At 57.4% G+C, this 69569-nt stretch overlaps 5 protein-coding genes across 5 annotated transcripts; 3 read left to right on the top strand and 2 right to left on the bottom strand.

Moving 5' to 3' along the window:
- Positions 1-4620: 4620 nt before the first annotated feature.
- Positions 4621-5556, top strand: LOC311202919 (olfactory receptor 14C36-like; the record flags this gene model as incomplete). The annotated part of the gene is made up of 1 exon (XM_084277564.1): positions 4621-5556. One exon carries the CDS (start codon positions 4621-4623, stop codon positions 5554-5556), a length of 936 nt encoding a protein of 311 aa, XP_084133690.1.
- Positions 5557-10497: 4941 nt separating this feature from the next.
- Positions 10498-59000, bottom strand: LOC311202786 (class I histocompatibility antigen, F10 alpha chain-like; the record flags this gene model as incomplete). The annotated part of the gene is made up of 6 exons (XM_084277432.1): positions 10498-10577; positions 10719-10823; positions 10912-11184; positions 11261-11536; positions 12262-12525; positions 58940-59000. The coding sequence occupies 6 exons, from the start codon at positions 58998-59000 to the stop codon at positions 10552-10554; spliced, it is 1005 nt and encodes a 334-aa protein (XP_084133558.1). The 3' UTR covers positions 10498-10551.
- Positions 25652-33814, top strand: LOC311202828 (class I histocompatibility antigen, F10 alpha chain-like; the record flags this gene model as incomplete). The annotated part of the gene is made up of 8 exons (XM_084277478.1): positions 25652-25724; positions 26235-26498; positions 27198-27473; positions 27550-27822; positions 27904-28007; positions 33156-33248; positions 33565-33644; positions 33727-33814. 8 exons carry the CDS (start codon positions 25652-25654, stop codon positions 33812-33814), a joined length of 1251 nt encoding a protein of 416 aa, XP_084133604.1.
- Positions 35210-39289, bottom strand: LOC311202827 (ADP-ribosylhydrolase ARH1-like; the record flags this gene model as incomplete). Its single annotated transcript, XM_084277477.1, has 7 exons — positions 35210-35847; positions 36491-36674; positions 36746-36825; positions 37965-38070; positions 38155-38253; positions 38974-39197; positions 39279-39289. The coding sequence occupies 7 exons, from the start codon at positions 39287-39289 to the stop codon at positions 35475-35477; spliced, it is 1077 nt and encodes a 358-aa protein (XP_084133603.1). The 3' UTR covers positions 35210-35474.
- A 4984-nt stretch (positions 59001-63984) lies between the features above and the next one.
- LOC311202918 (class I histocompatibility antigen, F10 alpha chain-like) lies at positions 63985-67148 on the top strand (the record flags this gene model as incomplete). Its single annotated transcript, XM_084277563.1, has 6 exons — positions 63985-64018; positions 65092-65355; positions 65895-66170; positions 66247-66519; positions 66603-66707; positions 67120-67148. The coding sequence occupies 6 exons, from the start codon at positions 63985-63987 to the stop codon at positions 67146-67148; spliced, it is 981 nt and encodes a 326-aa protein (XP_084133689.1).
- Between the last annotated feature and the right edge of the window lie 2421 nt (positions 67149-69569).

Genomic DNA, 69569 nt, shown 5'->3' with positions numbered 1-69569 from the left:
GATGGTGTGGGGGGCAGGATGCTGAGCACACAGCAGTGGTAAGTAGCACACCTCCCATGCTCTGTAGAGGGTCCTCAGAGCTCCCCCAGTGCCACCCCTGCCATGGGCAGGGACACCCTCCACTAGCCCAGGTCATCCCAAGCCCCATCCAACCTTGTCTTGACCAGCTGCCCCAAAGGAAGTTCCCAAGAACACACCCACCCCCCAGATGTTGTCCAGTCTCTATGTCTGGTGGCACATACCTTTAATTGTTCTCTAGTACCTGCACATACCTTTGACCACCTGAACAGAGGAGAGAAGAATCCCACCTCCCATGGGCTCACGTCTCCTTCCCACCCCAGGACCCCCAACCAAGGAAAAGGTGCCTCAGCTGAACCTCTTCCCTCAGTAGGATCCCTGCCTGGCACTCTCTGGGTGTCCTGTCTCACAATGGGACAAAGGAAGTTGCTACTTAGACCTAACTCTGCCTCTCCACGGGGCTGTGAATCATAGAGTCATTAAGGTTGGAAAAGACATCCAAGATCATCTAGTCCAACTGTGAAGACACACCTCTCCTCAGTGGGCAGAGGCGATGTCCGTGATGACTTCAGCCTGTTCTACAGCAGGTTCCCCTGGAGCCTGAGGGACACTAGAAGGGATCCCAGAGGGCACAAAGTGCCACTTTGGGCTGCTCCTCTGCTGCTGAGCTTATCCAGGCTCTGTGGATGGAGGAAGCTCATGGGACACACTGCAGAGAGACAGCTCTGCCCAGGAGCATCTCCTCTGCGCAGCACTGCAGGGCCACAGGCTCTGTCTGTAGGCAGCAAGGGGAGAGGAGCAAGGAAGGGAGAGGTTAAAGGTAGCGTGGGGCAGGAGGGTAAAACCTTCTCTGTGCTTGATATGGTCAGACTGCAGCTGTGGGCACTAAACCTGCTGGAAGTATTCCCAAAGGGTGGAACATCACACAGGTATGGATCCTTTCCCAAGGACTTTCCCCTGGCTTAGAGGAGAATGATGTGCTCCAGAGCAGGGATCCCCTGCTGTCCCAATTCATGGGACCAGGAGTAATGGCTCTGTTTCCCCAGGAAAGGCTGCAGGGCTGTGATGGTGTTTGCCCAGGGGTGCCTGGGGTTGTCCTTCCTGTCAGGGTCCCTGCAGCGCTGCAGGGAGAAGCTGCAGGTGGCAGGATCAACCCCCCAGCAGTGCAGGGCTGGGTCCTTCCTCTGTTGAGAGGTGCTGTGTGATCAAGGTACATTGCTGTGAGGATCTCTGCGGAGGGTCCTGCTCAAGAAGGGTGCCAAGGCAGTGTTCACCGGGAAGGGAAGGTTCTCTGCTTTGAGCTTTGGTCATGTGAGCAGTGTGACGGGAATTTTCCAGAATTTCTCAGTTCTGCAGAAGGTGCTGAGACCCCATGGCTTGTTAGGAATTGTACAAGCTGCTCCTTTGCCCTGCACACACCGGGGTGCCCCCAGGCAGGGCTCCAGCCCTAGGAGGTGTCTGTACAGCCAAGCTGAGGGGTGGGAACTGTGAGCAGTGGATGGAGAGTAGCAGGAGCAGCTCAAGGCAGCAGTGACATGGGCAGGGGTTGAGAGGGACCAGTCCCCAGAGGTGCTGTGGGAGGTGGATTCATGAACCTGCCATCCCTGGGGGTGCAGATGCCTTCCCTGGTCTCCTCACTCACACATTCAAGCCCTTCAGTCCTCACTGTCACAGTGTTGGGGTTTAACCAGGTCGGCAGCTAAAATAACCACTCAGATGGTCACACAAACCCCTCCCCCGACAGAGGCTTTGGGAGAGAATTGGAAACAAAAAGTTAAAACTGTGAGTTGAGATAAAGACAGTTTAATAGGACAGAAAAGGAAGATGATGATGATGATGACAATGGAACATGCCAAAGAAGTGATGCACAGCACAACACACAGCCCACTGATGCTCAGCTAGTTCACAAGCTGTGGTCCTGCTGGTGGGAGAGCAGGAGAAGCCAAAAACATCCATGTCTTGCCTCACCTCAGCCTCAACACCCAAAATGTCACCATGCTACAAGCGATACTCACATCCTAAATATGAACCCCAGCACCAGACCAGCAGGAATATCATCTTTCCCCCAGGTGAAGTCAGGACACACAAGGACGTGGCTGTGAGTTGCCTTCCCAGCAGCCTGACCACCAAAGAGAAGAATCACCCCAAAGCCCATGTGTGTCTCCCAGCCCCACACCCCTTGACAGTGATACTTTGGGATGTTCCCCTCTGGTCTCTCCAGGCCTTGTTATTGCTCCCTGTAGTCTTGGGGGAGAGGAGTCAACAGCAGTTACAACACCAATGGTGTTGAGGTAGCCATTGAGGGAAACCACCTAACTGCCATGCCAGGCCCCAGGGCTGTGGAGGGCTGGGAATGATCTGACCCTCCCATCAGAACACCCCACCTTTAGGCCAACTGCCTCTTTCTCTGAGGGGTCCTTGTTGACCTGAATGGTGCATTCAGGATGCCAGAGGGATGGGATGTCATCCAGAGGGATCTGGACAAGCTGGATTGATGGGCCTGTGGTGGGGTGGTTTGACCCTGGCTGGAGGCCAGATGTCCAGCAAAGTCACACTGTCACTCCCCTTTTCAGCTGGACAGGGGAGAAAATAGATATTGAGAGGCTGAGGAGTGGAGATAAGGACAGGGAGAGATCATTCTGCAATCAGCTTCAAGGGCAGAACAGACGCAACACAATAAAGGACAGAAAACTCTCTAATTGCTGGCCCTGCCCTGCACCCCCAGTGACACCAGAGTCCAGTGATGAGAAGTGTGGCCAGCACCTCCCCCCACCCCTCCCTCATTAGCAGATTTCACTTTAGCCAGGATTTCGCTCCCTTTTTACCCCTATTGTGGCACAGGGAAGGGCAGGGACTGGGGGAATGGGGGGTTTGGTCAGTTCATCACAAGTTGGTTTCCTTCTCAGCCAGGGGGGCATTCATTCCACGCACCCCTCCCCTGCTGCACTGTGGGGTCCCACCCATGGCAGACAGTCCTCCACGAACTTCTCCAACGTGAGACCTTTCCCACAGGGCTTCAGCTCTTCCCCAGCTGCCCCAGCCTGGGTCACTGCTATGGGTGCAGTCATAAATCGCAGTGTCTCTCAGTCCCAGTCCTCCACAGGGTCACCAGCCTCCCACCAGCAAACCTGTTCCAGCACAAATCTCTCCCTTGCTCATCTCTGTGTCTTTGTCTCTCTCCATGGGCTGCAAGTGCTGGCAGGGGATTGCTCCAATGAGGTCACAGCATCTCCTGTCTGTCTCCCCCTGCTCCATCCAGTGTGGAGCCTCTCCACTGGCTGCAGGTGGGATCTGGGCCTTTTCCATGGGCTTCAAGGGGACACCCGCTCCACCATGGGTTTCTCCACAGGCTGCAGAGGCATCCTTCACTCTGGCACCTCCTCCCCCCTTCCCCGGCCTTGGTGTCTGCAGTTTCTTACATCTTCTCACTCCCTTCACTGTGACCAACACTGATGGGCTCGGCCTTGGTCAGCAGCAGGTCCGGCCTTAAGCCGGCTGGTCTTTGCTCTCTTGGGCCTGCAGAGAGCTTCTGGCTGCTTCTTGAAGAAGCCACCCCTGCAGCCCCCCTTCTCCACCAGAACCCAGCCAGGCAAAACTGCAACAGCTGTCTAGAGAGGTGGTGGAGGCCCCATCCCTGGGGGCATTCAAGGTCAGCCTTGATGAAGCTCTGAGCAATCTGCTCTAGTTACAGGTGTCCCTGCTCACTGCAGGGGGGTTGCACTAGATGACCTTTCAAGGTCCCTTCCAACCCAATGCTTTCTGTGATTCTGTGACCTCCAGAAGTGCCCAGCACTCCCACGGTGTCTCTGTGTTATCCAGCAGTCCAGTGGAGAAGAAACCCTGGGGCATGGAAAGGCTGCTGAAGGTTGTCTGTGGGGAGCTGCAGTAAGCCCACCACACCCCTGGCTGAGAGCTGAGACCCTCGTAAACCACCACCAGGCAGGTGAGGGGTTTAGAGGTGTGAGCTTGGAAACCAGCTCCCTCTGCCCTCAGTAGTGTCCAGTTTCTTCTTAGAGGAATGTCTGGGTGCCTCTCATCTCAGAGAGGTGCCAGTGCAGGGCAGCTGGGACAAGGAGTGATGGACAGTCTGCCTGTCCTGACACTGCATCAAAGGACAGTCCCCTGCATCACGTGATGCACAAGATTTCACTTGGAGTGCAGTGGACATGCCAGGGCTTTCTGCCTTAGAAGCAGTCCTCAGCTCGGTGGGGCAACTTGAACTGAAGAAACCAAAATCTGCCCCCCAGCCCTGCTCTGCCACCCATCAAACTGGGAGAACAATGCTGAAAAGCTCGTTGATACCTCGAGTGGGTTTGACCTGAGATCCCCCCATGTTCCTATCGACCTACTGATGCAGGGCAGGACTGGCTTCTCCAGAGCCTGCAGCAGCCCCACCTCTGTGCAGGGGATCCAAGCGCCCTCTGTGCATCACTCCTGGTAACACCCTCAACCAGCACCAGGCAGAGGTGACGCCTCTTGAAAAGAGAGGGGCATTTTGGGAGGATCCCATGGGAACTGGGAGAGGCTGTCCTCTGAGAAGTCTGCTGTGACTTGTAACTCTATTTTCTTCCTTGCACAGGTCCCCATATGCATGTGGAAAAAATGTGCAACAGCAGCTCCATCAGCCAGTTCCTCCTCCTGGCCTTTGCAGACACACGGGAGCTGCAGCTCCTGCACTTCTGCCTCTTCCTGGGCATCTACCTGGCTGCTCTCCTGGGCAACGGCCTCATCATCACTGCCATAGCCTGTGACCACCACCTCCACAGCCCCATGTACTTCTTCCTCCTCAACCTCTCCCTCCTCGACCTGGGTGCCATCTCCACCACCCTCCCCAAATCCATATTCAATTCCCTGTGGGATGTGAGGGCCATCTCCTATGCAGGTTGTGCTGCCCAACTCTTTTTCCTTCCCTTCTTTATGTTAGGGGAGTATTTTCTTCTCACCATCATGGCCTACGACCGCTACATGGCCATCTGCAGACCCCTGCACTACGGGACCCTCCTGGGCAGCAGAGCTTGTGTCCACATGGCAGCAGCTGCCTGGGGCGGTGGGTTTGTCACTGCTCTGCTGCACGCTGCCAACACGTTCGCTCTGCCGCTCTGCCAAGGCAACGCCCTGGGCCAGTTCTTCTGTGAAATCCCCCAGATGCTCAAGCTCTCCTGCTCAGGCACCTACCTCAGGGAAGTTTGGCTTCTTGCAGTCAGTGTCTCTGTGAACTTGTGGTGTTTTGTGTTCATCGTGGTGTCCTACGTGCAGATCTTCAGGGCCGTGCTGAGGATCCCCTCGCAGCAGGGACGGCACAAAGCCTTTTCCACCTGCCTCCCTCACCTGGCTGTGGTCTCCCTGTTCATCAGCACAGCCGTGTTTGCCTACCTGAAGCCCCCCTCCATCTCCTCCCCACCCCTGGACCTGGCGGTGACTGTTCTGTACTCGGTGGTGCCTCCAGCAGTGAACCCCCTCATCTACAGCATGAGGAACCAGGAGCTCCAGGACGCGATCCGGAGCGCGATGCCACGGACATGTTTCCAGCAGTGGTAAAGTTCCTGCTTCTTTCTCCAGGGTGCTCCAGGTGTCTTCCAGAGCAGTTTGAGCTTGCTGTCTTCTCTTTATTGTTATTATAATTACTTCTGTGATAATGGTCCTACCAGAGTGTCAATGTTCCACCTGCTTTTGCCAAGGCACGCCCCTCTGGAGCCTCTATAAAGATGTTAGAGTGTGGGTCAGAGCTGAACCTCTCACAGCATCTCTGTCATCAGACAGGATCTCCTCTGTGTCATGTGTTAACAACGGGTTCATCTTCCAGCAGGCATTCCAAAAGTAGGCATCACCGACCACATTGTGGCCAGGATGGTTGCTCTGCACACCTGGAGTGTTGTTTGCTCAACACCTCTTGGCCATACTGTGACCATGAAGATTCTGGACTCCTCGGTGTCTAGTGACATTGGAGGTGATGGCTGGTGACACTGAGTGACATATCCGTGGCTGTCACACACTGGAGGGGGCAGATGTCATTTACAAGGAGCTGCTTGGAGATGCTGCACATGGGTCAGGGCAACCCCAGCACAACAAGAGGCTGTGCAGGGGCTGAGAGCAGCCTGAGGAGAAGGGTTTGGGTATTGGTTGATGAGAAGCTCAACCTGACCCATCTGTGTGTGCTGGCAGCTCAGGAAGCCAACTGTATCCTGGGCTGCATCCCCTGCAGCTAGACCAGCGGGTCGAGGTGGGGGATTCTGCCCCTCTGCTCTGCTCTGGGGAGACCCCCTGGCAGCGCTGCATCCAGCTTGGGGTCCCCAGGACAAGAAGGACACACAGAGCTGTTGGAGCGAGCCCTGAGGAGGCCACAGAGATGATCCAAGAGTTGGAGCCCCTCTGCTCTGGATCCAGGCTGGGACAGCTGGGCTGGCTCAGCCTGAAGAAGAGACTGCTGCTTCTGGAGAGACCTCTGACTTGGGAGACCTCCAGTCCTTCAAGAGGCTCCAGGAATGCTGGAGAGGGGCTGATGACACAGGCAGGGAGGGAGAGGCCCAGGGGAATGGCCTTCAGCTGCAGGAGGGCAGCTGGAGAGGAGCTGGGAGGCAGAAATCCTTCACGGGGAGGGGGCAAGACCCTGGCACAGGTTCTCAGAGAAGCTGGGGCTGCCCTGTATCCCTGTCAGGGTTCAAGGCCAGGTTGGATGGGGCTTTGGGTACCCTGGGCTAGTGGAGAGTGTCCCACAAACCATGATAACTTTTAATGTCTACAACAGGTCACTAATCCACCCAGAAAATGCACCAAAATGTTTCCCAACCAGGTGTCTTCATCTCCTGGAGGTTTTCCCGAAGAGGTGGTGACACATTGGGAATTGCATTCCTCCCCCCATTGTAGGTCCTCAGCACCCAACGTCCCTCAGACACCTGTTCAGGTGCTCCAAGCATCTCAGCCTGGGCAGGAGGATGCTCTTCTGGCAGGTCTTGCCTGGGGGCTGGGGCTCAGGGACTCTTCTGGGCTCACACTGCCCTCTCCTGACAGTTCAGAGTGGAGACGTCCCCAGAGCTCCTTCAGCTCTGAGACCTCCAGTTACAGAATCACAGAATGCTCTGGGTTGGAAGGGACCTTTGAAGGCCATCAAGTCCACATCATGTCGTGTCATGTGTTGTGTCCCATCCCCTGCCCCCAGTGACCATGGACACCTTTCACTACATCATGTTGCTTGGAGCTTCATCAAACCTGACCTTGAATGTCTCCAGGGATGGAGCCTCCACCACCACTCTGAGGAAGCTGTGCCGGTGTCCCACCACCCTCAGAGGGCAGAACTTCTTCCTTATGTTTCATCTAAACCTGCCCTGCTCTAGTTTAAAACCACCACCCCTCATCCTATCACTCCCTGCCCTTGGGAACAGTCCTTCCCAGCTTGCCTGTAGGTCCCTCCAGGGACCGGAAGGAGCTGTGAGGTCTCCCCTGAGCTTTCTCTTCTCTGGACTGAACAGCCCCAACCCTCTCACCTGCCTTTGTAAGAGAAGTGCTCCAGCCCTCTGATCATCCTTGTGGCCTCCTCTGGACCTGCTCCAAGAGGTCCGTGTCCTTCTTGTGCTGAGGGCTCCAGAGCTGGACCCAGCACTGCAGGTGGGGTCTCAGCAGAGCAGAGGGGAAGAATCACCTCTCTCGAGCTGCTGGCCACACTTCTGGTGATGCAGCCAGGATGGGACTGGCACGTCACTGGGTCATGTACCCCAAGTCCTTTTCCACAGGGCTGCTCTATCCCATCACCCCCCAGCCTGTATTGGTAGTGAGGTCTGTCCTGACCCAAGTGGAGGACCTTGTTGAACTGCATGGGGTTTGCATGAGCCCATCTCTCCAGCATGTCCAGGTCCCTCTGGATGACATCCCATCTCTCTGGTGTGTTGCCTTTCCGCTCAGCTTGGTGTCATCTGCAAACTTGCTGAGGGTGCACTGGATCCCACTGTTGATGTCATTGATGAAGGTATTAAACACCACTGGTCCCAGTACGGGACCCTGTCGTGGGTCCAGGAGGGGAATGGGCAAGGTGGAAAGTTGATTCTGGTTGAGTTTTTGGGGCACTTGAGTGGGTGAGGAATACTTTTTGCTCTGGTTCATGTGGCTTTAGAGTTCTGGGTCATAAGCTAAGGGACAGGAGTGGTTGGTCAGTCCCCAACCCTGGGGTGGCTGCAGGGATGCCAGCATCCCCCTGGGATGGGAGGCTCTGGGGTTTGGGGACCACTGGGCTTGGCCCAGGCATTGGGAACCTGATGGAGGGGAACATCTAGGTTCTACTTTAGAGGCTAAAAAGCCTCTTAGTTTCATAGAATCATCAAGGTTGGAAAAGACATTCAAGATCATCAAGTTCAACCTTCAGCCCTACACACTTGTAACCTCTAAACCATCCCCTGAAGCACCATATCTACCTGTTTTTTGAACAGCCCAAGGGATGATGATTCCACCACCTCCTTGAGCAGCCTGTTACAAAGCTTCACTGCTCTCTCTGTGAACACCTCTCAGTCTCTCAGGCCTATACTGGATGAAAGGATGGAGTGACACCAAACTGGGAGGAGTGCCTGACATGCCTGGAGGCTGTGCTGCCATCCAGCAAGCTCTGGAAAGGCTGGAGAGCTGGGCAGGGACTGATCTTACTGAATCCAAGGAGGACAAGTGCAGGGTCCTGCACACAGGGAGTTATACCCCCAAGCACCAGGACAGATAGGGGTGACCTGCTGGGCAGCAGCTCTGGGGAAAAGCCCTGGGAGTGCTGGTGGGCACCAAGCTGACCATGACCAGCAACGTGTCCTCGTGGCCTAGAAAGCCAATGACATCCTGGGGGGTATCAAGAGAAGTCAGGGAGGTTCTCCTGCCCCTCTGCTCTACCTTGGGGAGGCCTCATCGGGAATAGTGTGGGCAGTGCTGGGCTCCGCGGGGCAGGAAGGACAGGGAGCTCCAGGAGAGGGGACAACAATGGGCTATGGAGATGCTGAGGGGACCAGAACATCTCTGACAGAGAGAGACTGAGGGATTTGGGGCTGTTAAGCCCAGAGAAGAGAAGACTGAGAGGGATCTTCTCAATGCTGATAATGCCACTCTACCACTCTCCTCCTAAGCAGGAGAGGGAAGAGAAAATACATATTGAGAGGCTTATGGGTTGAGATAAGGACAGGGAGAGATCGTTCTGCAATTAGCATCATGGGTAAAACAGACTGAGCACGGGATAAAATGCATCTGATTTATTAACCCAATCAAAACAGAGCAGGATAATGAGAAATAAAATCAAACCTTAACACCCCTCTCCTCACACTTCCCTTCTCCCCAGGCTCAACTTTATTCATGATTTCTCTCCTTCCTCCTGCTGAGTAGCACAGGGGGATGAGGGGAACAGGGAATGGGGGGTTGTGGTCAGTTAATCACGCGTTGTCCCTGCTGCACTTCTTCCTCCTCATACTTCCCCTGCCCCAGCATGAGGTCCCTCTCATGGGAGACAGTCCTCCTTGAACTTCAACGTGAATCCTTTCCCATGCAGCTTTAGCTCTTCACCAGCTGCCCCAGCGTGGGTCACTTCCATGGGGTACAGACCTTCAGCATGAGACTGCTCCAGCCTGGTTCCCCACGGAGTCACAAGTCCCCCCAGCAAACCTGCTCTGGTGTGAGACTCTCTCCACGGGCTGCAGGTCCTGCTAGGAGCTTGCTCCAACATGGGCTTTCCACAGCATTGTTCAGGTGTCTCCAACTGCTCCAGCATGGGGTCCTCCACGGGCTGCACATGGGATCTCTGCTCCCCATCATCTTCCATGGGCTGTAGAGGGACAACCTGCCTGGCCACGGTCTTCTCCAGGGATTGCAAGGGAATCTCTCATCTGGAGCACCTCCTGCCTCTCCTCATTGACCTTGGTGGCTGCAAAGTTTCTCACACCTTCTCACTCATTTCTCTGGCAGCAAAAAGCTGACACTTGTGGGTTTTATTCCTTAAATACGTTATCACAGAAGCACTACCACAGTCACTGATTGGCTTGGCATTGATAACTGGTGGGTCTGTCCTTGAGCTGGCTGGTACTGGCTATATCAGACCTGAAGGAAGAGGAGGCACAGCCCGCCAGAGGGCTGGGACCAGTTATTGCTTGTGCACATGCACAAGAAATCACTTTCAAAATTAAAACAATGCTAAAAATGGGATTGTGCAATTACCAAAGCACGGGAAACAAGGCATTTCCCACAGCCAGCAGAGCCACCAGCACATCAGTGTGGACAGGCACAGCATGATCATTTCTCTGCAGGCAGCTCCAGCTGCCTCCAGCACATCGGCATCTGGGGGACACGTCCAGCTCCCCAGTCAACGTGAATCAGTTATGTGTGGATCACTGAAGGGACAGGAGGAAGGGACAGAGTCACCCAGGGGAGCCTCCCTGTCAACAACCCTCTGAGAGTCTGAGTGCTCCCCTCCCCCAGCCTGGTGACTGGAGACAAGGGAGGAAGGGGGTGAGGAAATGCAGCCAGAAACACGAGACTGCCCTGGCATTGGGCAATGGCTGGAACATGACCCCAGTACTCACTTTACACCCTGCTGCAGCCCTTCTTCCCTGCAAAGAGAAAGAAAGAGATATCAGCATCCACTGCCTTTCACCCTTAGGCTTGAGGGCTCCCCAGGGCTATGTGGCTTGTGCCCACAGCCCCTGCCAGCCCCCTGGGTTCTGCCTTCCTCCCACACCCCGGGGCTTTACCTGATCTGCGCTTCCAGATGACAAATCCAATGATGGCAATGACAGCCAGGATGGCAAGGGAAACAACCACCCCCAGCACGATGGTCAATTGGTTGGACTCTGGCTCTGGGGAAGAACAGGGCTGTGAGGAGGGGGAGGGCAAGGGGAATGCCCCGAGCCCACCTCTGCACATGCCCAAGGCCACCAGACTCACCCATTGCAAAGACCCCCGGCTCAGCCAGGCTGGCGTGCTCCACACGGCACCGGTACTTGTCCTGCTCCCCAGGAGGGGCCTCAATGGACACCCAGGTGTAGTAGGTGCCATCGCTGTTGGGCACGATGCTGCCCCGCTGGGTCTCCTGGTCCCTGACCTCACCGTCCTTCAGCCAGCTGATGGTGATGGGCCGTGGGTAGAAGCCGTAAGCGCGGCAGTGCAAGGTCGGGATCCCCTGGGTCTCCTTCTTCAACACTCGCACTGTGGGGGGCTCTGGGGAGGGGGTGGCAGTGAGGGTTGGCACACACATGCACGCTGGCCTCTCCCCAGGGTCCCCATCTCCCCTCACCTTTCCTCTCCAGCACAGCCTGCCCATAGCTCATGTATTTCCTCAGCCACGTGGTACAGGTGCTTTCCAGGTAGTGCTTCCAGCTCTCAGCGACAGTCCCATCTGCCTCCCAGTTCCTCTTGGTGATTTGTGCTCCCTCGTCTGCCGCAGTGAACGTCATCGTGTCCATGTCAAAGGCAATGAAGTCTCTTCCGTCGTAGGCTATTTGCCAAAACCCCCTGGTGCTATTGTCCTCCAGGAGGTCACAGCCGTACATGTGTTGCTGTGTGTGAGCCCCTGAAACACGACCAGGGAGATGGGGCTGAGGGGCTGCTGCAGCCCTGGGCCTTCAGTGGGGCAAGGCCCCCCATCAGCACCCCTAACTCTAGCCCTGTGTGAGGACTGAGGGAATTGGGCACCGACACGAGTGTTGCACCCACCCTGCCCAGGGCCCGCAGCACTTGGGCATCATGTAAAGCTGTGACACAGATGCCCTGTGCACCAGGCTGGCACCCAGCCCCACGGTGCCCTGCGACAGCAAAGGGATGGGACAGGGTCCTGAATTCTGGTAGGGGTGAATAAGAGATCAGATGAGTTGTGGAAGCCCCTCTGGGTCTGCAGTAGAGGGTACAAAGTTTCAAAGGAAGGGTGAGGGGCTAGGACACAAGGTGGATTTTTAAGATCTCCACTGTCATGGGGACAGTGAAGGCTGGGATGGGGGAGCCAGGCCTGGGATGGGGTGCTGGGCATGGTGAATGGGAAGATGGAATGTGTTTGGTGAGGCACCCAGAACCCTCTCTGGCTCTGGGACAAGGGATCCCAAGGACTGTAGGGTTGGGACAGGCAGCTGACACCCCTCATGCTGGGGGACAAGAGGACTGGGAGCTCTCTGGCAGCAGCGCTGCGCTGGGAAGGATCAGCATGTCAGTAGGTCAGTAGCATGGGGAAGGGTAGCATCTTCATGGGGGAGGAGGGGATGGAGATCTCCCATCCCACAGAGTCCCATCCCAGCCCACACTCACCCTCACTCTGGTTGTAGCGGCTCTGCAGTGTGTCCAGGTTCACAGTGTAAATCTCCTGATTGTTCTGTCCCACCTGGGTCTCCTGGTCCCAGTACTGCTGGTCCAGGTTGGCCGCCATCCAGTCTGCCCGGGGCACCATCCTCCCCTTCTCGCTGTCGTAGCGCAAAATGAGGTTCCCGTCCAAGTACCCCATGGACACAAACTGGGGTACTCCTGGGCTGGGCTCTGACACCGCAATGCCAAAGTAGCGAAGGGAGTGGAGCTCTGTGGGGACACGGGGAACAGTGACTGTTAGGGGGGTTGTTGGGTGAGGGTGTCCACAGTTCAGAAGTGGTTGGTGAGCCAGGGTGGGGATCCCAGTGCAGCAGATTGGGGGCGTGGGGGCAGCTTCAAGGGGAAGTGTCTGGTGGGGGGAATCTGTGTCCAGGATGGGGTCTGTGTCCAGGATGGGAGTGTCTGGGAAGGGGACGGAAAGGGATGGAAGAGGATGGAAGGGGAGTGTTCCAAGGGGGCACCCATTCTCTGGGGAGAGTGACTGGGGGTGTCTGTGCCCCGGAGTGGTCCAGTGTGCAGGGAATGGAAAACCATTATCAAGAAACTGGGTCCAGTGGGGTTCCCGGGACCCCCCCGCACTTACCACACGCCGCCCAGCTGAGGACCCTCAGCAGCAGAAGCAGCCCCAGTGCCCGGTCCAGCCACATCCCTCCGCTCTGGGTTCCAGATGTTCTGAGTGAAAGGAGCCCCGCTCCAGGACAAACCTCGCTGCCAGCCCCGCCCTGAGACCCGCGATTGGCTGCGCCACCATCTGCCCACCAATGGCAGCCAGAGACTCTTACCAGTAACTCCTCCCACGGGACCGCCTAGCCCCCCCACCCCCTCAGGGTCCCAGAACCCCTCCACAGCCCCATTTCACCTGTATCCCCCAGGCTGGGGTCACCCCTATCACAGTTCTTCCCCCCACACCAGCACCACTCTCATTCCCTACCCTGGGACACCCTGAGACCCCCAGACCTGTCTGTCCGTGGGGGACCCAGGCATCTGGCACCCCGTGGCTCTCCCGACCCGGCTCTGACACCATGTGGGTTTGTGGGTGAAACAGATGGGACAAGGATAAAAACCTCCCAGAGAGTGTGGGCACCCCTGGGGCTTGCAGGAGCTGTTCCTTGCCCCTGCAGCCCCTCATGCACTGGGTTGCTTGTGTCTGCCATCACCTGTGTCCAGCATACCTTGGACCTTGCAGCGCTCCTGCCTGGAGCTGCTTGTACTGCATCTCCTGCATAGGTCCATCAGCTTACCAGTCCAAACCAGAAAAAACACCTTTCAGAAGGATCTGGACTATCTTCTGCCCTCTCTCAGAGAATTCCTCTGCTCTCCTGCCCCATACGATGATGTCATCAGTGTACTGCAGGTGCTCTGGGGCTTCACCCCTTCCAGCACAGTTGGGGTCAGCCCAGAGCAGATGGTGGGGCTGTTTCCACCCCATAGTCAATTCCAGGTGGACTGGGCACCCTCCCAGGGACAGCAAACTGTGTCCTGCTCTCTGCTGCCAAAGGCATCCAGAAAAATGCAGTAGTGGTATCAGCTGGGGCGTCCCACTGCGCTGCCTCTGACTCCAGTTCCTGCTGGAGCTCCAGCATGTCCAGCACAGCAGCTCTCATGGGCAGGGTGACTCCATCCAGCCCACAACAGCCTGCTGTCAGCCTCCACTCTCCACTGGACTTCACACTGTTCTTAACAGAGGAAGCTCTCCATGCCCACACACATCAAGGGTCTGAGTCCAAGCCAGTGCAGAACGTCCCGTGCCCACCTGAGCAGGGGGTACCCAGGCCGAGTCTCACTTTGCTGGTACCCAGGGACGAGTACCCAGAGTCCAGGGGGACAGGAGGGCAGGGCTGCTGCCCATCCATCCCAGAGCTGGCTCGTTGGGCACAGCTCCGGCAGCGCTCGGCAGGGCCCCAGCCACGGGACACGGGGAAAGCTGGGAACTCCGAGCGGGTCGGTGTGGTGTGATACGAGGAGGACACAGGCACAGCCCGGTGCCTGGATACTCCCCGCTGCTGGTGCACGGGCTGAGCCCATCCCAGGGTCAGACTGTTCACCCTGGGGGAGCTGGGGGCAGCCGGGCAAAGCAGCTCCTGCCAGGACACTGCCCAGAAGGGCTCCCGACTCCCACTGACTCGGCACGGCTGAGCCACATCGGGAAGTGGGGAGTCACAAGCACCAGTTCGCAATGGGCAGCAGGGGAAAGGAGGGGGGACACGGGGAGCACTGAGGGCTCGTGGAACCTAAACCTAGAGAAACAGACCCCACAGCCTTCCACACACACATCCCCACCGTTGCCCACATCCTCAACGTACACCAAACGCACAGCAGCAACACACACCAGAGCAGCAAGAGCCCATCCTCAAGGTGGGCACAGGGGAAGGACAAGGTCTGGAGGGACAAACACAATGAGTGTTACGACTCAGCAAAGCTGCAGTCACTTACGGGCAGAGGCAGGAGCTGCTGGTAGAAATGCAATTCCTCAAGAGGGACCTTTTGTTTCCCACACAGCAAATCTGTGCTTTCAGGCTCAGTTTCAGTTTGAGTAAAACCTAGTTTAAAACCGCCTTCTATGTTCAAGAACCATTCTCTTTGCGGTTTTTCTTGGTTTTCTGGGGTTTTTTTCCTGTCTCACTGTCCTTCCCTGTTGTGTGAAGTTCTGTAACAGTTGCTTATTCCTCAGAATTAGAGTTAATGCAAATCTTACAGTGTGTGTTTGGGATTTCAGGTGTTGGTACCACCCTGATGGTTTAATTCATAGAATCATGGAATCATAGAATGTCCTTTTTAAAGCCATGCAATTCTTTTGTCCCTTTCATAGAATCATAGAATGGCCTGGGTTGGAAGGGACGCCAAGGATCATAGAGCTCCAACCCCCCTGCCACAGGCAGGTGCCACCAACCTCCAGTCCTGGAGCTACACAAGGCTGCCCAGGGCCCCATCCAACCTGGCCTTGAACACTTCCAGGGACGGGGCATCCACTACCTCTCTGGGCAGCCTGTTCCAGCACCTCACCACTCTTTCTGTAAAAAACTCCCCCCTAATATCTAATCTAAACCTTCCCTCCTTTAGCTTTAGTCCATTCCCCCTTGTCCTGCCATTGTCTATCCTTTTTAAAAGTTGAATCCCCTCCTGCTTATAAGCTCCCTTCAGGGACTGGAAGGCTGCAGTGAGGTCCCCCCACAGCCTTCTCTTCTCCAGGCTGAACAAGCCCAGTTTCCTCAGTTTCTCTTCATAGGGCAGGTGCTCCAGCCCTCTAATCATCTTCGTGGCCCTCCACTTGTTGCTAAGCAGTCAAGAACTTTTCAGCTTCTCATCCTGCCCTGTCTCTGAGAAGGAGGAGGCAGTCAATAAACTGGGAGCACAGCTCCTCCTGGCACCCTGACTGCTGGTGCTGGACCGGATGTTCAAAATCCTCACGGTCCCCATGGCAGTCAAGACCCCCAGAACCAGAGAGGTATCCACACCCTGGGAGCAGGGAGTCTGTGTCACAGCTTTACGTGACGCCCCAAGTGCTGTGAGCCCTGGGCAGGGTGGGGGCAGCTCTTGCGTCATTGCCCTGGGGAGTGGCCAGCGTGGATATGTGTGTCAGACCTCACAGCCATCCCCTCCCCAGAGCCCCCCAGGGTCTGAGTGTCTGGGAAGGAGACCCACAGGGATCCTGACCTTGCACTGCTATGCCTGTTGCTTCTACCTGTGGCAAATCACCATCAGCTGTCTGAAGGACAGGAGAAAGGCAGAGCACAGGGGGCTGGCCGGGGCTGACCGGTTGGACTTGATGATCTTGTGATTCTGTGATTCTGTGGGCATGAGCCACAGTGCTCCGGGCCGGCTCCTGGCACGTGCACTGAGCCCGCAGTGAGCACAGGGCTGGCAGCTCATGGATGTTTCTCCCTCACAGGCACAGGAGCTCTGGCAGCTTGGCCAAAGGTAGGGTGTGGGACCAGGGGACTGGATGTGGCTGTGCCAGTTCTCTCCTGTGTCAATGTGTCCCCTGTGGAACCCATGGCCTGAGTCACACCTGGCTGGTAGAGGGGGATGTTGAGACCTTGAGAGCAGAGGTTTGGGGACAGGGAAGTGGCCCTGAGTGATACTGTCTTTTCCTCCTGTCCCTTCAGTGATCCCTGTCTGAATGTTCCACAACTGTTCCTGTGCAAGGGACATCTGGGCTGGCCAGTGCACAAGACTGTCCATGCCTGGGTGTGCTTGGTGACTCTCACACCCCAGATCATAGCACTGGCCTCTTCCCCTGCTGTTTTCTGGCCTACCCCATCTGTTTACAGCTCCATCAGTGGGGCCAAGAGGAGCCATCTCTCCCACTGGCACCTCAGGCACTGCCTGGACCCAGCCGCTGCCTCCCCATCCTGCTCCTTCATACTGGGGCCATGGCACCATGAGTGCTTGTTTCCATGGGACTGAGCTCATCCATGGACTTGCTGAAGCTCTCCCAAGGATGGGATGTCTAAGAGGAAGATGTCACATCTGCCCTGCAGAGCAGATCCTGGCCTCAGGGTGGTGAAACCTCCTGTCCCAGGCAGATGTGATGGCCCTGGATCCACAGGACTCTCTGAGAGACACAGCTGTGGCTGTGCTTGAAAGGAAGAAGGGGGAGACAGAGGAGGGCAACGGGTGGCTTGGGGCTGAACCACCACACTTGGTCAGGGAGAAGGACACAGAGACACAAGGATTGTGCTTATGTTTATTTAGGCTGTTACAGGCAAGGAGTGAGTTTGGCATCATCATTCCCATGACCCTCCTGTGTCCCCTTATCCACCCATCCCCCTTTGTCCCCAGGCAGGAGGAGACTGGTAGCTCCTCAGCACCCAACATCCCTCAGACACCCATTCAGGTGCTCCAAGCATTCCAGTCTGGGCAGGAGGATGCTCTGCTGGGAGGCGATCTGCTGGTCCTGCCTGGGAGCTGGGGCTCAGGGGCTTTTCTGGGCTCACACTGCCCTCTCCTGACACTTGGGGGTGGAGACATCCCCGGGGCTGTTCCAGCCCTGAGTCCCGAGTTACAAGATCACAGAATGCTCTGGGTTGGAAGGAACTTTTAAAGCCCATCAAGTCCAATCCCCCTTAAAGTAAGCAGAGACACCTTTCACTCCATCAGGTTGCTCAGAGCTTCATCAAGCCTGATCTTCAATGTCTCCAGGGATGGGGCCTCCAACACCTCTCTGGGCAACTTGTGCCAGGTTCTGGAAAGGGGCTCTGAGTTTCTTCTCCAGGCTGAAGCACCCCAACTCTCTCAGCCTGTCTTTGTAGGAGAGGTGCTCAAGTCCTCTGATCATCCTTGTGACCTCCTCCAAGAGGTCCATGTCGTTCTGGCATTGAAGGCTCCAGAGCACTGCCAGATCATGTCCCCCTGTGCAGGACACCAACACACACACACAGAGCAGAGGGACTGGATTTATTCCATGCCTGTGCAGAGACAGGTGCTGGGTGGTAATTCCACAAAGCCATCACCCAGCACACACAATCTGCCCCATCTTGATCTTGTGACAGGGTTAGGAAAAGCCACCTAGACTGATGATAATTGGTTAGTAATTACCTCATCATCTGCTACTGGTCAAGCATTTCTAAATTAGCACAGATGTTCCTTGCAGGTATTTGGGGGGTTACTTGTCCAGTGTTTTAATTGTGTGGAGTATCCCAAACTCCTCCAGCCACCTTTCCCTGCCCCCAGTTCCTGCCCATTCCTGTTGCCTTCATCCCTCTCTGGCCATCCCCCAGCCCTCACCCCAGCTGGGGCAGGAGCTTTCCTCTTCCTCAGACATTCAGCTCTCCCCAAGGATGCTTGTTACTAAAGTGTGCTTTGGATGAGTCCTTAGGCTCATCTTCAGAGGGAGCAAAGCCATACAGAGCCCTGAACCCCCGATTAACCGTGTCTGGGCACCAACACAAACACATTTCTGTTCCACCTACTTGCAAAATTCTACTTCCTAGATTTCAGCAGAACAAGCACCAGAGCCTGCAGCAGAGAGGTTACAGCAGTGACAGCTGGAAATACAATCTAACACAGGGTGAGCAAACCTGTCCTGGCCACGGCTTGCGCATCCCCATGTGGCTCCTAACAATTACATCATCACACTGTTACCAGCTCTGCCTGAAGCAGGAATACAACACACAGCCCGTACCAGCCATGGTGGGCAAATGAGCTCTAGCCCAGAAAAAAACCCTCCCTGCCCCCCTGCTCCCTGGGCAGGGACAGGGCACAGAGGGTCATCTGCTGGTGTGGCCCAAAGACAGGAGTGCAGGCAGGGTCTGCAGAAGACCAGGAGCTCTATGGGTCTACAGGGAGGGTGGAAGTAGAGCAGGAGCTTCTGTCTCTGAGGCACAGCCCAGTTCCCTCTGTCTCCATCCAAAATCAGGAGTGGATGATCTCTCCTTTGAACGAGGCCTCTGGGAAAGATCTTGAGCCTATTGTCACCATCAATGAAAGTCACCAGCCCCCGCGGGCAGTCCAGACAGACCCAGACTCTGCAGGGACCTGGGACAGGGACAGGGGGCTGGGAGGAGAGGTGACAGACTGAAACTGCCCAAAGCAGTGCAGCATCCCCTGTACCCCCCCATCAGGTCCAAATACCCCTTCCTGTTCACAGAGTCCCTGGACACCCCCAGAACCCACCCTGAATCATCTCCTACCTCCTCTTCACCTCCACCTCCCAGCAGTGCCTCCCCTCACTGAACCCCTCCCAGTCCAGCACACAGCACTGAAATGTAAATCTCTGAGTGGTGTTGAGTAGGTTCTTCCATACTCTTCCTCTTATCACACTTCTCCCATCTGCTGACATGATAAGTACCAGATGAGCCGTGTTGGGATCCAGGGTCACCACATCTGCATGGGACAGGAGCATCAGGGGCAGAGCTCAGTGCTGGGCAGGTTTCATCACCTTGGGGCCAGGATATGCCCCACAGGGCAGGACACCAGGCATCTCCTAAAGATCCCATCCCAGGACTGGCCCCAGCATGACCATAGCTGAGCTCAGTCCCATGGAAACAGGCAATGGTGGGGCTGTGGCCCCAGTGGGGAGGAGAGGGGCGGGGAGGCAGCAGCTGGGGCACAACAGTACTTGAGGTGTCAGGGGAGAGATGGCTCCTCTTGGATCCACTGATGGAACTCATAAGGGGTTGCACAGGCAAGAACACAGAGGGGGAACAGGCCAGTGCCGTGGTCTGGGAGTCACCAAACACACCCAGGCACAGCCTGGCCCACACATGGTCCAGCCCAGGCGCCCCTTGCACAGGAGGAAATGAAGGAGAGCCACCCAGAGCAGCAAACAAACCCCCAATTACCTGGACTGTGGAGCAGCAGAAACAGGTGCTGCTGGACCTTGTACTAACACCTTCATGGCTGAGGATGTGAAAGTTGGCGGGGGGCATCATGGGCTGCAGTGACCATGAGATGGAAGAGTGCAGGATTCTATGTGGGAGGAGCAGGGCAATGAGTAGGATTACAACCCTGGATTGGAGGAGAGCTAACTTTGGCCTCTTCAAAGATCACTTTGGGAGAATATCATGGGTTCAGAGTCTAGAAGGTAGAGAGGCCCAAGGGAGCTGGTCAGTATTCAAGCATCACTTCCTCTGAGCTCAAGATTGGTGCATCCTTAAGACTAGAAAATCAAGCAAAGTAGGCAGGAGACGTTCATGGATGAGAAGAGAGCCCCAGAAAAACTCCAAGAAGAAAGCTTAGAGCATGTGGAAAAAGGGAGTGGCCACTTGGGAGGACTATAGGGATGTAGTCAGAGAATGTATGAACAAGCAGCAAGGAAGGCTAAGGTCCACTTGGAATTAAAGTGGCAAGGGATGTTCAGGAGAACAAGAAGGGCTTCTTCAGATCCATCAGCAGCAAAAGGAAGACTGCAAGAGCAGCAATTGTAGTTCAGAGGTGACTCCCTGTTTTAGTCAGTGACCATCTGCCCACATGGCCTGTAAGAACGAAACCTTCTTCTCAATGCCCCTCTGCATGGCCTCAAGGCAGGAATCCTTCTCAGTGCCCACCTACATGGTTTCAGAGAAAGAAACCTTCTCAGTACTTGTCTGCATGGGCTCAGAGCTGGTCACCTCCACAAGGAGATGGATGTCCTGGCCAATCCCCCCAGCCCCTCTCTTTTCCTTTTTATCCCCAACCATTACATACTATGTCCTGGAATATCTTTTTAGTTTGGTTCCTCTGCCTCGCTGTGTCCCTCTTAGCATCACACTGTGTCACCACTGTTGAGATCCATCACTGTATTGCCAACGCAGATCTGGTCACAAATCATTGTAGGGGGTTGGTGTTGGCTGGGCAGCAGGGCCCACCAAGCTGTTCCATCACTCCTCGCCTCAGCAGGACAGAGAGAGGAGGGAAAAGATCTCATTAGTCAAAATAAAGGATGTGTAATAAGGAAAGAAACAAAGGGAAAACATAACATTTATTCTCTATGTCCACTAAGCAGCCAATGTCCAGACACCTCCCAGGAACCCAGGCTTCAGCACACACAGGAGTTCTCCAAAAGACAAACATTGTAAATAACAAACATCCCCTATTCATCCTCCTTTCTCTCATCTTTTATGGCTGAGCAGATGTCCCAGGGTTTGCAATATCCCTTTGCTCAGTTGGGATCAGCTGTCCTGGCTGTGCCCCTCCCAAGGTCTTGCCCACCCACAGCCTACCGCTGAGGGGTATGTTGGAGAGACAGCCTGGATGCTGGGCCAGCCCTGCTCCCCAGCAGCCAAATCCCTGGGCTGGTACTAACACCCTGCTCACTCCCAATGCACAGCATGGCCAGGGCTGCTGGGGAGAAATGAACTTCACCTCAGCCAGACCAAACCCAGTCCTAAACACAGCACCATGCTGGGCTGCTGGGAAGAAACCCAGCTCTATCCCAGGGAAAAACAGCACAGCACACAATCTAAGGCTGTGAGAGCAGCCCAGGTACTGGGAGAGGAGGTGGGGACTGATTAGTGCCTGTGCACACGCAGCAGAAATCACCTGCAATCTCAAAATTGGTAAAAAACGATTGCCCAGTCTTTGAAGTAAGGGAAACAAAGTGTTTTCCTTGGTCAACAGAGCCACCAGTAAAGCACCATGGGCAGCTGCAGCATGACCAGCTCTCTGCAGGCAGCTCCTGGCCACCTCCAGCAGCCAGTGAGAGCTCAGGGGCCACATCCAGCCCCCAACCCTCATGGAATGGTCAGGCAGGGATCACTGCAGGGACAGCAGGAAGAGACAGTGTCATGCAGGCCCACTTCCCTGTCCCCAGTTCTCTGCTCTGGGGGTCTCAACATCCCCCTCCACCAGCCCTGTGTGCCTCAGGCCATGGGTTCCACAGAGAGCACATTGGCACAGGGGAGAACTGGCACAGCCACATCCACCCCACCCTGGTCCCACACTGTTCCTTTGGCCAAGCTGCCAGAGCTCCTGTCCATGCTGGTGAGGGAGAAACAGTCATGAGCTGCCAGCCCTGTGCTCACTGCAGACTCGGTGCATGTGCCAGGACCTGGCCCAAGAGCCATGGCCACACTGCAGCCACGAGGAGAGAAGGATGGCACTGCAAGCACCAGAGGTGACACAGAACCTCTTCCACATGTTCCCACCATGGGGCTGTAAAGAGGGGGGGGGGCACAGGGAGGAAGGGGAATACACTGGAGGCAGTCAGAAACCAGAGCCAGGAGACTGCCCCTTGCAGATACCCCCTGGTGCTACTGTCCTCCAGGAGGTCACAGCCAAACATGTGCTGCAGCGTGTGAGCCCCTGAAACACGACCAGGGAGATGGGGCTGAGGGGCTGCTGCAGCCCTGGGCCTTCAGTGGGGCAAGGTTCCCCTAGAAGCACCCCCCACTCCAGCCCTGTGTGAGGCCCAAGGGAATTGGGCAGTGACATGAGCTGCCCCTACCCTGCCCAGGGCCAAGAACACTTGAGGCATCGCGTAAACATGTGACACAGACCCCCCTGCACCCAGGTTGTAGGAGCCCCTCTGGTTCTGGGGGTCTTGACTGCCATGGGGACAGTGAGGGCTTTGAACATCCAGCACAGCAACAGCAATCAGGGTGCCAAGAGGAGCTGTGCTCCCAGCTTATTGTCTGCCTCCCCCTTCTCAGAGACAGGGCAGGATGAGAGGCTGAAAAGTCCTTGACTGCTTGGCAACAATTAAACCATCAGGGTGGTACCAACACTCTAAATCCCAAACACAGCTCTACACTCACTGCAAGATGAAAATTAACTGTAACCCTGCTGAAAACAGGACAGCAACTGACACAGAACCTCATGCAACAGGGTAGGACAGTTAGACAGGAAAAAGGAAAATAAAAAAGAAAAAGAAAAAAAAAAAGAAAGAAAAAAAGAGAAAGGAAACAAACAGCAACCTAAAAAAAACCACCCCTGAAACTGCTCTGTCTCCAACACACATTAACAACCCAGTGGTTCAGGCTGTCGGTCAGGGTGTCAGTATTACACCACCGCCTATAGGAGCTGCTAAGATTTATGGCTGATCACTCAAAGAACACATAAGCACTCAGCTGTGGGAGATGACATCTCTCGATCTCTGTAGCACATGAACTGCAGGTGCTGCCCCAACACATGGAGAGACCCCCTGACCACAGACATCTCTGAGTGTGACTCAGAATAGCACTCGTGGAATTCAATTTCTACGATCAGCTCCTGCCTCTGCCACTAAAAGGGAGCGCAGCCTTGCTGAGTCTTAATGCTAATTGCAGTTGGGGTGTCTCACTTGTCCTCTGGCTGTATTGGGGTGGCATTTACATCACCAGGTCCTAAGGGAGCATATTGTGCAACTGACACCGACCTTACAATGGCGTGCTGAATACAGCTGATTCTAATACAAGTTGCAACTGTTGTAGCTACAGGCATCCTCAAAGGCTGAAGGAGACCCCTCAGCCATTCAGTGACAGAAACCAAAACATGGCAAAACCTTTCCCAAACAGTTCGTTCCTGGCCAGGCAAGGGTCGGTTCTGAACCTCTGGCTGCACTGGTCCTCTTGCCGGTTTTCTGAAGGTGTCTGGTGTGGATTTGTTGTACGTTGCGGATGTGGTCAAATGGGGATGTGTGTGGGGCAGTGAGTGGGTGTGTTTCTCTAGGTTTTGGCTCCCTGAGCCCTTGGCGCTCCCTGGGGCTCCCCCTCCTTTTCCTCACTGCCCGTTGCGAACCAGCACTTGTGACTCCCCGCTTCCCGCTGTGGCTCAGCCGAGTCAGTGGGAATCGGGAGCCCTTCCAGGCAGAGTCCTGCTGGGAGCTGCTTTGCCCGGCACTACACACACTGCAAGATTAACATTAATTCTGAGGAATTAGCAACTGTCACAGAACCTCACACAACAGGGCAGGACAGTGAGACAGGAAAAAAAACCCACAAAACCAACAAAAAACCACAAGTGGTTCTTCAACATAGAATGTTGTTTTAAACTAGGTTTTACTCAAACTGAAACTGTGAGCCTCTGAGCACAGATCTGCCACAAGTGACACAAAAAGTCCCTCTTGAGGGATTGCATTTCTACCAGCAGCTCCTGCCTCTGCCCCTGACTGCAGCTTTGCTGAGTCTTAATGCTCATTGTGTTTGTCCCTCCAGCCCTTGTCCTTCCCCTGTGCCCACCTTGAGGACGGGCTCTTGCTGCTCTGGTGTGAGTTGCTGCTGTGCATTTGGTGTACGTTGAGGATGTGGGTAATGGTGGGGATGTGTGTGTGGAAGGCTGTGGGGTCTGTTTCTCTAGGTTTAGGTTCCACGAGCCCTCAGTGCTCCCCGTGTCCCCCCTCCTTTTCCCCACTGCCCATTGCGGACTGGTGCTTGTGACTCCCCACTTCCCGCTGTGGCTCAGCCGTGCTGAGTCAGTGGGAGTCGGGAGCCCTTCTGGGCACCGTCCTGGCAGGAACTGCTTTGCCCAGCTGCCCTCAGTCCCTCTGGGGTGAACAGTCTGACCCTGGGACAGGCTCAGCCCATGCACCAGCAGCGGGGAGTATCCAGGCACCGGGCTGTGCCCATGTCCTCCTCGTATCACACCGCACCGACCCGCTCGGAGTTCCCAGCTTTCCCCGTGTCCTGTGGCTGGGGCCCTGCCGAGCGCTGCCGGAGCTGTGCCCGCTGAGCCAGCTCTGGGATGGATGGGCAGCAGCCCTGCCCTCCTGTCCCCCTGGGCTCTGGGTGCTCATCCCTGGGTACCAGCAAAGTGAGACCCAGCCTGGGTACTCCCTGCTCAGGTGGGCACAAGGACGTTCTGCACTGGCTTGGACTCGGATCCTTGATGTGTGTGGGCACAGAGAGCTTCCTCTGTTAAGAACAGTGTGAAGTCCAGTGGAGAGTGGAGGCTGACAGCAGGCTGTTGTGGGCTGGATGGAGTCACCCTGCCCACAAGCACTGCTGTGCTGGACATGCTGGAGCTCCAGCAGGAATGGAGTCAGAGGCAGCGCAGTGGGACGCCCCAGTTGATATCACTACTGGATTTTGCTGGATGCCTTTGACAACAGAGAGCAGGGCACAGTTTTCTGTCCCTGGGAGGGTGCCAGGTCCACCTGGAATTGACTGCTCCAGGGGTGGAAACTCAGCCCCACTCTCTGCCCTGGGCTGACCCTGACTGTGCTGGAGTGAGTGAAGCCCCAGAGCATCTGCAGTACACTGATGACATCATCGTATGGAGCAGGAGAGCAGAGGAATTCTCTGAGACAGGGCAGAAGATAGTCCAGATCCTTCTGGAAGGTGGTTTTGCTGGTTTGAAGAGGTAAGTTGAAGGACCTGTGCAGGAGATGCAGTACAAGCAGTGCCAGGCAGGAGCGCTGCCAGGCCTGAGGCACACTGGGCACAGGTGATGGTGGACACATGCAACCCAGGGCAGGAGGGACACCAGGTTCAAGGGACATCGGGGTCAAGGGACACCTCCCCCAAGCCCCTGGGGGTGCCCAAGCTCCCTGGACGGTTTTCATCATTGTCCCATCTATTTCACTCACAAATCCCAAGGGTGTCAGAGCAGAGTGGGGGGAGCCATGGGGCACCATGCGCCTGGGTCCCCCCGGGACAGGCAGGTCTGGGGGGCTTGGGGTACCCCAGGGTAAGGGGAGGAAAGTGAGGTCGGGGTGGAGGGGAGATCTGTGACTTGGGGAGCCCAGAGATGTCCCCAGGCTGGGAGATACAGGTGATATGGGGCCATGGGGGGCTCTGGGGCCCTGAGAAGGGGACGGGTAGGGGGGTGTGGGGGGACTGTGTGGTGCTGTGGAGGAGTCACTGGTAAGAAGCGTCTCAGGCTACTATTGGCTGGTGGGTGGTGACAGATCCAATCACCGGTGAGGGGCGGGGCTTGTGGCAAAGTTTGTCCCAGAGAAGGGCTCCTTATTCTCATGACATCGGGGACCCAGAGTGGAGCGATGACAAATGGGGCTGGGCTGGGCGGGGCCCTGGGGCTGCTGCTGCTGGGGATCCTTGGCTGGGCAGCGTGCGGTGAGTGCGGGTGGGGACCCAGGAACCCCCCTGGATCCTGTTTCTTGACAACGATTCTCCATTCCCTGTGCACCGGACCACCCCAGGGCACAGGGACCCCCAGTCACACTCCCTGAACACCACGTGTTCCCTCAGAATACTCCCCTTTCCATCCCTTTCCATCCCCTTCCAACCCTTTCCATCCCATTCCAAGATGGTCCCACAGATCTGTTTCTCTTTGATGCTGGGGACACCTTTGGACCCCTCTTCCTGGGAACCTTGGGTTTTTCACTGCCATGGCCCCCCTTCCATCATCACCAGGATCCCCTGGCTTCTCTTCATGGGAAGGAGGACTCCATACTGGACACATACCCCTCCCCAACAGACACTTCCCCTTCAAGTGGCACCCCACACCCCCAATCTGCTGCTCTGGGACCCCCACCCAGGCTCACCACCCAATCCTGCACCCCATCACTATGGGCACCCTCACCCTGCACCCCCCACCCCTCACTGCCCCCCATGTCTCCACAGAGCTCCACTCCCTGCGCTACCTCCACACCGCAGTGTCAGAGCCCAGCCCAGGAGTACCCCAGTTTGTGTCCATGGGGTACATGGACGGGAACCTCATTTCACGCTACGACAGCGAGAAGGGGAGGGCGGTGCCCCGGGCAGACTGGATGGCGGCCAACCTGGACCAGCAGCAATGGGACCAGCAGACCCAGATTGAACAGACCAATCAGGAGATTTCCACAGTGAACCTGGACACACTGCAGAGCCGCTACAACCAGAGTGGGGGTGAGTGTGGGCTGGGAAGGGGCTCTGTAGGATGGGAGATCTCCACACCCTCCTCCCCCATGAAGACCCTACCCTTCCTCACCATACTGCCCTGGGATGTGCTGGTCCTTCCCAGCCCAGTGCTGTTGGCAGAGTGCTCCAAGCACCCCTGTTCCCCAGCCCCACACTCCATGGGATCCTTTGTGCCAGATCCAGGGAGGCCTCTGGGTGCCCCGCCAAGCACATTCTGGCCTTCTCCCCACCATGCCCAGCACCCATCCCAGGCCTGGCTGCCACATCACAGCCCTCACCATCCTGTGGCAGTGAATACCCCCCAGAACCAGAGGGGCTCCCACCCCGTGTCCCAGCCCCTCACCATTCCTTTGTACACCCCACCCCAGAGCCAGAGGGGCTCCTGCAACCCATGCCATCTCCTATCTGCTCGCTCACCCAGCATTCAGGACTCTGTCCCATCCTTTTGCTGTTAAGGGGGCCATGGGCCTGGGTGACAGCCCAGCCCTGCCCTGAGCACAAGGGGTCTGCATCACAGCCCCAGGTGCTGTGGGCCCTGCGCAGGGTGGGGGCAGCTCTCGTGTTGGTGCACAATTACCTTGGGCCTCACACAGGGCTGGAGTGGGGGGTGCTGCCAGGGGGCCTCGCCCCACTGAAGGCTGAGGGCTGCAGCAGCCCCTCAGCCCCATCTGCCTGGTCGTGTTTCAGGGGCTCACACACTGCAACGCATGGTCAGCTGTGACCTCCTGGAGGACGGTACCATCAGGGGGTATCTGCAGTACGCCTACGATGGGAGGGACTTCATTGCCTTCGACATGGACACGATGACGTTCACTGCGGCAGATGCAGCAGCACAAATCACCAAGAGGAACTGGGAGGCAGACAGGACTGCCATTAAGCACATGAAGCACTACCTGGAGAACACCTGCCCGGAGTGGCTGAGGCAATACGTGAGCTATGGGCAGGCCGTGCTGGAGAGGAAAGGTGAGGGGAGATGGGGACCTTGGGGAGGGGCCAGCGTGGATGTGTGTGCCAGCCCTCACTGCCACCCCCTCCCCAGAGCCCCCCACGGTCCGAGTGTTGAAGAAGGAGACCCAGGAGATCCTGACCTTGCACTGCCGCACTTACGGCTTCTACCCACGGCCCATCACCATCAGCTGGCTGAAGGACGGTGAGGTCAGGGACCAGGAGACCCAGTGGGGCAGCATCGTGCCCAACAGTGACGGCACCTACTACACCTGGGTGTCCATCGAGGCCCCTCCTGGGGAGCAGGACAAGTACCGGTGCCGTGTGGAGCACGCCAGCCTGGGCGAGCCGGGGGTCTTTGTGTGGGGTGAGTCTGGTGGCCTTGGGCACATGAAAGAGTGGTCTGGGGGCTTCCCTTTCCCCTCCTCACCACCCTGCTCATCCCCAGAGTCAGAGTCCAACTCATCGGCCATCGTGCTGGGGGTGGTTGTTCCCCTTGCCATCCTCCTGTCATTGGCATCACTGGATTCATCATCTGGAAGCACAGACCAGGTAAAGCCCCAGGGTGTGGGAGGAAGGCAGAGCCTGGGGGGCTGGCGGGGGCTGTGGGCACAAGCTGCAAAGCTCTGCAGAACCCCTGAACCTGATGGTGAAGCACAGTGGATGTTGATGTCTCTTCCCCTCTTCTCTTATGTGCACTGTGCCCACAGCGAGCATGAGGTGGCAGCTCGTGGCTGTTTCTGCCCCATAGACATGGATGGGAGCTCTGGCAGCTTGGCCAAAGGTATGACATGGGACTGGGGGGGTGGATGGGGCAGGCCCAGCTCTCTGTGCTCCCCCTCAAGACCCATGGTCAGAGTGACACTGGGCTGCTGGTGTGGGATGCTGAGACCACCATAGCAGAGGGTTGGGGACAGGGTCTTTTCCCAGGGTGACACTGTCTCTTCCTCCCATCCCTGCAGTGATCACAGTCTTACTGTTCCCTGAGCGACCAGGGCAGCTGGATGTGGCCCCTGCGCTGTCACTGACTGGAGAGGCTGGGAGCTGCCTGCAGGGAGCTGATCACGCTCTGCCAGCACATGGTGCTGTGCTGTTGCATCTTCTGCCTGGAGAAGAGTCACCAGTGTAACACCAGTTCATGTGCTTGTTTCCCAGCCTTGGATCATGGGCTGTGCTTGTTCTCGATGAGATAGAGCTGGGTTTCTTCCCAGCACCCAGCGTGGTGCTGTCTTTAGGACTGTTTTGTTTCTGGCTGAGGTGGAGTTCATTTCCCCCAGCAGCCCTGGCCGTGCTGTGCTTCAGGAGTGAGCAGGGTGTTGGTACCAGCCCAGGGATTTGACTGCTGGGGAGTGGGGCTGGCCCAGCATCCAGGCTGTCTCTCCAACATCCCCCTCACTGGTAGGTGGTGGGTGGACAAGACCAGGTCAGCTGACACCAAAAACAATGTTCCAAACCCTGCGACATCTGCTTGGCCATAAAAGCTGAGAGGTGGATGAACAGGGGATGTTTATTACTGACCATGCTTGTGTTCTGGAGCAGCCGCTGCGCGTACTGAAGCCCGGCTGCCCGGGATGTTGCTGGGCATCATCTGCTGATGGGAAATAGCGAATGATTCTTTTGTTTTTCCTCTGCTTCTCCACATGGCTTTTGCTTTTGCCTTACTGAACTACCTTAGTCTTGGTCCCCAGAGGTCTTTTTTCATCTTATTTTTCTTCCCTGCAGCTCAGGCACCTGATGCCACCGATCATCACCCTGTGCCCACCTTGTGCAGGCACTTACCTTTTTGGCAGGAGAAGGATGTGTGCACTCACCAACATCTCCTGCCTGTACATGCATCATGAATCTTGGGACATATTTTCTCTGTTGGACACTGGCTTTTGCTCTCAGAAGAGTCCCCACCATTTTGGCAGAGACCCAGAGCACTTCCCTGGGCTGTGGACCTACAAGCAGACCTCAATCTCTGCTCTTTCAGTAGCAAACAATGGCCCTTGTCCTGCCACTCCAGGTCTTGTTAAAAACTCTCTCCCCATCTTTCTTGCTTCATGGGGAGCTGCAGCAGTCACAGCCAGGCAGCTGGGCCTGGACATTGCTGCCTGGGCAGACCCCCATTATGTAGATGTCCAAGAACTGTGTCCCTGGAGAGCATCAAGACAAGGACCAAGGAGACCAGGTGGCTAAAATTGGAGATGCTCAGGTAGACCCGGACTGGGAAGGTCATTGTGAGCTGTTCGTAGTTCCATGGGCCTGTGTGACATGGGAGCTGAGACACCACGAACAGCTGGGCTCATGATGGAGAGTGGACCTGACCTGAGCACTGCAGCCATCACCCAGGTCATGCATCAAGGTTAATGATGCACCAGAATCGAGGCAGTGAAGCTTCCTGGAGCAAAGGACAGTGGATAAGAGAATCCATCTCCAGGGCCTGAATTAGGGCCACCTCCTGCAACTTTCCCCTGAGATCTGTATCCCCAGCTTGCCCACCTCTGTGTGAGATGGGGGTCAGACTGGGCACACAGGGACAATGAGTTTGGGGGGTCACCTCCTTCCTGTGATATAGCCCCAGGGCAGGTGAGTGATAACAGTGTGGGCACCCTCCTGGGTGGCTGCCACTGTCACCTGTGCCCAGCTCCAGCTCTCCGGTCCGTACACGATGCTGCGTGGAGTGAGCGGGAGAAGAGCAGCAGCTCCTGGGGGATGGCAGCCACATGCAGCAGAGGGGATGGCTGGGGACACGGCAGGGATGCCATGGGGGGTACGGTGAGGATATGGGAGAGGATGTGATGGGGGGACAGCTGGGACAGGGCTGGGAACACGGCAGGGATGTAGCAAGGAGATGGTGGGGATGGGTGTGGCAGTACTGCTGCCCTGAGGGAGCAGCAGCATTAAACACCAGCCGAGCGAGCTGGCAGCAAAGTCTTGTGCCTCTTGGTCTGGTTTGGTTTTAAATCGGTTGGAAGCAGCAGCGCTGAGGGACTGACAGGCTGACTCCTGTTCTTCCCTCTGCTGTCAGAGTGGATCCAAAGAATGTTTGTCAATAGGTGCTTTATAAATCAATAAATAAATAAATATACAGATAAATAAATGAAGTGTCTATATTTCTATCCCCCCTCACTGCAGGGGACATAGCAGGGGACTTGGCAGGGACATGGAAGGGAAAACTGAGGACACAGCAGGGATGCAGTGGTGACATGGCAGGAACACGATGGGGATGGGAATACAACGGGGATGCAGCTGGGCATGTGGGGGAGACATCATGGGGACACAGCAGGGATGTGTTTGGGACATGGTGGTGATGGCTGGGGACATGTCAGGGACATGGTGGGGATGTCCCATAGGTATGGCAGGGATATCTGGAGATGCATCGGGGATGGTTATTCACACGGTGTGCTGGTGAGTCATGGTAGGGATGGGGGATGACACCAGATGGCAGTGGGGACCCATTGGGGATGGGCAGTAGCAACAGGCGGCAGTTGGGACCTGTTGAGGACATTGTGTGATGGGTGGTGGCAGCACCTGGCTGTGCAGGTAGGCGAGGATTGACACCAGGGGCAAGGCCACTGGGGAACTGCTGACAGTCCAGGCACGACTGTACAAGCCCTTTAGCCTCAGCAACTGACAGGTGGTGTTGTCGTTGAAGCTCCCTGGCAGATTGATGAAAGGATTCCTGTGATCTCCGAGCCTGTGCACAGCGCTCTGCTGAGGGAGCAGCCCAGGCTGGTGCTGCCAACCTGGCTGCTCTCTGATTGCCTCTGCCAGACCCTGAGTTAGTCCCGTGTGGCTGCCAATATGGGTAATAAAGTGCTGATGCTGTTGGTTAGACAGGAGGAGCCAGAATTCCTTAAACAATCTATATAATCTCTCATCTGAAACCCCTTTCAATAGTGCCCGTTCCACTCGGGTCACTATTCCCACCACACACAGGGAGTCACAGACTAGATGAACCGGTTCGGCTTTCCGCTTGTCACACACTCTCACAACCGCCTGCAGCTCCAGCTGCTGATTGAGGCTTGGGCTCCTTTGAATAGCAAATCCTGCCATTTCCCATGCTCCTGCCATGGAATCGCAGCCTTCTGAGCTCTTCCCCCTGCATCAGTGAACACTGGAACACCCCGAACCGCACACCCAGACAACAAGGGCTTTTCTTCTGCTGGACAGTTCTGTGCTGCTGTAGAGATTCTGTGTGGTGGGTAATGCACTTTCACTTCCCCTGCACGGTCTGATAAAGCTATTTGCAGGGCAGTGCTGTTCCTCAAGGCCCAAGCTAAATACTCTGCTGCTGATGGAACAACAATAAATGTGGGTTCTGTTCCTGCAGTTTCTACTACGTGATTGTGGCCTTTTACACTGACCTGGGCTGTCGCCTCCAAACACAGAGTTACAGTTCCCTTTGGCTGCATGGGCAGGAACACCCATTCTAACAGCCTTAAGGGACCTTTGTCATTAGTCCACTGCATTATAATAGCAAACACATGTTCTGTTTGATTAACGACTGTGACTCCTATGTCCCACTCAGCATCCCATCCATGGGTATATGTATTTTTGATTTTGTTACTAATGACTTCCAGGGCCTTTTTAGCTTCTTCTGACAGGATTCTGGGTGCTCCTGCACCACCTCCTCCCTTTAGCAATGCCACTACAGGTTCCAGTGCCCTATTCATAATGCCACACAATGGTCTAACCCAGTTAGTATCTCCAAGCAGCTTTTGAGCATCATTTAACGTGCTGACCTCAGCTGGGATCTCAGTCCTTTGGGGTGTTACGGTACTTTTATCAATCTGCCACCCCAGAGATTTCCACACTGGCTCCTTTTGAATTCTCTCTGGAGCAATCTGTAACCCCTTGCTTTCCAAATGCCCTGTCAACTCATGAATCAAACTGTCAATGTCCAAGTTTTTTCCCACAATCAGTACCTCATCCATGTGATGATAAAAGATGAGATCAGGATGGGCTCTTCGTACTGGAGCAAGTGCCCAGGCTACATAAGCCTGGCACATAGTGGGTGAATTTTTCATGCCTTGTGGGAGCACCACCCAATGACACCTTTCCATGGGTTCAGTTTTGTTTACAGTAGGAACTGAAAAGGCAAATTTCTCATAATCATCAGGGTGTAAGGGAAAAGTGAAAAAACAACCCAAAAGTCCCAATTTTTAGGTCTCACGTTTGGAGGTGGCAGACCGGGCTGCGAAGCTCCCGCATCTTCCATCACTTCACTGACTTTTCTTACCTCGTGCACCAAGCGCCATCTCCCGTCCTGTTCAGGGATGGTAAAAATAGGCGAATTCCATGGGCTTGGGGAGGGCTGGATGTGTCCCTTGGCCAGTTGCTCCTCTATTCAATCCTGGAAGTTGGCAAGTTTTTCTTTAGGAAGCGGCCATCGCTCGACCCAAACGGGGGGTTGTGTTTCCCAGGTGAATTTTCAAGGAAGCTGCCCACTTTCAATGGTCGCCATCCAAACTCCTTCTGCTCTGTGCCCAGCCTTGCTCTCAGTGGATAAACGCATCCCTGAGCCTGGGGCACATCCCAACAAATGCTGCCAACCGATTCATCGGGAGACAGTGATTTCTGGGGGAGTTGGGTGGGAGGTGTGGATGGGAGCGGTGGGTGTAGAGACCAAGTGGGTCCCTGATCCGATGGCTGACGAGGCAGATTCTGGCCAGGCGGCTTCTGGACCGTCTCTGTGGGGCTTTTGTCCCTGTGCAGAGGGGAGGACGCCGGCCAGAGCAGCGGCTGGAGAGGGGCGTGGCCATGCAAATCGCGAGCAGCGGGGCGCGCACGGGCTGCTGGGAGTGCTCGGTGCGAAGCTCTCCGCCGGTTTTCCGGAGCCGGGAGCAGCGGATCCCGGCGGGAAGAGGCGGGATAAGCAGGGGAATGTGAATGCGAGCTGGACGTGAGGGTGTTTTGGGGCCGCTGTGGAGCATCCGTGAGTTGTGTGAGTGCCGGCGGGGGTGTGTGGAGGTGCTGGGGGATGAAATGAAGCCACCCGGTTTCCACTTGTAGGATGTTGGGAAGCAAAGGGGGGACTGAATAGTTCGCACCCGCCTTGGGGTGATCAGCGCTGGGGCAGAGATGCGCCTGCCCAGACTGGCTGAAACCCTCTGTCTGGTGCCAGCAGGAGCAGCTGCTCCTGGAGGAACTGGTGTCCCGGGTGAACCCGTGGGACCAGCTGGTGCGGGAGCTGGACTGGCGCGAGTAGGCGTGAGAGTCCCGAGGGGGAGGATGATGATGGGTGGGGTGTCCGACCCCCTCTGCTCGTCCCTTCCCCTCCCTGCAGGGCGCAGGAGGAGGATGCTCGCCTGGAGCGAGGCCTCAGCCAGCAGCGCCGCAGCTTCCCTCGCAGGGAGACCTGTGTCATCACCTGAGGGACCCCCCACGGGACACCCCCCCACCACCACCAAAGGCGGGGAGGAAGAGGAGGAAGAAGGAGCAGCAAAGCCCTTGCGATCTGACCCCCATCCCCAAGCCCCTCTGCCGCTGCGGGAGGAGGGGGGGGGGGGGGGAAATGGGGCAGCCTCCCAACCAGCCCCCCAAAACCCAACATTCCCGCAAAGATTCACACATCCCACCAACAACCCCTGGGGATTCTCCTCCCCCAGGAACCCCCAACACCCCAAAGCCCCAACCCCGCTTCCTACAGGCTCCCCCTTCCTCCCCAGCTGCCCCCCTCCCCTTTACCTCCTCCCCCCTGAATCCCACCCAGGCCCCCCTTCCTCCCCAGCTGCACCCTCCCCTCTTTACCCCCCCAATAGCCCCCAACAAGCCCCATCCACACATTAAATCTCCTTTATTGCTTCTGGCTGCACTCAGTGACCTCCGGGGGAGGGTTGGGGGGGGGGGGGGTGGAGTCCCGGGGAAGGGGGTGTCCCATGGGGGGTCCCTCAGGTGATGACACAGATGGGGTGACACCAAAGACTCCCCAGTGAGACACAGGTGGGGTGACACCAAAGACTCCCCAGTGAGACACATCTCACCTGACACTGAGTTACTCATTCTGGGGTGATCTTTCAATTTTGACTCTCCAACAAGCTCCTCCAGCTCCCAGCCTGGCACCCTCCAATGTCCAACTGGTCCCTGAGCACAATGTCACGTGCTTTAGATATCCTTGTCATGGGATTGTCATCCTGCCTTGGAGTAATTCAGCCTGGGAACCCATCAGCCATGGGCTGGGAAACCCCAGCATCCAACCTCCAGAGGGGCCCATCACCACTGTGGTGTTTAACAGTGCTGGGCCACCATCTCCTTGGGATCCCTTGACTCCCAGACCCCTTGGGCACACCACCTTTGGGCTGATTAACCACAGTGGTCCACCCCTCCTTCAGCCCATCACCCTCTGGATGCTGAGCCCTGGGGGCCCAGCACTTTGTCTTTCAAAAGACCTTCAGGCTGTGGTGCCCACTAAGGTGCCCACAAGAAGCCACCAGAAGAGTCTTCTACCATCCCGGGTGGCACCTGCAGGGCTTGTGGGCTCCTTTCTCTCCACCCATCACTGATGATGATGATGAGCCCACCCTTTGAACACGGGGCCCAAGTTCTGGGCTACCAGGAGAAGAGACTGAGCGACTGTGAGAGCCCAGTGAAGGGCCCCTGAGCTGCTCCATGTCTGGATGCCTCTTGGAGAAGCTGGTCAGCCAGAACTGACCAGCCCAGAGAAGGTTTGGCTGCAGGAGGTCTGCCCATGTGACATCTCAGCCATGGCAGTGACAGGACAGGAGGTGCAGGACACAAATCTGGACAGACAGTGATTTGGGAAGATGCTTTTTTACTGTGGGGGTGCCCAAGGCTCTCTGGGGAGATTCTGGGGTCTCTAACAGTGGAGGGAAGTAGGGCCAGCAGGATGGGGCTGTGGTGGTCTCCAGGGCTTCTTTGAGCCCTTGAAGGGCACTGCTTGCCCCTAGGACCTCCCAGGGCTGTTTGGGACCCCTTCAGGACCCCACAACAGTCCCAGCTCCCCCTGGGGTACAATGGTGTTTCCCTGGGCAGGGGACAGGAGGTGGCACAGGCCAGAGTTGGGGTGGGGGGGGCTCAGCATCCCCCCCAGGCCAGCGTGTGGAGGCGCTGGGCAGCATCGCGCAGCCGCTCGCGGTGCTCGAGGCAGCGGTGCAGCCCGGGGGGGACCTGGGCCAGCCCCCAGCGCAGCCCCCAGCACCCCGTGGCGATGGTCCCCGTCGAGTCGCTGTCTCCGCCGTGCAGCACCCCCCTGGCACAGAGGTCCCCCCAGCACCCCCCGGCTGCCAGCAACGCCTCCAGGGCCACCATGGGCGCATCGTGGCCGCTGCGCCCCGGCCACCCCTGCAGTGCCCAGCCCAGGTACGCTGCGTCCCGCTCGGCCGGGGAGGGCAGGGGGGGCAGCGTCGCTGGGCCACCGCCCTCCAGAAGGCCCCGGGACTCCAGGTACCTGCGGGGACATGGAGGTCAGTGGGAGCACTGGGGGCCCTGGGAATGCCGGGGGGCAGCAGGGACAGCGGGGGAATGGGGGAACTGGAGTCAGTGGGGATGTAGTGTCACTGGGGTCACTGGTGACACCGGAGCGGTGGATGCAGTGGGGACACTGGTCACAGCAGGGAAACCAAGAGCACTGGGGATACTGGGGTGACTGGGGACACTGGGGGCAGTGGGGGTGCTCAGCATTCCTCAGACACGCTTCCCATGTTGAAGGTGGCAACACTGGAGGGGTCCTGGGGATACTGGAGGGATCTTGGGGACAGTGGAGGGATCCTGGGGGCACTGGAGGGATCTTGGGGACACTGGGAGCATCCTGGGGACACCGGGGCAGCAGGGACACGGTGGGCACTGGTGACCCTGCAGATTGACTGGGCACCAGGGTCGGCAGTGACACCAGTGACAGTGGGGCAGGGGACACTGGGGACATCGAGGCTCTGGCACAGCACAGTGACACCAGTGCACTGCGCTGCCAGGACTGGGAGAGAGCCTTGTGGCAATGGGTGACGCCAGTGACCCGCTGAGCCCCTCCCGGTATCCCCACCACCCCCTCCCAGTGCTCCCAGTGACCCCAGCGAACCCTCCCAGTGCCCCCTCACCGGTGCCAGGCATCCCTGAAGAAGGGCCAGGCCTCAGCATTGTCCCCCACAGCCACCCCGGCACTTTCCACGTAGTCCCAGGCCAGGGGCAGGACCCGCATCAGCTCAGCCCCCCAGCGCTCCGGGGGCTCCCCCCGAGCCCCCAGCGCCCCAAAAAGGGCCACCGCCAGTGCCCCGAGGTACCCTGTGTGGATGGGGCTTTCAGAGGGGCTCCAGCGTGTCCCCCTGCCCTGCCCCCTCCTGCCTGGCACCCACCTGTGGGGTGGTGGTGGGTCATGCGCCCACTCTCGATGCTCACCCGGATCAGCGTCGGCAGCTCCCGGGCGTGCGGGTACCTACACCGGCACCACCCTGTGCCCCCCGGGCCGGGACCCCCGTCCCGATGCTGCCCCCCCCCTTGGCCCTGATGTTCTGTTCCCCCATTTGCCCCTCCCCCCATGGCCCATCCCCCACACTCCTGTACGCCCCGTCCCCCACATGTCCCCTACCCCAGCCTGACACCCTCATATCCCCACCCCCCAACTCTGACACCCCCATGTCCCCCCCTCCGTGTCCCCATGTCCTCTTGTCCAGCCGGTCACCCCCGTCCCCGTGACTGCCTGTAACCCCCCCCAGCCCTTCCACCCCCGACCCCTGTCCCCGCCGTGAAACCTCCCCAATCCCTGACAGCCCCCCTTCCCCGAGCCCCCTGTGCCCCCCCATATCCCCACCCCCAGCCCTGACACCCCTCCCCTCCCACAGCCCCCTGTACCCCCATGTCCCACCCAGACCCTCCCCGAACCCTTTGTGCCCCCCATGTCCCTGACCCCAGCCCTGACTCCACCCAACCCCCTGTGCCCACCCATGTCCCTGCCCCTAACCCTCCCCAAAAATCCCTGTACCCCCATGTCCCCCCCCCAGACCCTCCACAACCCTTTGGGGCCACCCATGTCCCCACCCTCAGCCCTGACCCCTCCCTGAACCCCTGTGCCCACCCATGTCCCCGCCCTTAACCCTGAACCCCTCCCAACCCCCTGTACCCCCCTGGCCCCGCCCAGACCCTCCCCAACCCTTTGTGCCCCCCATGTCCCCACCCTCAGCTCTGACCCCTCCCCGACCCCCCTGTACCCCCATGTCCCAGCCCAGACCCTCCCCGAACCCCCTGTACCCCCATGTCCCAGCCCAGACCCTCCCCAACCCTTTGTGCCCCCCCATGTCCCCACCCTCAGCTCTGACCCCTCCCCGAGCCCCCCTGTACCCCCATGTCCCCACCCAGACCCTCCCCAACCCTTTGTGCCCCCCCATGCCCCCACCCTCAGGTCCGACCCCTCCCTGAGCCCCTGTGCCCACCCATGTCCCCGCCCCAGCCCTGAACCTCTCAACCCCTGTCCCCCCCATGTCCCTGCCCCAGCCCTCACACCCCCCCCCCACCTCCCTGTACCCCCATGTCCCCCCCCAACCCTGAACCCCCCAGCCCCTGTGCCCCCCGCCCCACCTGAGGCCTATGGCCAGGCTCCGCATGGCGGCCCCGCACCCGCTGCCCGTGGGGTTGAAGGGGATGCGGTACCCCGCCGGCTCCCCAGGCCGCAGCTGCGAGGTGCCTGGCAGGGGGGGTTGGGGAGAAGGGTTGGGGCCGTGAGACCCCCTGACCTGACCCCCCCGCCCCCCCCCGACCCCCCACTCACCCAGGATACTGGTGGGGCCCGGCTTGCGGCCCTCCATGTCGCTCATGGCGGCCACGTAGCGCTGAGCCAGCTCCTGCAGCAGGGCTTCCCCCTCCAGCCCTGGGGGCACGGCGTGAGGCCCCTCTGGGCGGGGGCACCCACAGCCCTCCCCCGGACCCCTCGAATGCAGGGACATGTGGGCACACCCCCCACTGATTTCCCCCCCCCCACTGACCCCCCAAAGCTTTGGGGTACAATAGAACCCACCCCCAGGAAAGGGGAGCTGGGGAACACCCCCCGTGGGGTTCTGGGGGGACATTCAGAGACTCTCTGGAGCCCCCAACCCTCAGGGGGTGGTTCAGGGTACCTAAAAGCCCGCCCCCCCCAGGTTGGGTCAGGGTGATAATGGTGACCTGCCCCCCCACACCCCCCCCTCAGAAATCCCCCAAGATCTCCATGTACAGCCCAGGCATACAGCAGGGAATCCCCCCACACCCCTCCCTCCCATCCCTGGGGTGCATTGGGGACCCTCCCCTGCATCTGTGGGGTGCAATGGTGAGATCCCCCCATAAAAATCCCCCCAAGCTCTGAGGAAGCCCCAAACCTCCCCTGTACACCCCAGGGGTATGCTCCCCCCGTCCCCCCGCAGCCCTCTGGTGCACTGGGGAGCTTCCCCTGCATCTGCAGGGGAGCTATGGTGAGATCCCACCCATAAAAATCCCCCCAAGCTCTGAGGAACCCCCAGATCCCACCCTGTACAGCCCCCCCCACACCTCCCCCATCCCTGGGGTACACTGGGGACCCCCCCCTGCATCTGAGGGGTGCAGTGGGGGGCACAACCTGTGGCCAGGCCCTCGGCAGTCGCAAGGTGCAGGACGGTGTCATCGCTGACGGGCCACTGTGGGGGCTCGAGGGTGATGGCCCCCAGCCCTCCCAGTTCAGCCAGTTCGGTGTGGATCTGGGCTCCGGAGGTGCAGTACTCCCAGAGACCCCCCCGGTAGCCCAGCGCGTCCCCCACCCCGCTCAGCACCATGGCGGCTTCGTAGGCTTCCAGCGAAGGGACGCTGCGGTGAGGGGCTTCAGGGGGGGCTCAGATGTGGGGGGACACCAGGGCCCACCCCCACCCCCCTCCCTGGGACACTCACGTCTCCTCCATGGCGGGACCGGGTGCCCCTCAGGCTTCAGGCACAGGGCCAGCGCCAGGAGGGTGAGGGTGTCCCTGGGAGTGGGGGGACACAAGGGGGGTCCCCGTAGCTTTGGGAGTGGGAGGGGAGGGAGCCCAGGAGGGGTGCTGGGAAGGGAAGAAGTCCCCAGACTGAACTGCGAGGGGGCAGGGGGTCTTGGTGGGGGGACCCAGAGGGACGAGGAGAGGGTGGCAGAATGCAAAGGGCTGGGGGTACCCCAAGGAGCCCCCGAATTGGAGGGGGAGGAGGGGGGCTGGGGGTGGTCTCAGCGAGCCCTGGAGGGGGTGGGGGAGCAGAACCAAGGTTCATCCCCACAGAGAAATGTCCCAGATTTATTCCCCTGGGCCACAGTTTTGGGTGAGACACCCCCCCCCCACCCCAATCCACCCCTCCCATCCCCCCGGATTGGGCCCCGCTCCCAGCCAATTGGGGTTTGGTTAATTAATAAAGTGGCTCATGGCAGCGAGAGGGTCGGTCTGTGGGTCACATCCAGGGTGGGGCTGGACACCCCCAACCCTGTCCCTGCTGACCCCCAGAGATCCTTCCCAGCCCCCCCCAGGACCCCCCAAAGGTCCCAGCTCCTCCAGGTACAATGGGGGACAGGAGGTGGCACAGGCCAGAGTGGGGGGCTCAGCATCCCCCCCAGGCCAGCACAGGGGGGACACGCGTCAGCCCCCCCAGCCCCCCCAGCGCTGGTCCCCGTCCAGTCGCTGTCCCCGCTGTGCGGCACCCCCCTGGCACAGAGGCCCCCCCAGCACCCCCCGGCTGCCAGCAGCCTCCAGGGCCACCATGGGCCAGCACGGCCGGGGAGGGGGAGGGAAGCGGGGGCAGCTCGCTGGGCCACCACCCCCCAGAAGGCCCCGGGACTCAAGGGACCGGCAGGTGAGGGACCCTCTGGGCCACCCAGACGCCCGGGGGTACCCACACCCCTCCCCATAGGGTGCCTGTAGGGTGCCCGCAGGGGATCTATAGGGTGTCTATAGGGTGCCCGCAGGGGATGTATAGGGTGTCTCTATTGTGCCCACTGGGTGTCTATAGGGTGCCTATAGGGTATCTGTAGGCTGTCTATAGGTGCCTGTATTGTGCTCATTGGGTGTCTATAGGGTTCCCATAAGGTTCCTATAGGGTGTCCAGAGGGTATCTATAGGGTGTCTATGGGGTGCCTGCAGGGGATCTATAGGGTGCTTGTATTGTGCCCATTGGGTGCTTATAGTGTTCCCATAAGGCTCCTATAGGGTGTCCATAGGGTATGTATAGGGTCCACAGGGGATCTATAGGGTGCCCGCAGGGGATCTATAGGGTGTCTATAGGGTGCTTGCAGGGGATCTATGGGGTGACTATACTGTGCCCATTGGGATCTGTGCTGCCTGGTGCCCCCTGCACTCCCCGCCCCTCCCCTGCAGACACAGAAAGGTTCTCAAGAAATGGCTTTTAATGAAAAATCGGAACAAAACAGTAATCAAAGGTACTAACTACAGAATCAACACCCTCCCTCCCTCTCATTTCCCCCCATCCCTGCAACAGGGCTAAGTGAGATGGTAGAGCCTGGCAGGGTGTCGTCTTCCATGGGGACATCTGTGTCCACAGAGATGTCACAGACTGTGACAGTGTCCACATCCATAGGGACAGGACAGGTGTCCCAGCCTGAGACACTGTCCACATCCATGGGGACCGGACTGTCTGTGTCTCCACTGGAGAGGATGGGCTGTGTGCAGACAGGGAACGGGTGGTCCTGGGGAAGCGATGCTGCTGTCCCCTGATGGCTGTAGGGCAGGAACAGTTGTGCTTGTCCCTGGGGGGCCGTTGGTGTAAGCAGGCTGCTGGGTGTCTGCAGCTGTGTGGTCCCTGAAGCACAGTGCCAGGCAGAGGAGCGATGCCGTGACTGAGCAGTGAGGGGGTTGCCAGAGGCAGACTGGTACTGGAAATGGGGAGCTCTGAGCAGCTGCCGCTTGGCAGATCTGCAGGGGGGAGAGGGAGATGTGTCAGGCTGGGGGGCGGAGGGAATCCCTCAGGCACCCGCCGAGCAGGCCCCAAGCGTGGACCAACCTCTGGTCTGTCCCAGCTGAGTGGGAGGGTGCAGGGAAGGGCTGCTGCTGCTGCTGCCCTGGCAGTTGGTGGAGGTTGGTGGGTGCTGAGAGAGAGACATGAACACACGCTGGTGACCATATCCCCAGCTGGGCCAGGAGCGTGCGCGAGGGCACTGAGAGGGAGCAGGGAGAGGGGCGAGAGGGGCTGTGGAGTTCCCCAGAGTGTGTCCCTGCGCAGCCAGGAGTGGGCTCAGGCCATACCTCCAGTGTAGGGGGTTGGGAAGATGGGTGGCATCATGGTGGGGGCAGAGAGACCCCATGAAGTGCACCACAGAGGTGGGAGCGCCATGGTCGCTGGAGGGTCAGCTACAGGATGGTGTCTGGATGCTTCTGTTTGCGTGTATCCTTGGTAGCAATGGGGCCACTCCCAGAGGCCTTTGCTGCCCCATGCTCCATGGGCATAGAAAGGGTTAACAAAAAGGTTACAGGAAGAGTTACCCTCCATGGCTTCATGTCCAAGTGGAAACCACTACAAAGTGCTGCCCCTCCAAGGTTCATCCTGCCACCCATCCTGTTGGATATTTGTACCCGTGACACGCACAGTGGGATCGAGTGCACCCTCAGCAAGGTGTGGGTGACACTGAGCTGTGTGGTGTCTTTATACACTGGACAGAAGGGATGGTGTCCAGAGGAAAACTTGGCACATGTGGTTTTGTGTGCCTTTTGGAAGCTTTCCTATACTGTTAAAGAAAACATCAGGTGGCTCAAGGCCGGAGTCTCAGAATCACACGATTGGGAAAGACCACCAAAGACCAGCAAAGACCACCAAAAGGATGGTGATGGACTCCAGACTGGGCAGAAGCTTTTCTGGGTGATTTCTGACCAGAGAAATGTGAGCCCTCATCACCTTAAAAACACATTTCCCACTTGTCTAATTGCCTAGTGATCATAGAATCATAGAATTGTAGGGGTTGGAAGGGACCTCGAGAGAGAGGAGGAAAACACTGGTGCCCAAGTTGACTTTTCCTCCTTTTTCTGAACAGGCTGGGAAATCTCACACCTCTCAACTCCTGGCTACACGGCTGGTACTAAGGCCAGGGGTTTGGCTTGGACAACAAGGGGATGTTCTTTGGTGACTCCAATCTGTTGGAGAGGGACAGGATCCACCTGTCTAGAAGGGGTCCTCAGGAATCCCAGACCCGGGAGGTAGGATAAAGTCTGGAGAAAGGGCAGACTGAGTAAATACCGGCTTTACCATCTCTACCATCACCTGGCTGAGCCATCAAAGAGAAGACTTAAGAAATGAAGAAGAGAAGAAAAGGAAATTCCTCCCAGGCTGCCCAGGGAGGCTGGGGAGTCTCCTTCTCTGGAGGGATTCAACACCTACCTGGACACTGTCGTGTGTGACCTGCTCAAGGTGATCTCCCCAGACAAGACTGGAGGTGATCTCCACGGACAAGGCTGGAGGTGCTTCCCCTCTGCGAAGTGACCTCCCAGGTGATGCCCCTCTGACAGAGATGTCACTGGTTGGTCACCAGAGGTCCCTGGCAACTGTTGCTATTCTAGACTTCTATTGGGTGTTTGCTTGGCAGCAAATACAGGACTGATTTTTTTTTAATTACTATTTTTTAAGAGAGTAGACATAGCAATAATGTCCTAGTAATAAAAGAAGTGAGAATGAATAAAACCTGAAGTATCTCTGTTTACAAATCTAATATCTATAGCAGTTAAATCTAAAAAATAAATTATAAATTGATTAAAGAAGTTGCACATGACAGTTTGACATTATTTTCGTTCTAGTGTAGGATTCGATTTTGATTTCAAAGGAGTTAGAGCAGCTGTGAGAATATAAGGGGGAAAAAAAGAAAGAACCCCAAAAACCCCACTCCAACATGACTGATGAAATATTGTTTACAGGGTCAACGCCGCTCCGGTCCCAAACAGCTTCACACCAGCACGGCTTTTCTTTTATAAAATTTAAATATTTAATGCAATAAAATAAATAAATATTTCTCTTTTCACATTTAACAGACAAAAACAGAACAACAAACCCAACCCCACGTTGCAGGGAGTTGGTCAAACTTTAGAAGAGAAACTAAACTAAGAGTCTAAACTAAACTAAAGAGTCTTAACTGAACTAAAGAGTCTTAACTGAACTAAAGAGTCTTAACTGAACTAAAGAGTCTTAACTGAACTAAAGAGTCTTAACTGAACTAAAGAGTCTTAACTGAACTAAACTAAGGGTCAGTCCAAGAGGATCACAGTGTGACTGCAGTGGTGCCCGTCTCACAGCAGCTGCCGGTGGATTATGTCCCACACCATCTTCCTGTGGAAGTGAGGGATGTGACTCTGGAAAGAGAAGGAGAGAGAAAGCTGTTACATAGGAAGTCAGGGTGGCAAGGAGGCACAAACACCCGGTTCGTTAGGGACGGGGAGCGCAGCTCTGCCCTGCTGAGGCCACCCCGAAGTGCCGACCCCAGCAAGCGCGCGCCCGGCTTTCTTCTGGCAGGAATTTGCTGTTTAAACCAGAAGAGAACAAAAGATCTTCTTCATCTCCAGCATTTAGTCCCATAAAAAGCCAGCTGCTGAAGGAGACTCCCACAACAGCAGAAGCTCATTTAGGAAGCCCCCAGACCACGCCTTGTCAGAGGAGGAACAGGAGAACCAAGCAAGGAACTGCAATGCCCACCCTGTACCCACACACCAGGTGCAGCTCCAGGAAGAGGAAATACAAAAGCTTTTGGGTGGAGGAAGTTCCCAGGCTGGGGGCTGGGACAATACCTGGTGTCTGCCCTCCAACACATGGTGTTACAACCACCAGCTTACGTGGATTCAAAGCTCTGCTGCCACAGAGAGAGTCACCAACAGCATGAAAAAAGGACTAAAGAGCACCACGTAACCACAAGCCTGAGTTAAGCAGCGGGTACCTAAGGGGGTGCAGTAATGTGTCACCCTCCACAAGTCCAGACAACCAGATACTACGTCCTCCTGCTGTGTGGTGCAGCTACACTCTACCCAGCAAGTGGGACAGGTACGAGTCATGGGGATACTCACAGGTCCCAGATGGAAAGGGATCTCCTCCCTATTTCTGTTGGTCCAGGTGATACACAGTTGTCACTGGTTGACTGGAGAAGGTTGGAAGACTGGACAAGGATGGAACACACAACAAGGATGGAACAGCAGAGTAGGATGACACGTGGCAGTAGTAGGATGGAAAATGGCAGTAGGATGGCACGATGTAGTAGTAGGATGGCACACGGTAGTAGTAGGACGGCACACCGTAGTAGTAGGACGGCACACCGGAGTAGGATGGAACACAGCAGTAGGGTGGAAGACTGGTGTGTGATTTAACTCCAGAGTAGATTCGAGCAGTGGTGTAGATTGGAGGATTGTACAAGACTGGAGCAGGGGGGAAGGCTGGAGGAGTCGAGGAGGCTGGAGGAGTCGAGGAGGCTGGAGGAGTCGAGGAGGCTGGAGGAGTCGAGGAGGCTGGAGCACTTTGGTGCAGGAAAAAGCAACAGAGAAGAACCACAGTGTTTACAAGCACAGCATTTGCTATTGACACATGTCAGAGCACCAGAAAGGAGACAGTTTATTCCTACACAACTGTCTACATGTGAGTGGGGAGCCACAGCTACAGCAATAGAAATAACTGAAGTACAACGAGACTGTCAAACCCCTGGACAGAAACATCCTGCACTGGTGTCACCACAAAACACAGCAGGCATTTCTGTGCAGAGACCCTTCACACTCAGCTGGGTGACTCTGAACTCGGGCAGACCAGAGGGGCAGGAGTCAAATTTGTCAAATTTTTGTGTTACCCAAAAGAGAAAACTGCCTCTAAGTTGTGCGAGAAGGACCAGGGGAGGAGGAAAGGAAGAGAGAAAATCCCAGGAAACCTTGGAAACACATCCCTGTGCGGACTCAGATACAGATGTTGGGCAGCACAGAGGAAGTTCAGGAATGAAATGGAAAGCAAACCTTTCAGAGAAGAAAGTCAAAGCAAACAGAAGGGGTTTTACCTGGCACAAGGAGCTGTCTTGTCCCACAGGGAGAGTGTTCCGTTGCCCAAAGGTGTCCCACAAGGTATTTGATCTACGAGAGGAGAGCGTAAGCAAATCAGCCACTGGTAAAGGCAGCTGAGGAGGTTGATGAGCTTCCCCAAAGGTCAATGTTTCCCCTCTCCCCTACGTCCCCACATTCCCTGTGTTCTGTTGCTTTAGAACAGGCTCAGATTTTCTTACTGGCAACTGCAGCAAGTTGCCCTGGGCACGAGGTATCGCCAGGCTGAACCCCAGATTCAACCCCAAAAAGGGTTCTGGGGATCTAACACCCCAAACCAAACCAGTTTCCTCCTGGCCAGCTGGCAGCGGCCGTATCACAGCTGGAGCTGGCTGCATCCAAGGCAGCTCCGGGACTGAGATGCCGAGCGAAACGCCCGGCCCCGACCCAGCAGCAGCGCAGGGATGCAGGGAAGAGACTGAGTTCCCACCCCAGCACTGCCAGACGCTACCGAGGGGCGATGCCGCCACAGCCCGTCCGTGAGCCGAGGGGGAGAGTCGCACCACACGCCAGGAAGAGCGCAGGAGAAACAAGCTCACGCCCTGACGTCAGCCTTACCAGTCTGCACCAGTTCTTCTCCTGGCACACAACTTCTGGGTCTTTTCACTGCAGGCTCAGATGACAGGGCCTGAGTCTGGAACAGAAACAAACAAAGCACCGCCCTGAGTTTAACCTGAACACCAGCCCAAGCCAGCGGAAGCTTCCAGAAAGGGAGGCAGCTCTGGTCCGATTTAGGGACCAGGATTTGCTGGCTCAGAGCGCAGCAGAAGGATCTTGGCAGGATCTCTGACCAGCACGCTGCCCTTTGGGTTTGATTGTTAACAGGGGCTCTCCCCCACGCAGGGATTAAACCCCCTCAGGCTTCCTGCCCAGTTCCCCTGGGGCAGCTCCTCAGCATTCCGGAGTTCAGCCCTGACTCTGGCTCGGGGAGAGCTGAGCCCCTCAGAAAGGGGTTTTGTACAAACAAAGAGTCAATGGTGCTCTCAGGGACAAATAACAGAGCACGAGGGTTTCTTACTCCTCTCACCCTACGGGGCAGTAAGAAAAAGAACACGGCACCTCCCCACCAAACTAAGGGGTCAAGCAGCTCAGGACTCGTTTTTACAGAGCCAAAGTCCTAGGGGAATCCTCTCCCGGGCCGGTGGATACCGAACCCAGCAGAGAGGGCTTTATCCAGAGGAAGCAGGCGATTGTTCTCCCAAGGTCATGTAGTTTGGGTGATCCTTCCTCAGCTCCATGTGCCAGAGCAGAGCAGGCAAACCTGAGCCAGGCAAACCCAGCACACAAGAGGCATCTGCTGTCAAGGGCAAAGAAGAGCCTGAGGCTGCACAGGTTCAGGAAAGTCTCTGCTAACCTCTCCCACAGACTCTGCTCCTGGAGCGGCATCGCTGCCCGAAGCTCGGCGTTTCCTTGCTGCCCTGGCTGGTACCTTCACTGCAGCAGCAGAAACCTCTTCAGCCTTCTCTTCACACCCAGGGATGGCAGCATCTAAACAACAAAGGCAGGACACATGACAGCGTGACTTAAGAGGGGGTTCGGATTGCCATTTGCATGGCAGCCCAGCTCCTCAATCCCACCCAAAGCACTGGGATTCATTCCAAGCTGCACACCCTTCTGCACTTTCAGACACCCCTCAGTTTTCCAACGGACACCAAACCCCAGGAGAACCAGGGCTGTGAACTACCTTTGTCATGGGCGCCACCTGGTTGTAGCTTTGGAGGTTCCTGCCCATCAGGATGTTCCAAAGGCGGATGAGAGCTGAGGAGAGAAGACACAGAACAGGGATTTACAACCACGGCTGAGCTTCACACAAGCACAACTCCCAGAGCTAATTGCTGTAGTTCCCCTTCCAAGCCCCCCTGGGATCATCTCAGACACACTCACAGACACCGCAGAGCATCCCCCGCCTCTCCCAGCCAAGGCTCCGCTGATTATCCCACTAGAGGGGGTGATTCCCTTCTGTTAATGCTTCTTCATGAGTTACCCTTGTTCCCAGCACCAAACACATGGCTTTGGCTAACGTGGAAGGGGCTTTGTTTCACTCTGCACAGGTTAACCCCCCCCCCAAGCCACACACTGCCCTTCAGCGGGGCAATGCCCCTGTGTACAACGCTGAGTTACTCTCCCCGGGGGTCTCACCACCCACACCCGCAGTTTTGCCTCTTTCTACCTCAAGGGGCAGAAAGAACGACCAGCCTGTGGCTGAGAGCTCCGTGCAAGGACTCCCGCAGGGGCCCTGGCAACACCTTTGCCACCTCCCAGCCCGTCCCAGCCAGCGCTGCTGGGAAACCCCTTGGCAGCGGGAGAGCAGCTGGAGCACCTGACGCGGCTTCCCTGGCACCGCTTCGCCCGCCATTCCCAGCGAGGGGTCGCTGAGGGAAACCGGCTCTCCCGCTCCCATCATGCCAGGACAGCCAGCAGCGCCTGCACAGGCACCTTCCTGCCCTGGCCCTGCGCTCTGCACGGCTGCTGGGAGCTGCTCCTGCTGCGGCCAGCGTCTCTCTCCACAAGACGCTCCCTCTCCTCGGGGACACACAAGCCACAGGCACGGCACGGCCATCGCTGCCCGGAGCAGGGGGGCCGGAACAAGACGGGTCTCTCCGGTCCCTTCCAACCCCACAACCACCCACCATCTGTGCCTGGGAGCTCCGGGACGCCGGCACCGCTTCAGCCCCGGGAAGGCAGCCCCGTGTCTCCACACGCCCTACGCCGGGACTCCCCCCCAGCCGCTGCTCCCCCTCACACACACACACACTGAGCCCTCTGCTCCTGCCCCACGCGCGCTCCCAGGGCCCGTTTCTTTCCCAACTCCCCGCTTCCCAGACGGAAAAGCCCCCGGGGGGCCAAGGGGGGCGGGGTCGCCAGGGGCCTTCTCGGGGCGGGGGGACCCGCAGCTCCGCTCCCGCCCTGGGCTCCAACGCCCAGGAGAGGTCCCGCAGGCCGCACCCGGGAGGCCGCGGGGCCTCAGGGAGGGGCGAGGCCCTCGGGCGGCCGGACGGCCTCGGGGCGGAGCGCTGACCTGGGGGGCGGCCTCTGCAGCGGCGGCGCGGCCGGGGACGGCTCGGGGGGCGCGGTGGGCGGCGGCCAAGAGGGCGCCGAGGGGCCCCGGCAGCCATCGGCACAGAGGCACCGGCAGCCCGCGGCGGGAACGCGCCCGTCCTGCGCCGCGCCCGGCACGGCCCGGCCCCTCCCACCAGGGGGTGGGGCAGCCCCGCCAGTGGCTCCGACCGCTGCCTGTCTGGGCGGAGCTGGGCCGGGCTGGGCCGTCCCTCCCCGGCTCTGCCCCCCGCTTGCCCGGCCCGGCCCTGCCCGGCCGCCCCTCCCAGGGCTGTGCGGGGCAGCCCCGCCATTGGCTCCTCCCGCCGCCTGTCTGGGGAGGCAGAGCCCGGGCAGGAGAGGGGCGGCTCTCTCCTCTCCTCTCTCTCTCCGCCCCCCCACCGCAGGTTCTGCGGCCCGAGGGACGCAGGTGGGTGGGAGCGGCCGGCGGCCCGGCCCCTGGGCAGGTTCCCCCTCCGGTCTCCTCCCCCCGGCTCAGCGGGGGAGAGGACGGAGACCCGGGGCTTACCGAGCCCTTTCCCCAGCGCTCTCCCGGCGCTCGGGGCCTGTCTCCGCTCCCGCTCCCGCAGCACCGACCGGCTCAGCCATGGCCGAAGGCTCGACTGAGCGAGAGCGGCGGGTGGGCAGGACGCGTGTCCCGGGACACGGAGCGGGGACTTGGGAAGCGTTGAACGGCCCCGCCCGGCACCGGCCGGACCGGCTGCCCGGGCAACGGCGACGCGCGACCGGCCGCCGAACCCGCCGGGAACGGCCGAACCCAGCGGGCGGGAACGGGGCGGGTTTCCCCTGTCCCGCTGGGTTCGGCTGGGTCCCGCAGCCACCCCGCTCCCCCTGCCCTGCCCGAGCCAGAAGGGCGGGGATGCGGGGAGGGAGGGAGGGAGCTGCGCGGGCAGCCGGGCTGAGGCTTCTCGGGGTGCCCCCGGGTTTCCACCCCGAACATCCCGGCACCCCCTGTGTTTCCCTCACGTTTCTCCTTCCCGGGGAGAACAGGATTCCCCACCGAGGCAAAACTCCTCCGTGTCAGACGGGAGGAGGATCGATCCCTTTGAACAGCCAGCGCTGGGGATCTCCTGCCTTCAAGTCATGCTGCCAGCACTAGAACTAGATGCTGCCTCTCTCAGCACAGAGCAGATGAAGCCCCCAGCCCCACTTACACCAGCTACAAAGTCCCCACCACAAAGGCAGGGCTTATTCTCCCTGTCGTGACTTGTTGGCGCTGGTGGGCAGCAGATCAGCCGGGCTTCCAGGCCGTTCTCCCTTCCCTTGTTGGAGCAGCTGTTTGTCCATCTTCTTCTCTCCTTGCTGAACATCCTGGCAGAAGGGAGGGAGAGAAAGAATTAAAACAGGAGCTCAGGAGCTCAGGGTGTGAAGGAAACGTTTGTGATCTGGGGACAGAGCAAACTGCACAGGCTGTTCCCAAGACACTGGAACGTTTGATGGGGGGGGACAACGTATATAAGGGAGCATAAGAAATCGCATTTATAATAACTAACACATCAATAAGAGTAAATTCAATTACTAACTATTGCAAGATGCTTGGAGGGAAAGCTGATAAGGAGAACATAATAAATGGGAGCAAGGCTGTGACTCGTGACCCCAGCATCCCAAGGCAGGTGGCACCTGGGACGGATAAGGAGGAAGCATCAGGAGGAAGGTAGTTCTTGGGATGGATAAGGAGGAGCCCCCTACTCACTCAGATCACTGTGGGGACAGACAGGGACCATCTGTCAGCAGACAGACGGTCTGTTTACAGACAGGCAGGAAGCCGGGTTTATCCCCCACCCCGGGACCCCGCTCCAGGGATCCGCATCCCTCAAGGGGGAAGGGATCGGGATGTCCCGGATCAGGGGAAACTCCGGTAGAGGAAATAAAAGAGCCCAGATCCATCTGTCTTTGACCATCTCGGGGTGCACCGCTCCCGGAGGCACTGCAATACCGGGACGATGCGCGGAGCGGAGGGAGCAAGCTCCGGGTCCAACTCCCAAGGCCAAAAATCCGTTTAATATAAAGTCCTCTCATCGAGGACGTATCAGATATTAAACTGATAAGAACAGATACTACACTTGATCTTAGCCAAAAGGCCGAGAAGCGATGCTTGACACACACCCAGCACCTCTACACACCCCCGCCGGCACTCACACAACTCACGGATGCTCCACATCGGCTTCAAAACACCCTCCCGTCCCGCTCGCATTCGCATTCCCCTGCCTATCCCGCCTCTTCCCGCCGGGATCCGCTGCTCCCGGCTCCGGGAAACCGGCGGAGAGCTCCGCACCGAGCACTCCCAGCAGCCCGTGCGCGCCCCGATGCTCAAGATTTGCATGGACACGCCCCTCCCCAGCCGCTGCTCTGGCCGCTGTCCTCCCCAAACAGCACCCAGCTTCTTCCTTCCCCCTTCCTGCTCCTCCCGCCCGTCCTGATCCTTCCTTTACCTTCCCTCCCCCACTCCCGCCCTCGCCCCCTCCCCCGCCCGCTCCCCCCCAGCCTTTCCCCCCTGGTTCCCAGCACCGGACACTCAGCCGAGCGCTGCGAAGCTCCCCGAGCCCCCGGGGATGGAGCAGCGGGAGCCGAGGGGAAGGTTCTCCCCGCTCCCGCTCTGCACATCGTGTAGATCCACACAAGGCTGCCCAGGGCCCCATCCAGCCCGGCCCTGAACACCTCCCGGGACTGAGCATCCCCCACCTCTCTGGGCAGCCTGTTCCAGCAGGAAGAAATGGACGTTTTAAGAAGTACAAATGCCAGAGTTCATTGGGTGCTGTTAGCTGCTGGGAACATGCTCTCTCTTGTCCTTCTTCCTTGCTTGACCTCCTGTCATTCATGCCACCCTGGTGTCCCATGAAGGAAACAGCCCTGTGGAGCCAGAGGGTGGTGTAGGGGACCGTCTCCAACAATTCAGAGACTGTGTCAGGTGCTTGTCTCAACCCTGCTGGAACATTCCACCACCAGCTCTCCCCACTGTCAGCACTGCAGCAACGGTCACACTGCAAGACCAGATGCTTCCTGCCTTCCTATGGCCCCGAATGCAGAGCTGAGTGAATTTAACCCAAGCCCTGCGCATGCGCCCAGACCCAGGGTCTGGAAGAGAGAGGGGCCTGGAGACCCCTGAAGACCACCTGAAACCTCCCAGCGACGGTACTGGGCAGGCACACCACCACTGCAAGGGGGGTGGCTAAACAAAGTAGCTCTTGGAATATGCTGATTGATTCCTGGAAGGAGTGAATACAACACAATAAAAGAACAGAGGTGACCAACGTGGAGGGAACGTTCCCCCACTGGACCTGAAGACACTGGACTGACAGGACACTGCAGCTCTGGGGTGGTAGAGATTGAAATCTCTCTCTCTCTCTCTCTCTCTTTCTCTTTCCACTCTTTTTTCATTCTTCCCCCCTTCTCTGAGCCCATGGACACTGACAAGGAGCCTGTGCACAGGGACAAAAGCCCCACAGAGACGGTCCAGAAGCCGCCTGGCCAGAATCTGCCTTGTCAGCCATCGGATCAGGGACCCACTTGGTCTCTACACCCACCGCTCCCATCCACACCTCCCACCCAACTCCCCCAGAAATCACTGTCTCCTGAGGAATCGGTTGGCAGCATTTGTTGGGATGTGCCACAGGCTCAGGGATGCGTTTATCCACTGAGAGCAAGGCTGGGCACAGAGCAGAAGGAGTTTGGATGGCGACCATTGAAAGTGGGCAGCTTCCTTGAAAAGTCACCTGGGAAACACAACCCCCCGTTTGGGTCGAGCGATGGCCGCTTCCTAAAGAAAAACTTGCCCACTTCCAAGATTGAATAGAGGAACAACTGGCCAAGGGACACATCCAGCCCTCCACAAGTCCCTGGAACTCGCCTATTTTTACCATCCCTAAACAGGACGGGAGATGGCGCTTGGTGCACGAGTTGAGAAAAGTCAGTGAAGTGATGGAAGATCCCGGAGCTTCGCAGCCCGGTCTGCCACCTCCAGACGTGAGACCTAAAAATTGGGACATTTGGGTTGTTTTTTCACTATTCCCTTACACCCTGATGATTATGAAAAATTTGCCTTTTCAGTCCCTCCTGTAAACAAAACTGAACCCATGGAAAGGTGTCATTGGGTGGTGCTCCCACAAGGCATGAAAAATTCACCCACTGTGTGCCAGGCTTATGTAGCCTGGGCACTTGCTCCAGCACGAAGAGCCCATCCTGATCTCATCTTTTATCATCACATGGATGAGGTACTGATTGTGGGAAAAACTTGGACATTGACAGTTTGATTCATGAGCAGACAGGGCATTTGGAAAGCAAGGGGTTACAGCTTGCTCCAGAGAGAATTCAAAAGAAGCCAGTGTGGAAATCTCTGGGGTGGCAGATTGATAAAAGTACCGTAACACCCCAAAGGATTGAGATCCCAGCTGAGGTCAGCACGTTAAATGATGCTCAAAAGCTGCTTGGAGATACTAACTGGGTTAGACCATTGTGTGGCACTACGAATAGGGAACTGGAACCTGTAGTGGCATTGCTAAAGGGAGAAGGTGGTGCAGGAGCACCCAGAATCCTGTCAGAAGAAGCTAAAAAGGCCCTGGAAGTCATTAGTAATAAAATCAAAAATACATATACCCATGGATGGGATGCTGAGTGGGACATAGGAGTCACAGTCGTTAATCAAACAGAACATGTGTTTGCTATTATAATGCAGTGGACTAATGACAAAGGTCCCTTAAGGCTGTTAGAGTGGGTGTTCCTGCCCATGCAGCCAAAGGGAACTGTAACTCTGTGTTTGGAGGCGACAGCCCAGGTCAGTGCAAAAGGCCACAATCACGTAGTAGAAACTGCAGGAACAGAACCCACATTTATTGTTGTTCCATCAGCAGCAGAGTATTTAGCTTGGGCCTTGAGGAACAGCACTGCCCTGCAAATAGCTTTATCAGACCATGCAGGGGAAGTGAAAGTGCATTACCCACCACACAGAATCTCTACAGCAGCACAGAACTGTCCAACAGAAGAAAAGCCCTTGTTGTCTGGGTGTGCGGTTCGGGGTGTTCCAGTGTTCACTGATGCAGGGGGAAGAGCTCAGAAGGCTGCGATTCCATGGCAGGAGCATGGGAAATGGCAGGATTTGCTATTCAAAGGAGCCCAAGCCTCAATCAGCAGCTGGAGCTGCAGGCGGTTGTGAGAGTGTGTGACAAGCGGAAAGCCGAACCGGTTCATCTGGTCTGTGACACCCTGTGTGTGGTGGGAATAGTGACCCGAATGGAATGGGCACTATTGAAAGGGGTTTCAGATGAGAGTTTATATAGATTGTTTAAGGAACTCTGGCTCCTCCTGTCTAACCAACAGCATCAGCACTTTATTACCCATATTGGCAGCCACACGGGACTAACTCAGGGTCTGGCAGAGGCAATCAGAGAGCAGCCAGGTTGGCAGCACCAGCCTGGGCTGCTCCCTCAGCAGAGCGCTGTGCACAGGCTCGGAGCTCACATGAATCCTTTCATCAATCTGCCAGGGAGCTTCAAAGACAACACCACCTGTCAGTTGCTGAGGCTTAAAGGGCTTGTACAGTCGTGCCTGGACTGTCAGCAGTTCCCCAGTGGCCTTGCCCCTGGTGTCAATCCTCGCCTACCTGCATGGCCAGGTGCTGCCACCACCCATCACACAGTGTCCTCAACAGGTCCCAACTGCCGCCTGTTGCTACCGCCCATCCCCAATGGGTCCCCAGTGCCATCCAGTGTCACCACCCATCCCTACCATGACTCACCAGCACACTGTGTGAATAACCATCCCCGATGCATCCCCAGATATCCCTGCCATGCCCATGGGATATCCCCACCATGTCCCTGCAATGTCCCCAGCCATCACCACCATGTCCCAAACACATCACTGCTGTGTCCCCAGATGTCTCCCCCACATGCCCAGCTGCATCCCCGTTGTATTCCCATCCCCATCATGTCGCTGCCATGTCACCACTGCATCCCTGCTGTGTCCTCAGTTTTCCCTTCTGTGTCCTCATTTTTCCCTTCCATGTCCCTGCCAAGTCCCCTGCTATGTCCTCTGCAGTGAGGGGGGATAGAAATATAGACACTTTATTTATTTATTTATCTATTCATTTATGTATTTATCAAGCACCTATTGACAAACATTCTTTGGATCCACTCTGACAGCAGGGGGAAGAACAGGAGTCAGCCTGTCAGTCCCTCAGTGCTGCTGCTTCCAACCGATTTAAAACCAAACCAGACCAAGAGGCACAAGACTTTGCTGCCAGCTCGCTCGGCTGGTGTTTAATGCTGCTGCTCCCTCAGGGTAGCAGTACTGCCACACCCATCCCCACCATCTCCTTGCCACATCCCTGCTGTGTTCCCAGCCCTGTCCCACCTGTCCCCCCATCACATCCCCTCCCATATCCTCACCGTATCCCCCCGGCATCCCTGCCGTGTCCCCAGCCATCCCCTCTGCTGCATGTGGCTGCCATCCCCCAGGAGCTGGTGCTCTTCTCCCGCTCGCTCCACGCAGCATCGTGTATGGACCAGAGAGCTGGAGCTGGGCACAGGTGACAGTGGCAGCCACCCAGGCAGGTGCCCGCACCTTTACCACCTGCTTGCCCTGGGGCTATGACACAGGTAGGAGGTGACCCCCAATCTCACTGCCCCTGTGTCCCCACGCTGACCCCCATCTCACACAGAGGTGGGCGAGCTGGGGATACAGATCTCGGGGGACAGTGGCAGGGGGTGGCCATCGCTTAGGCCCTGGTGAGGGATGCTCATGTCCACTGTCCTTTGCTCCAGGAAGCTTCACTGCCTCCATTCCGGTGCATCATTAACCTTGATGCATGACCTGGGCAATGGCTGCAGTGCTCAGGTCAGGTCCACTCTCCATCATGAGCCCAGCTGTTCGTGGTGTCTCAGCCCCCATGTCACACAGGCCCATGGAACTACGAACAACTCACGACGACCTTCCCAGTCCAGGTCTACCTGAGCATCTCCAGTTTTAGCCACCTGGTCTCCCTGGTCCTTGTCTTGATGCTCTCCAGGAACTCAGTTCTTGGACACCTATGTGACAGGGGTCTGCCCAGGCAGGAGTGTCCAGGCCCAGCTGCCTGGCTGTGACTGCTGCAGCTCCCCATGAAGCAAGAAAGATGGGGAGAGACTTTTACCAAGGCTTGGAGTGGCAGGAGAAGGGCCATGGTTTGCTACTGAAAGAGGGGAGATCGAGGTCTGCTTGTAGGTCCACAGCCCAGGGAAGTGCTCTGGGTCTCTGCCAAAATGGTGGGGACTCTTCTGAGAGCAAAAACCAGTGTCCAACAGAGAAAATCTCTCCCAAGACTCCTGATGCATCCACACAGAAAGAAGTGGTAAGGAAGGAGACTGCAGTACAGGCAGGAGGTGTTGGTGAGTGCTTGCACCCTTCTCCTGCCAAAAAGGTAAGTGCCTGCACAAGGTGGGCACAGGGTGACGATTGGTGGTATCAGGTGCCCGAGCTGCAGGGAAGAAAAATAAGATGCAAAAAGACCTGTGGGGACCAAGGCAAAGGTAGTTCAGTAAGGCAAAAGCAAAAGCCATGTGGAGAAGCAAAGGAAAAACAGAAGAATCATTCGCTATTTCCCATCATCAGGAGATGCCCAGCAACATCCCGGGCAGCCGGGCTTCAGTACGCGCAGCGGCTGCTCCAGAACACAAGCATGGTCAGTAACAAACCATGTGCTGGTGCAGTGTGGTCAGCTCTCTGCAGGCAGCTCCCAGCCTCTCCAGCTGGTGAGACCACAAGGGCCACATCCAGCTGCCCTGGTCACTCATGGAGCAGTAAGACTGTGATCACTGCAAGGATGGGAGGAAGAGACAGCGTCACCCAGGGCAAAGTCCCTGTCCCCAACCCTCTGCTATGGTGGTCTCAGTGTCCCACACCAGCAGCCCAGTGTCGCTCTGACCATGGGTCTCAAGGGGGAGCACAGAGAGCTGAGCCTGCCCCATTCACCCCCCCAGTCCCATGTCATACCTTTGGCCAAGCTGCCAGAGCTCCCATCCGTGTCTACAGGGGAGAAACAGCTGCGAGCTGCCACCTCTTGCTCGCTGTGGGCACAGTGCACATAAGAGAAGAGGGGAAGAGGCATCAACATCCACTGCAATTTACACTCAGGCTCAGGGGCTCTACAGAGAGATGTGGCTCATGACCACAGCCCCTACCAGCTCTCCAGGCTCTGCATTCCTCCAACACCCTGGAGCTTTACCTGATCTGCGCTTCCAGATGGTTAATCCAATGATGCTGATGACAGCCAGGATGGCAAGGGGAACAACCACCCACAGCACGATGGTCGATGAGTTGGACTCTGACTCTGGGGAAGATCAGGGCTGTGAGGAAGGGAAGGGGGACCCCCCTAGCCCATTCTTTCACGTGCCCATGGCCACCAGACTCACCCCACGCAAAGACCCCCGGCTCAGCCAGGCTGGCGTGCTCCACACGGCACCGGTACTTGTCCTGCTCCCTAGGAGGGGCCTCGATGGACACCCAGGTGTAGTAGGTGCCGTCGCTGTTGGGCACGATGCTGCCCCGCTGGGTCTCCTGGTCCCTGACCTCAGCGTCCTTCAGCCAGCTGATGGTGATGGGCCGTGGGTAGAAGCCGTAAGCGCGGCAGTGCAAGGTCAGGATCCCATGGGTCTTCTTCCCTGACACTTGGACTGTGGGGGGCTCTGGGGAGGGGGTGGCAGTGAGGGCTGGCACACACATCCACACTGGCCCCTCCCCAGGGTCCCGATCTCCCCTCACCTTTCCTCTCCAGCACAGCCTGCCCATAGCTCACGTATTTCATCAGCCACTCAGGGCAGATGTTCTCCAGGTAGTCCTTCATGTGCTCAATGGCAGTCCTGTCTGCCTCCCAGTTCCTCTTGGTGATTTGTGCTGCTGCATCTGCTGCAGTCAATGTCATCGTGTCCATGTCGAAGACAATGAAGTCCCACGCATCATAGGCGATTTGTCAACACCCCCTGGTGCTATTGCCCTCCAGGAGGTCACATCTGACTCTGCTCTGCAGTGTGTGAGCCCCTGAAACACGATGAGGGAGATGGGGCTGAGTAGCTGCTGCATCCCTGGGCCTTCAGTGGGGCAAGGCGTCCCTGGCAGCACCCCCCACTCCATCTCTGTGTGATCCACATCGAAATTGGGCACTGACACGAGAGTTGCCCCCATCCTGACCAGGGCCCACAGCATTCGGGGCATCACGTAAAGCTGTGACACAGAGCGTCTGGACCCAGGGCATGGCTGAGCTGGCACCCAGCCACACAGAACCCTGGAACAGCAAGGGGATGGGACAGGGTCCTGAATGCTGGGAGAGGGATCAGATAGGAGATGGCATGGGTTGCAGGAGCCCCTCTGGCTCTGGGGTGGGGTGTACAAAGGAATGGTGAGGGGCTGGGACATGGGGTGGGAGTCCCTCTGCTTCTGGGGGTATTCACTGCCACAGGATGGTGAGGGCTGGGATGTGGCAGCCAGGCCTGGGATGGGGTGCTGGGCATGGTGGGGAGAAGGCCAGAATGTGCTTGGTGGAGCACCCAGAAGCCTCCCTGGCTCTGGCACAAAGGATCCCATGGAGTGTGGGACTGGGGGACAGGAGTGCAGAGCCCTCTGCCAACAGCACTGGGCTGGGAAGGATCGGCATGTGCTGGTGCAGTACCATGAGTAAGGGTAGTGTCTTCATGGGGGAGGAGGGAGTGGAGATCTCCCATCCCACAGAGCCCCTTCCCAGCCCACACTCACCCCCACTCTGGTTGTAGCAGCTCTGCAGTGTGTCCAGGTTCACTGTGGAAATCTCCTGATTGCTCTGTTCGATCTGGGTCTGCTGGTCCCAGTACAGCTGGTCCAGGTTGGCCGCCATCCAGTCTGCCCGGGGCACCGCCCTCCCCTTCTCGCTGTCGTAGCGCGAAATGAGGTTCCCGTCCACGTATCCCATGGACACAAACTGGGGTACCCCCGGGCTGGGCTCTGACACTGCGGTGTGGAGGTAGTGCAGGGAGTGGAGCTCTGTGGGGGCACAGGGGTCAGTGAGGGGTGGGGGGTGCAGGGTGAGGGTGCCCATAGTGAAGGTTTGGGCAGGAGCGGGTGGGGGTCCCAGAGCAGCAGATTGGGAATGTGGGGGTCAGCTTCAAGGGGAAGTGTCTGTTGGGGAGGGGTATGTGTCCAGGAGGGGATCCTACTTCCCATGAAGGGAAGACGGAGATCCTGCTGCTGATGAAAGGGGGGCCATGGCAGTGAAAAACCCAAGGTTCCCAGGAAGGGGGTCCAAGGGTGTCCCCAGCATCAAAGAGAAACAGATCTGTGGGAGAATCTTGGAATGGGATAGAAAGGATTGGAAGGGGATGGAAGGGGGTGGAAGGGGAGTATTCCGAGGGGCACCTGGTGTTCAGGGATTGTGACTGGGGGTCCCTGTGCCCTGGAGTGGTCCGGTGCACAGGGAATGGAGAACCATTGTCACGAAACAGGATCCAGGGGCGTTCCTGGGTCCCCACCCGCACTCACCACACGCTGCCCAGCCAAGGATCCCCAGCAGCAGCAGCCCCAGCGCCCGTCCCAGCCCCATCGCTCATCGCTCCTCTCTGGGTCCCCTATGTCATGAGAATGAGGAGCCCTGCTCTGGGACAAACTTTGCCACAAGTCCCGCCCCTCACCCCGCGATTGGCTCTGCTACCACCCACCAGCCAATGGTGAGACACTTCTTACCAGTGACTCCCCCACAGCACCACTCAGTCCCCACACGCCCCTCTACCCATCCCCTCCTCAGAGCCCCAGACCCTACCATGGCCCCATATCACCTGGATCTCCCAGCCTGGGGACACCTCTGGGCCCCCCAAGTCGCAGCTCTCCCCTCCACCCCAGCCCTACTCTCCTCCCCTTACCCTGGGGCACCCCAAGACCCCCAGACCTGCCTGTCCCGGGGGGACCCAAGTGCCTGGTGCCCCATGGCTCTCCCCACCCGGCTCTGACACCCTTGAGGTTTGTGGGTGAAATAGATGGGTCAAGTGTGAAAACCTCCTGGGGAGTGTGGGCAAACCCCAAGGCTTGGGGGAGGTGCCCCTTGCCTCTGCTAGGTCCCTTGTGCCAAGTCCCCCTCCTGCCCTGCGTTGCTTGTGCCCTCCATCACCTGTGCCCAGTGTGCCTCAGGCCTGGCAGTGCTCCTGCCTGGCACTGCTTGTGCACAGGTCCATCAGCTTACCAGTCCAAACCAGCAAAAAGACCTTCCAGAAGGATCTGGACTACCTTCTGCCCTGTCTCAGAGAATTCCTCTGCTCTCCTGCCCCATACGATGATGTCATCAGCATCCTGCAGTTGCTCTGGGGCTTCACCCCTTCCAGCACAGTCGGGGTCAGCCCAGGGCAGAGGGTGGGGCTGTTTCCACCCCTGGGGCAGTTGATTCCAGGTGGACTGGGCACCCTCCCAGGGACAGCAAACTGTGCCCTGCTCTCTGCTACCAAAGACATCCAGAAAAATGCAGTAGTGATATCAACTGGGGCGTCCCACTGCGCTGCCTCTGACTCCAGTTCCTGCTGGAGCTCCAGCATGTCCAGCACAGCAATGCTCATGAGCCGTGTGACTCCATCCAGCCCACGACAGCCTGCTGTCAGCCTCCACTCTCCACTGGACTTCACACTGTTCTTAACAGAGGAAGCTCTCTGTGCCTGCACACATCAAGGGTCTGAGTCCAAGCCAGTGCAGAACACCCGGTGCCCACCTGAGCAGGGGGTACCCAGGCTGGGTCTCACCTCGCCAGTACCCAGGGACGAGCACCCAGAGCCCAGGGGGACAGGAGGGCAGGGCTGCTGCCCATCCATCCCAGAGCCGGCTCGGTGGGCACAGCTCCGGCAGCGCTCGGCAGGGCCCCAGCCACGGGACACGGGGAAAGCTGGGAACTCCGAGCGGGTCGGTGCGGTGTGCTACGAGGAGGACACGGGCACAGCCCGGTGCCTGGATACTCCCTGCTGCTGGCACAAAAGCTGAGCCCATCCCAGGGTCAGACTGATCACCCCAGGGGGGCTGGGGGCAGCCAGGCAAAGGACGCTGCCCGGAAGGGCTCCCGACTCCCACTGACTGAGACACAGCGGGAAGCGGGGAGTCACAAGCGGCGGCTCCCAGTGGGCAGCAGGGAAAAGGAGGAGGAGACACGGGGAGTGGTGAGGGCTTGTGGAACCGAAACCTAGAGAAACACACCCCAAAGCCTCCTTCACGCACATCCCCACAACTGCTCACATCTGCAACATACACCAAAAGCACATCAGCAGCACTGACCTCCCCAAAACCTTCTGCAGAGACTGACAGACCTCATCTCCCATTGGTGAGTGCTTATGTGCTTTGAGTCATCAAGTATAAATCTTAGGAGCTCTGAGTCAATTGTGTAGTACTGACATCCTGACCAACACCCTGAACCAGTGGGTTGTTAACGTCCATTAGAGCCAGAGAGCTTTCAGGTGGGGGTTTTGTTGTTTTTTTTTCTTTTTCCTGTCTCACTGTCCTGCCCTGTTCTGTGAGGTTCTGTGACAGCTGCTCTCCTGTTTTCAACAGGGTTAGAGTTAATGTTAATCTTGCAGTGAGTGTAGAGCTGTGTTTAGTTGTTGCTAATCAGTCAAGGACATTTCAGCTTCTCATCCTGCCCTGTCTCTGAGACGTGGGAGGCAGTCAATAAGCTGAGAGCACAGCTCGTCCTGGCACTCCCACTGCTGGTGCTGGGCTGGATGTTCAAAGCCCTCATGGTCCCCATGGCAGTTGAGACCCCCAGAACCAGAGGGGCTCCCACGCCCTGGGTTCAGTGTGTCTGTGTCACAGCTTTACATGGTGCCCTGAGTGATGTGGGCTCTGGGCAGGGTGGGGGCAGCTCTTGTTTCAGTGCCCGATTCCTCAGACCTCACACAGGGCTGGAGTGGGGGGGTGCTGCTGGGGGGGCCTTGCCCCACTGAAGGCCCAGGGCTGCAGCAGCCCCTCAGCCTCATTTCACTGAGGGGGCTCACACACTGCAGAGCATAGTCAGCTGTGACCTCCTGGAGGACAACAGCACCAGGGGGTATTGGCAAATCCCCTACGATGGGAGGGACTTCATTGCCTTCGACATGGAGAGCACCTGCCCTGAGTGGCTGAGCAAATACTTGAGCTATGGGCAGGCCATGCTGGAGAGGAAAGCTGAGAGGATCCTGACCTTGCACTGCTGTGCTTACAGCTTCTACTCACAGCCCATCACCACCAGCTGGCTGAAGGACAGGAGAAAGTCTCCCCCACAAACCCCCAGGTGCTGCCTGAACACAGCCACTGCCTCCCCATCCTGCCCCTCTGCGCTGGGGCTGCAGCCCCACCAGTGCCTGTTTCCATGGGATTGAGCTTGGCCATGGCCCTGCTGGTGCTTCCCAAGGATGGGATGTCTAGGAGGACGATGTCCCATCTCCTGCCCTGCGGGGCAGATCCTGGCCCCAGGGTGGTGAAACCTGTTGAGCTCTGAGCTCTGCCCCTGATACTCTGGCTACTCCTGTCCCCAGCAGATGTAGTGTCCCTGGATCCCCAGGTCTCCTTAAAAGCCACAGCTCTGATTGTGCTGGAGAGGAGGAAGGGGAAGATAGAGGAGGGCAATGGAGGTCACAGGTGCCCCAGTTGGGATGGCAAAGAAGGGATCTCCATGCTAAAGAGGCTCCAATATCTCCCAACCCCCCAGCACGAGTACCCTGACACTGGAAAAAACTGGTCTTCGAGGACAGGATGGGACCACACAGCTCCCCAATGCAGCCCCTGCTCTGCCCCACTGCCCCTCCCCAGGAGTTATTGCAAATCCGTTACTGACTCTACAGGGCAGGAAATACAAATCTCCTGTGGAAAGGGAAGTTGCTCACTGGGTGCTCAGGAGCTGCCGGATGCACCAGGCTGCTTTAAAACCCCATCCTCTGCTGGCTTTGAGGTGCAGATTTACATCTGTGGGCAGGATTTGAGGCCCCGCTGCCAGGCAAGGAGCTGAAATTCTGCATCCTCCTACCAAAGCCCAGAGGCAGAAAATACAGCTGCAGTACCTGGGTGCAGGTGCTGGAGGTGGCTTTTCCCAGAGCTGCACCTCTCCCAGCAGCCTGTGCTGGGGAACAGCAGGTCAGGGCATCCCCACTGTGAGCTCTGCCAACGGTGGGGTGCAGAACTCCAGGGCACCAGGATGGGTGATTTTCACCACAGCCAGCAAATCCCAGCTGCCCCAAACTCCCCCTTGCCCTTCACACAGCCACTGGCCCCACCACCCAGCAGTGCCCACCCTGGGATCCCTTTTGGACCCATGCCACCCCATTGATACACAATGCAGTTTCTCATTGAACCACACAACTCAGGCTGGGCAGCACAGAGCTGTCCCGACAAACTGGACCTTCCCCAAAAACCACGCGTCCTGGAGTCACCCGCTCCTCCTCTCATCAGCCCCCCTTTATACTGAGCATGAGGTGATTGGCATGGAATATCCACTTTGGCCAGTTTAGGTCACCTGTCCTGGCTGCGTCCCCTCCCTTCTCTTTAGTAGGGAAATAGTAACAACTGAAAAAGTCCTTGATTGCTGGACAACAACTAGAAACATCAGGGTGTTATCCGCACTGCTCTCATCCTAACTCCCAAACACAGCATTCCATCCACTACTAGAAAAGAAATTATCTCCATCCTAGCCGAAACCAGGACAGGGTCCCTTCCAACCCAGAGCATCGTGTGATTCTACAACTCGAGTCAGCACTGGAGCAGCCCAAGGGACGTTTCCACCCCCAAGTGTCAGGAGAGGGCAGTGTGAGCCCAGAAGAGGCGCTGAGCCCCAGTCTCCTAGGCAGGACCAGAAGATCACCTCCCAGCAGAGCATCCTCCTGCCCAGGCTGGGATGCTTGGAGCAGCAGGGCTCAGGCATTTCCACAGAGGTCTCAGCCAAGTGTCTGGGACACATTTAATTAAAACCATGTTGTTTTCAAACACCGTGCCCAGAGGAGATGCAGAAGCTCTGTGAGATGCACTCCCTAGAGCTGGAGAAGGGAAACCCAATGAGATTTCAGGTTGACCCAACATCCCATAAGCAGAGGCAGCAGCTTCCCCTTTCCTGGTGTCACCTCCATCAGCTTGGGAACAAAATGCCATTTGTCCCTGGGTTTGAGGCAGGAAGAGCAAACAAAAAACATCCCCTTGGGCATCCCAACCCCAATGGGGATCAGACCAGTGAAGAGACAGTAGGAAGAGACAGTGTCACCCAGAGACATCTCCCTGTCCCCAACACTCTGCTCTGGGGGTCTCAGCATCCCCCTTCACCAGCCCGATATGACTCAGGCCATGGGTTCCACAGGGCACAGGGAAGCACACTGGTGCTGAGGGGTGGGCGGTCCCTTGGACGCTCAGGCTCCCATTGGCGGGCAGGTGGTGGTGCCAATCAAGCGGCTCGAGGCGGAGCTTGCAGCATGGTTTAGGGCATGCACGGGGGTTGATCGGCCTTTTTGGTCGTGGTCCTGGAGCAGAGCGATGTGGAGTGATGTGGCCGTGCTGGGTGCTGGGGCTGCTGCTGGGTCTTCTCAGCGGGGTGGAGTGCGATGAGTGCGGGCGGGGACCTGGGCAATCCTCTGGGTGCCAGAACCCCCTGGACCCCCTTTGCTGACTCCGCTGCTCCATTCCCTGGGCCGTAGGATCCCTCTAGACCCCCCTCCATCCTGGGGCACCAGGACCTTCCCAGGCTCCCCTTCCCCAGGCACAATCCCTTCCCCCTCCCCCGCCCCCAATTACATTAATTACTTGTAACGATATACCTAATTAGTCGTTACAAGCCCAGTTGTGTTCTGTGCACTGAACTATCACAAATAGCAAGATACTTGGTCAATACAGTCGCGTTACTTGAACTACCACAGCTGCCTAAGGAGTTCAGTCACGTTCAATGAGCACTAACACGACAGGCTCAAATGAAAGAGGATTTTATTCAAGCAACAGTCACAGATTCTTTGGATTGGCAGTGATAAATTCACTGTCTGCAAACATTAGTAAATACTAAAGGTATTTATAAAGATGTCCAGTAACTCTAGAGAGATTTCTAATTTTCCCAGGGGATGCACTCCTGGGGGAGTTCCGTGTTATCGCAGAGTTTGGCTGTGATATCTCCACTTTGTTCCATCCTCTGCGTAGCTGTCTCAGGGTCAATACGTCAAGCTCCCCTGACATTATTAACCTTAAAGATTGCTTTGGGATTTATTATTAAGGAGGATGTTGAGGGACTTTATGGTTGAGTGGGTGCCTGGCATCTCAGCTGCTTATCACCCTGAAATGTTCTGCAAATGCTGAGCCTTTGGAAATAGGGTTTAACTTTTAAGTTACCATTACCTCCAGACATCGTCCCACATCCCCTGCCCAGAATCCTCCTCAGATCTACTTCTCCTTGACCCCATGGATCCCTCTTCCTGGGTACCTCGTGTCCTACACCTCAGGCCCCCTTTCATTGACTCTGGGGACCCCTGGCTGTCCGGTCCCAGGAAGCAGGACCCCCTTCTGGACACACATTGCTCCTTCATCATCCCTCCTACCGGTCATATTCCCCCCCACCCTTTGATCTGTTCTCTGGGACCCCCACCCAACCTCACTGCCCACCCCTGGAGCCCCTCATCTTGGGCACCATCAGCTCCCAACCTTTACCATCTTCTGTATCCTCACAGAGCTCCACACCCTGCACTACTTTGACATTGTGGTGTCAGAGCCCAGCCCAGGGTTGCCCGAGTTTGTGTCCGTGGGGTACGTGGACGGGAACCTCATTTCACACTATGACAATGAGAAGGGGAGGACGGTGCCCTGGGCAGACTGGATGGCGGCCAACCTGGACCAGCAGTACTGGGACAGGGACACCCATATTGGGCAGAACAATCAGCAGTTTTACCATGTGGACCTGGACACACTGCAGAGCCGCTACAACCACAGCACCAGTGAGTATGGGCTGGGATGGTGCCCTGTGGGATAGGAGAGCTTCCACCCTCCAAGGAGACCCTGCCCTTCCCCACACTACTGTGCTGACCCTTCCCTGTCCCATTGTAAGAGGGCTCCCAGCCCCCTGTCCTCTAGTGCAAAGGAGGTTGAAATCTGTGATACTTATGAGTCCCTTCCAACTCAAGCGATTCTGTGATTTGTACCTCTCAACCTAGAGGCAGAAGGGTTCCCCAACCCATCCAACCTCCTAACCCCACTCCCACAACATTCAGGACCCTGTTCCATCCCCTTGCTGTTGCAGGTTGCAATAGGGCTGGGTGCCAGCCCAGCCATGCCCTCGGTGCAGGGGGCCTGCATCACAGCTTTACGTGATGCCCCGAGTGCTGTGGGCCCTGGGCAATGGAGGGGCAACACTGTTGATGTCCAATCCCCCTGTGCCTCACAGGGCTGGAGTGGGGGGTGCTGCTGGGGAACCTTGCCCCACTGAAGGCCCAGGGCTGCAGCAGCCCCTCAGCCCCATCTCCCTGGTCATGTTCAGAGGCTCACACACTGCAGCACATGTACGGCTGTGACCTCCTGGAGGACGGTACCATCAGGGGATATCTACAGTTTGCCTACGATGGGAGGGACTTCATTGCCTTCGACATGGACACGATGACGTTCACTGCGGCAGATGCAGCAGCACAAATCACCAAGAGGAACTGGGAGGCGGACAGGACTGTCACTGAGGACATGAAGGACTACCTGGAGAGCACGTGCCCTGAGTGGCTGAAAAAATACGTGAGCTATGGGCAGGCCATGCTGGAGAGGAAAGGTGAGGGGAGATGGGGACCCTGGGGAGGGGCCAGCGTGGTTGTGTGTGCCAGCCCTCACTGCCACCCCCTCCCCAGAGCCCCCCACGGTCCGAGTGTTGAAGAAGGAGACCCAGGGGAACCTGACCTTGCACTGCCGCGCTTACGGCTTCTACCCACGGCCCATCACCATCAGCTGGCTGAAGGACGGTGAGGTCAGGGACCAGGAGACCCAGTGGGGCAGCATTGTGCCCAACAGCGATGGCACCTACTACACCTGGGTGTCCATCGAGACCCCTCCTGGGGAGCAGGACAAGTACCGGTGCCGTGTGGAGCACGCCAGCCTGGCTGAGCCGGGGGTCTTTGTGTGGGGTGAGTCTGGTGGCCTTGGGCATGTGGAGGGGTGGGCTGATGGGGGTTCCCCTTCCCCTCCTCACCCCCCTGCTCATCCCCAGAACCAGAGTCCAACTCATCAGCCATCATGCTGTGGGTGGTTGTTCCCCTTGCCATCCTGGCTGTCATTGCCATCACTGGATTCATCATCTGGAAGTACAGATCAGGTAAAGCCCCAGGATGTGGGAGGAAGGCAGAGCCCAGGGGGCTGGCAGGGGCTGTGGGCACAATCCACAGTGCTCTGGGTAGACCCCCAAGCCTGATGGTAAAGCAATGTGGATTCTGATGCCTCTTCCCCTCTTCTCTTATGTGCACTGTGCCCACAGCAAGCACGAGGTGGCAGCTCGCAGCTGTTTTTACCCTGTAGGTACGGATGGGAGCTCTGGCAGCTTGGCCAAAGGTATGACATGGGACTGGACGGGTGGATGGGGCAGGCTCAGCTCTCTGTGCTCCCCATTGAGACCCATGGTTGGAGCAACACTGGGCTGCTGAGGGGGACACTCTGAGATCACCATAGCAGAGGGTTAGGGACAGGGACTTTTCGCTGCGTTACACTGTCTCTTCCTCCCATCCTTGCAGTGATCACAGTCTTACTGCTCTATGAGTGACAGGGGGGCCTGGATGTGGCCCCTGCGCTGTCACTGACTGGAGAGGCTGGGAGCTGCCTGCAGAGAGCTGATCACGCTGCACCAGCACATGGTGCTACACTAGTGGCTTTTCTGGCTGGGGTAAATGCCTTGTTTGCCTTGTTTTCTTCCTGTGCTTCTTTCCCAGCGTTGGATCATGGGGTAGAGCAGGTTTTCTTCCCAGCAGCCCATCATGGTGCTGTGTTTAGGACTGGGTTGGGTCTGGCTGAGGTGTTCATTTCCCCCAGCAGCCCTGGCTGTCCTGTGCATCGGGAGTAAGCAGGGTATTGGTACCAGACCAGGGATTTGGCTGCTGGGGAGCGGGGCTGTCCCAGCATCCAGGCTGTCCCTTCAACATCCCCCTCGGTGGTAGGCTGTGGGTGGGCAAGACTTTGGGAGGGGACACAGCCAGGACAGCTGACCCCAACTGACCAAAGGGATATTCCAAACCCTGTGGCATCTGCTCGGTTATGAAAGCTGAGAGAAAGGAGGATGAGCAGAGGATGTTTGTTCTTTACAGTGTTGGGTTTCTAGAGCAACCGCTGCACATACTGGAACCCCTTTTCCTGGGACGTGGCCAGACATCACCTGCTGATGGGGAATAAATGCTGATGGGGAAACAGTGAATAAAACTTTTGGTTTTCCTTTACTTCTGCCTGAGGCTTTTGCTTCATTCAGCTGCCTTGGTTTGGAGTTTGTTCCTGTTACACCTTTTTTTCCTCCCCTCCCTGCCCTGCTGAGGAGGGGGTGATGGAGAAGCTCTGTGGGCACCTTCTGTGCAGCCACAGCCAACCCATTACAAGGATTTTTGATAAAAACTGGATTGGTATCACAGTGATGGGTCTCAACAGTGGTGGCACAGTGTGATGTCATAAGTGGACACAACCACGTACATGCCCCAATCTAATGAGAACTATCCCAGGCTGTAGCACATCATGCCTGATGTTAGAAGGAAAAAGAGAGGGGTTGGGGGCTTGGCCACCACCCCAGGGGCCAGGATACGCCCTGTGGGGCAGGAGATGAGGCATCACCTTCCTTGTAGAGATCCAATTCTGGGGCTGGACCCAGCCACTGCCAAGCTCCATCCCATGGCAACAGGCACTGCTGGGGCCTCTGCCCCAGTGTGGAGGTGCAGGATGGGGAGGCAGTGGCAGGGTCTGGGCAGTGCCCTGGGTGTCAGAGTGGAGTTGGCTCCTCTTGGCCCCACTGATGGAGCTCATAAGGTGTGGCACAGGCTCAAAACAGTGTGGGAATAGCCCAGTGCCACAGTCTGGGTGTGGGAGTCACCCAACACACCCAGGCACAGCTTGGCCCCACACACTGGCTGACCCAGATGCCCCTTGAACATGAGGAATGGGAGGAGAACCACCTCCCATGGATGGGAGCGACAACCAAACCCCCAATTACCTGGAGTGTGGGGCAGCAGAAACTTCCTCCAAGCTACAAGGAGAGAGGAGAGTTGGTCACATCCCAGAGCCGGTCCCAGCAGCTCTGGGCAGGGCAGAGGGTCCATCCCTATGCTGGTCTGCTTGAGCTGCCCATCCTCCCAGACACATGGCCTTGGGCTTTCCCAGGCCCAGAGATGGGGGATGGAGAGGATGGGCAGGGAGGGATAGGGCCTAGCACAGAGCACCTGGGAATAGGACCCCACAGTGTCCCAGATCTCACAGACAGTCATCCAGTGCTGCATCTCATTCCTCTGTGAGGTGGTTTGGCCCTGGCTAGAGGCCAAATGCCCATCAATGCCTCTCTATCACTCCCCTTTTCAGCCCTAAAGGGGAGAAAATATATATTGGGAGGCTTAGGATTCAAGATAAGGACAGAGGGATCACTCTACAATTAGTGTCATGGGCAAAACACACTCAACACAGAAGAAAGAAAAGAAAACTAATTTATGACAACTACACTGCACACCCAATTACACCAGAGTTGGGTAATGAGAAGTGTGGCCAGGTCTTCAAGCACCTTTCCCCCAGCCCTCCCTTCTTAGCAAACTTCACTTCATTGATGATTTTACTCCCTTCTTCCCCAGCAACACGGTGCAAGGAGGGGCAGGGAACAGGGAGTGGGGTTCCAGTCAGTTTCTCACAAGCTGCTTTCCTTCTCCAGATCTTAAACCACCTCTACTTCCCCCCACCCCTCCTCTCTTAGCAGACTTAAGTCATAATTTCACTCCCTTCTTCCCCCCACTGGGGCTGGCTGCAGCCATTACACTGGAGTTGTGCAGGGACATGTATTGCTCCTGGTAGAGGAGGCTGTTCCTGACCGCACAGGACCATTTCCCACTTCTGGTTCCTGTCACCACCATAATATCTTCGGTATCAAACAGGCTCCTAGACTCAGAGGAACGTCTCTGGGAGACCAGTGGGAGACATTACCTGTCAGCACCTCTGGTTGCAGGCA

Source organism: Gallinula chloropus, assembly GCF_964237585.1.
Source record: "Gallinula chloropus genome assembly, chromosome: 32".
NCBI lineage: Eukaryota > Metazoa > Chordata > Aves > Gruiformes > Rallidae > Gallinula > Gallinula chloropus.
This window is presented reverse-complemented; position numbering and strand designations above follow the sequence as displayed.